General features: G+C 43.5%; 2 protein-coding genes across 2 annotated transcripts; both read left to right on the top strand.

Annotated features, from left to right (window-relative positions):
- Positions 1 to 13,231: 13,231 nt before the first annotated feature.
- Positions 13,232 to 26,634, top strand: LOC307082342 (high-affinity choline transporter 1-like; the record flags this gene model as incomplete). Its single annotated transcript, XM_079745883.1, has 8 exons — positions 13,232 to 13,415; positions 15,627 to 15,743; positions 17,136 to 17,291; positions 18,251 to 18,399; positions 21,775 to 21,924; positions 25,034 to 25,187; positions 25,590 to 25,807; positions 26,083 to 26,634. 8 exons carry the CDS (start codon positions 13,232 to 13,234, stop codon positions 26,632 to 26,634), a joined length of 1,680 nt encoding a protein of 559 aa, XP_079602009.1.
- A 12,418-nt stretch (positions 26,635 to 39,052) lies between these two features.
- Positions 39,053 to 62,986, top strand: LOC307082341 (high-affinity choline transporter 1-like; the record flags this gene model as incomplete). Its single annotated transcript, XM_079745882.1, has 9 exons — positions 39,053 to 39,236; positions 42,581 to 42,697; positions 43,101 to 43,256; positions 45,716 to 45,864; positions 52,290 to 52,439; positions 54,937 to 55,090; positions 55,483 to 55,700; positions 60,959 to 61,438; positions 62,915 to 62,986. The coding sequence occupies 9 exons, from the start codon at positions 39,053 to 39,055 to the stop codon at positions 62,984 to 62,986; spliced, it is 1,680 nt and encodes a 559-aa protein (XP_079602008.1).
- Between the last annotated feature and the right edge of the window lie 9,103 nt (positions 62,987 to 72,089).

Raw genomic sequence — 72,089 nt, 5'->3', positions numbered from 1 at the left:
GCAACCAAGTTGAAGTTCCTTTCCTTAACTTATCTGTAAATATAACCAATCTATTGGGAAGGGAAATCAAAGCCAGTATATCCAAAACCAAAGGTCGATATTGATGGGTTTACCATCAGCCGCCTTGAAATCACGCTGTTCCCAAAGTCATGTACTAAACCGAAAACGTTACATGCGTCAGTATATACCGCAACTGATCAGAGTTAAAAATATACTTTCAAATGCTAACGTTTTATCAAAGCGTCACAGCAGTAGCAGTGGCATTTGAAAGGTGAACCAACTACTTCTGAATCTAAATCGAGAACCTAGCATGTAGGTTCCCTTCCCAGCAGATGTAGCGCTAATCCATCTGTTGTACTTAATCAAAGATGTCAAAAGAAAAATCACATTAAAATTTGCATGTTCATTATCACTTCTGTGTTAACCGTTTCTCATAACAGTTTCCTTCATTATTCTACCCGATTGTCCTACACTAGCTATTTAACTTGGATGACCTAATCTTCTTTTATCCTACCTATTGCTCGCATTTGATGTTGTCCACACTTTGATTCACACATATGTACCCAACATGTCCCTCCGTGTTGTCTTTTTCGCTCTATCTATTGCATACCACATCAAACGTACATACGACTTATTCTCTGCAAAACATCCTATTGCGCCACCTTTTGCACACCACATCAAACGTGCATACGACTTATTCTAGAAAAGTAAAGTAAAACCCAGTTTTATCTTTACGTATTTATAGCTATACATGTCCCTGACATGTTCATTACTATTTCCAAAACAGTTTTTTTTAGCTATGCAAGTCCCTGACCTGCCTATACCATTACATAAACAGTATTTATTATTATATTTATCTCGTTTTTTGTTGGTCAACATCAAATCGATACATTATTTAAATTTTCTAATCCTGACTGACCTGAATTCTCACTGTATGAGCCCGTGATCGCCCATTCTCCCGGAGCCCCCCACAAGCTCCACCGTCACCTCTCCAGAACCCGCAGGAACGATCAGTCAGTCGACGTGTGGCTCGGAGGCTCCTGAGGAGAGCCGCAATCCTACGTCTGACACCAAGTCTATGGGGGGAATTCTGAGCCAGCTCAATCAAAACTGTCTAAACTAGGCAGAATAAAGAGTCATCCAAACTCACATCAATTATGCTCATACATCTGGATATTAAAGGTATGGTGATATACAATAAACAAAACAACAACTGAACCGAAAGAAAAACAAATTCACAGGTTAGTTATTGGCCGACACAAATCTTATCGTAATCAATTATAATAAAGACTATTTCCTAATTAACCTTATTGTTTTTTCTGATGTGTGCTTTCAATATCCCCTTGTGTATTCCACCAGCAAAGTAACCTCCATTATCTCGGTGGCCCTGACACCCACGAGAGGACATGCACACATGGTATATTTATCTTCCATTTGTTTCTATTTTTATTTTATCTTTTTTTTTTTTTTTTCGCTTTTGACTGACTTTATTTGTTAAAGTATTTCGGTATGGTAACTATGAAACAAAAGGAGGGGAATTGTATGGACACGCGTGTGAGCGACAAACAGCAGGCCTCTGTATCTAACTCCCAGATATGGACTGCCGGATGTTTCTGCTCTCCTTGGCGCCAGGCCCTGCTTTAATACAGAGTAGGCGTGGCCTATGTGACGTATTGGCTCCGCCCTCCTCACCTATCTAAAGGTGCTGCCACCTGTGGCTGGAGTAGTTATTGCAGCTTGTATGTCGGGTCCTGCCCCCCTTGTGGCTATGTATATTAATAACAGCTTATGTGTTCGATCCTGCTTCCTAGTGGCTATGTGGGGGTAATGCAGCTTATGTGTTCGATCCTGCTTCCTTGTGGCTATGTGGGGGTAGCCCATGTACTTAGAATACGTAACATTGTGCAAGTTTTGTCAGGCGAATTTGCTGAAGTCACCCCGGACTGCACTGCAGGGAACGGTTGGCCGATCGAACGCTGATTGGCTGTTACATTACACATGTCACTCAGTGGCCACGCTGTTGAACGCTGATGGGCTGTCATCATGCGAATAATTCGCCCGATTCGCGTCTCTACGTTCACTTTGTATGGGATTGTGTCGCCCCTTCGCGTTTGGTGTGAACGCACCTTAACAGCCAACAGATCTCGTAAGTATGCCCCTTCCGGTAGACCCCTCAAGGGACCTCTGGGAGAGGAAAATTAGAATGGGAGTCAATGGAAAGAAATGTGTTATTTTCTAATCCCAGTCATTAAAGAGCACCTATTATGCTTTTTTGACCTTTATGACCTATAAACGTTGTTATAATGATTTTTAGTCATGTTTAACCATACAAAAGTGTCAAATAATGACGTACATGAATTTAGATGTATTCCCTGCCGACCGTCTGAGGTGGCTGTGCAGAGCGCTAAACACTAGGGACGCCGGTCGCGATTCACTTGTTCAAATTTCCGGGATTTATCTACATAGAACAATCCGGATTTTCCATGTATGGTAATGCTGCAACATGCTCAGGCACGCTCCTGCCATGCCCCCACCTGCCTGGGCAAATCTGCCCGCGCGCACTCTGAAAGTCCGCACTTTTCACTTCACAGTGTAGCTTTGCACGTTGGTGGAACAATGCCTCCCAAAAAATGTTTTTTTGGATGTGAGGGAAAGTTATTTCATTTCTTTAGTTTTCCGAAAGACCCAGAAAATAATTAATTTCTCTCCATTGAAACCCATTCTTATTTTCCTAGCCCAGAGGTCCCATGGGGGTCTCCAGGAATGGGCGGATTTACGAGCTCTATCAGCGTTCAACCGGCCAACCGTTCCCTGCAGTGCAGTCCGTAATTAACTACCCCAACCCATTAACCCCACTCAAACTCAGCAACCACTGTCCCCGAAAGGGTCCAAACCCCCCGGATCAATGAACCCCCCAGAGTCCCTTGCGCATCTGAATGAACGCATACACCTGTGGTCGCCACACAGCCCCCACCTTAGGGGTCAGACGTCCCGACGACCCCAACACCCATCGCACAGTCCGAAATGTTCCGGTGGCCGGCGCCGCAGCCCCTGCCGGTGGCTGTCTAATTGCGGCGCAGTCTGTGACGCCCGTCACCTGCAGTGGGCGGAATAGGCCCTATTCTGCCGAACCCATGGGTCAGCAGGAGCCCTCGGGGTGTGGTCGGGGACCACCTCCATCGGGGCCCCCACCAGTTCCTGCCGTAGGGGGGCGCTGGAGCACACTTCGAGGACCCCATCCTTCGTTGCCCTCCGCCGTCTGGCCCATCGACGGCCATGACGGCGGCTGGGATGGACTGGACGCTGTCCAGTCCACCCGTAGTCCTTGACCCGCCGACACTGCTCCGGCTCGAGTTCCTTTTGGCCTGGGTTTCCGGACCCGATCCTTGTCCTGCCCAGACTGGAACGCCACTGTCGTTGTGCCACGGGAGAGGGCTGCCCCAGCTGCATCCGCCCGGGCACCACAGTGCCAGGGCAAGGTGGACGACCGCCTCCCTGGCACCCCAGCCATTGTGCCACTTAGGGAGCCGGAACTGGGCCAGGTATGGCTCCAGCTGCGTTGCCCCGGAGAACTTCGGCAGCTTCACCACCATCCTTGCCACCCGGGGGCGGTTGACATCTGCCATTTCTCTGTCCGTGGGCTGCTGCGCTCCCATAACGCAGGGTGGGTCAGTTAGGGCTTCCATGGGCTTGACCGTCAATCCCAAAGATGTGGCGCGACAAATTCGCCTGACAAAACTTGCCCAAAACTTGCACAGCGACGGATTATGATTTGTCGCGCGACAAAACTTGTATCTTTTGGTGTGAACGCATGACGGCGATACGTTAGCCCAGTAAACAAGCTAGTAGCCTAGCCGCTAAAACGTCTGCTTGACCCAACGATGGACGGCTCATTTGGCCACAGTGTAGATGATAAGCAAAGCACATGAAAATATTTCCCAGCTGCTGACAGAACTCAACACACACTTGTTCCCAGCCGATGTGAGAGTGGAAGCGGTGGGACTGCTGCGCGCAATTTCAAAACCCAGTTTCAGATTTATTGTGCTTCTTGGGCCTCATTACAGAAACTTCCTAACTCTGAAATCCTATCCTATCTTGAGATAGGAAGGCATTTAGGGGTTTTGATATTACAGAAGGAGGTTTCCTAACTTAACTTAAGCCAAAGTTAAGTTATCGTTAAGTTAAAGTTAAGTCATCTTATCTTAAGATAGGAATTTAGCCATTACAGAACTATCCTAAGTTAGGAATTTCTTAAGTTAGGATCCCTAAGTTAGGTGGCCATACACCCTGTCCTAAATTCAAAATAACTGTCAATAACAGAAAGAAATGGTAGCAGCACTGCTAGTAGGTCTGTTTGACAATGAAGAAGAGGAACATCACAACAGATATGTGATGGCTGAAAGGCTACCGAGACCGCATAATGATTTGCTACATTTTCCTGACCGTATTTTAATTTCATTTTATTGCCTGCAAAGACATTTCATTTTGAATTTGGTGGAAGAATTACTTTACTACTTTATTACTACCGCTTCTTGTTCTCTGTGCCAATACCCGCCATGACTGTAGTACTAGTGCTACTAGCTTGCCGTTATTAGCAAAGATCCTCAACAGTCTCTGTTAACATTAAAAGTAACTCGTACTATCAATCTCATGCACACTCTTGAGTGCAGAAACAGACATAATTTGACGATTGCCGATCGAAAAATTTGATTGAAAGACAGATATCCTAAATTACCAAAATGCCAAATAAACTGTCCTAACTTTAGGATGACCCATCAGCTCTCCTAAATGTCATTTACTGTTACAAATTAGCGAGATGGAAGCTCTTTTATTACATGTAACGCAGCAAAGTAGACGTAGGCCTAATGGTGATCGACAAAATATGTTTGTTGAAAAGCTTAATCCGTTATCCGACTCCGTAACTACGGAGACCCCTCGAGCATTCGAAGTTCTCCGTCGGTATGTCGGATACGCAATGCAATTCACCGCCCGATTGATCTTATATGTTGACTACAAACCATGTAAGTTGTGTAAATAAACATCCAAAGCTTTTCAAAACGTATTAGGTGTTTTATTGGTCCTTAATGTGGAAAGTAAATAAGGTGTAAAGTCAAACCGGAGAAGTGATTCCGGAAATTTTTTTGTTAGAGGACCAATCACAGCACTTGCCGTCTCCGTTGCGTTGACGGATAGTTAAAAAATATTGGATGCGCACGTAAGCTTTATCTGTTGCTAGGAAACAGACATAGAAGCTGAATGTCAATGCTAGATCGCCTATTTAGGATATCTTAACCTGAGGTAAGATAGGATTCCTAAATCAAGATAGGATATCGTTGCGTTATTTAGAAAAGGCACTCGAGTCAGGATCACTTTTAACTCACTTTATTTGGCCTAGTTTCGGTATGGTAACTATGAAGCAAAAGGAGGGGAATCGTATGTTCACGCGCGGAGCGACGCTTAGCAGAGCATCCAAGGTTGCCCTCCCTCTACAGAATCTCTCCCCCTCTTCTGGGTCCTGCTCTGTATATATATGGAGTAGGCGTGGCCTATATGACGTATGCTCTGATTGGCTATGGTTTTGAGAGCCAGCCTCCGGCTTCCTCATATGTGTTGTGATGCTTCCATCTTGTGGCCATGAGCAGTTATTACAGCTTATATGTTTGGTCCTGCTCCCTTGTGGCTATGTGCGGATATTACAGTTAACATGCTTATTTTCGTCACAATTTGTTTCTGTAATACCAAATTGAGAAAAATCCTATCTTACACTTCTCCTATCTCAACTTAGGACTTAAGATAGGAAGTTTCTGTAACAGGGCCCGGATTTTTCTCAATTTGGTATTACAGAAACATATCCTATCTTAATTTAGGAATCCTACCTATCTCAGGTTAAGATATCCTAAGGTGCGTTCACACCAAACGCGACATTTGTCGCCCGTTCGCGTTGTAGCCAAAGTTTTGTCACGCCACAAATCATAATCTGTCGCTGTGCAAGTTTTGTCAGGCGAATTTGTCATGCCGCAACTTTTGGCCGCCAACGGTGCTTCATGCCAATTCATTTTCGGATGTGTATGCTGCATCCACGCAAAGCCCGACTCATTCAGCTCAGTTTTGAAAAGGACTTAACAAAAAAATGCAGAGAGCAGCGGAAGGATCGTTTGCTGAGGAGGTTCAATTCCACTGGGAAAAGGCGTCTCCAGCTTTACTAGCATCAATCGGGGAGTAAACTATTTTCATGATTAAATCTCACGCTGTTCAGTCAGTGTTGCAGATAATGGGGTTGTTGCGTATAGTGTGATTTTGCTGTTATCAGCTTGGTTGGACAAAGCAATCGTTATCTTTATTTGGCTCCCCCACATCGGCCTTGGAAAGCTGATATCTCTCGACTCTCCTTGTTGTTATGCAGACAGATGCTTGCCCCCCACCCCCACTCCAAACCTCCTCCGCCTGTGCACTTTGTCTCTGGATTAGAACTCTTTGTGGTCGTCTCCAGGGCAACGGTCGTGTCCTCGTCACCAGCATCAGACGGGAGAAACACTGTTCAGTCTGGGTGGAGATGGAGTCCTTGGGCTCACACACACACACACACACACACGAAGACACATAACACAGACACACCCCTGGACTCAACGCCTTCTGGACTCCCTCCCCCTCTCCGTCCCTGGTTACAGTACAGTATGCCGCGAGTGATGCGACGCGCCCGCTGGCTGCGTCCTCCCCCCGGTGTCTGAGCTGTGACACCTCCCCTCCCCGTCAGCCTTCCCCCCTCCCACATGTGTTTGTGATGTTTTTAATATGTTGCTTATGTGCTGAGGTGTTTTTTTCCTAATCCCTACACTGTGCCCCCCTTAGAGGAGCCTAGTTTGGGAATAACCTTTTTTTCCCCGCTCATTTTCCCTCATTTTCCTTTTCTTATCTAAGAATGAGGGAGCGCATGCGCCCCGACAGTCTCTCCGTCCTGTCTCCCCATACTGTCTTTTTATTTTTCTTGGACGGGATGTAACTGGTCATTTTGTTGCTCCTGTACTTGTGACATGTGCAATGACAATAAAGTCTCTACTACTACTACTATTACTACTGCTACAAGTGTAACGCTGAGGCCTAAGCAAAGCTCCAACGAAGATGAGAAGCGGAGGTTGGAGGAAAGAGACCCTCAACAAGTTCCCTCAGAGCCAATGATGAACACCACATGTTAGAAGGGAACATGTCTGCTTGTTTGAATTACAGTTTGTGTGTGGTTTGTTTTGTAATAAATATGAATACACTTTAGTAACATTGTTTAGTACTTCGAATTCATGAATGTTCAGGATGTACAGGATTTCACTACAACAAGCTGCATTGTAAACTGGAAATTCATCTTTCTTAAAAATGTAATGGAAGAATATACTATTATAACATACGTTTTGTTATTTTTTCGTTTCACAAGATTTAATTCCGCTGTTCTGAAAATGAAAATCCTGACAATACGAAATTGGCTTAAATGGCTTAAATATATTGTGGCGAATGTCAAAAGCAGAGGCGTGATATTCTTTCAGTGACTTTATTGTATCGTTCCGAGTACACCAAGACCTTTCTTAACCGAGAACTTAACATTGACCAACCGTCTTCACTATCTCTCCTCACTAACTGTCTTCCTAAAGCAAAGTATGATGGGAACACATCAGCAACCAATAGCAGTGGTATAAACAATACAACAAACATAGCCCCGGCGCTACAATATCATAACCATCTACAACTAACCGGAAAGGACCACAAATAACCAACAACCCAAAGGCATCTCCCTGAGTGATTCTGCCTTCGGTCACAAGGATTCCAAACTTTCTGATTTGCTTACAGAGACAATCCAGAAATTGGAATTAAACAACTGAATCATGAGACATGCAAATGCAAATTCACAGATATCTCATAACTCATATCAGTCTCCGTGAATTAGTTTGGACCGCATTAGCTGACAAATATTCGATTTTCTCTCCAAACTATATGAGCCGCCCTGGGGCCAAGTCTAGCTTCCGGAATTAGTTATGAGGTAGACTAGAAGATACATATAACTGAAATCTGACCTGTGCTTACAAGGTGAGCATGCTACCGTAACATGGTTACCAGTGGTGGATTAAGGTGGTGCATTGGCCCCATGGCTATTATTTGTCTGAATCCCCCTTAATGATCTTGCAAAATAACCTTCTTTCCAAAGTATACGAGCAGCCCTGGGGTAGACTAGAAGTTACGCATAACTGAAATCTGGCCTGTGCAAACAAGGTGAGCAGGCTAAGGTACTGTGATTGCAATGAACTCCAGTGGCACCGAAGAAGAAACTTAATGCATGAATAGGTCCATGTCCTGGAGTGAACAGCATATGTTTAATGTGTACACTGAGTGCAGTGCTTTTCTTATACAAATTCTGTCATTGGTGATTAGCAGCCTAAACTTGTTATCAACTAAACAATGTACCAAGAGTCCCTTTGACTGCTTTGCATGTTCAGCCATCCTATCATACCCATGTTTTGTCTTAATGTGAAGATTGAGGTTGAAATCCTAAAATACAGCGATACGTTCATTACAAACTGAACACAGGGCTTTACAAAAACCTATTTTAGAGTCAATATTTGATTGAACACTAGGCACTTCTCATTTTTATAGTTTACTGCTCATTTTATCTGGCAACATGCTCCAATTTATTTGGTTGTAATACCGCTTTCATTCCAGCTGAGGAAAAAAACACATGCATCTACAGTACACGGTCACACAGTTTTCACAATAAAAGCCCCTTTGATGTGTTCTCGATATTTTGCATAAATCAGGAAAAATGTTTTGTCTTTTTTGCTTCATGTCGGCCCTTACCTTCCTCTCTATCTCACTCTTAAATAATGCAAAAAATACATCTTGAAAAATTTAATGAAACTAGGAGTCTTATGGTAGAAACTAGGAGTGGCTTGTTAGCCTTGTGAGACTGATCTTGCGAGAACACGTTCAATTTTACCCTGCAGAAAAGTGCGGTCTTGAGCCGTTTGAGAGCCCTTCCAAAAAGGAAAAATGAAAGGACCAATCAGTGCTAGTGTGACAAGTTTAACTATAATACAGTAATAGCCTGTTATTAAAAAAGTACAATAGGTTCATGGTCAGCGAGAATGTTTAAAAAGGTTAGAAAGATTATATGAGTAACAGTTTCCATTTTTAAAAATGGTTGAAAGTCGAAACGGCGGTATCCCACAAAACTAAGTAACCATTGAGGAAACATCACTATATCACTCTCATGATTATTTATCCCCATTTTCAGATATGTTGTGGATATTTAACAGAGTAAGCTTGACTGAAATCTCTCTCTCTCTCTCTCTCTCTCAAGCACATAATAAAAAAAAAAAAAAAGAATAATAACAATAATAATAATAATAATAAAAATAATAATAAAAAAATATTTATTTTGTATAGCGCTTTGGGTGGAGTGTGAAAATAGATAGGGATGAAAGTGGTTATGGGTAGGGGAGGTTCTTCTTCTTATGGTTTGTATAGTTCTTATAGTAGGTCTAGCAGGGATCGCATCGGGTCAACAGTATCATGTGCATCCACCCATCACCCCGTCAATAGATCCTTTCTGCAGGTTCCACTCGAGAAGTGAGCTATCATTCGCCGCTGCATAGCCTTTGGTTGGCGGTGTGTCAGGGAATGACTTCAGTACTTTGGCTAGTGCAACTTTGAAGGGATCTAGTTTATTTATTGTACTGGTGTTCTTCGGCAAGATGTTCCATAGTCTTGCCGCCTTTACAGCAAAGGAGTTGTCATAGTGTGTAGCCACAGACCTCTGGGCATGGTATAATAGCCCTTAACCCCTGACGGGTGTGGTCTTTTAATGTCATTCCAATATCATTTGGGGCTAGGCCGTAGGATTCTTCTTGATGGTACTTACAGCCCAAGCTTCTTTGAGGTTAAGTTGGTTGACAATAAAGTCTCGTATCTCGTATTTCAAACATTCTACAAACAAACCTATGTGAGAGAGAGAGAGAGAGAGAGAGAGAGAATTGTTCTCCACATCACACACTTCTCCTGTCTGTCCTACCTATTGACGTCTTCTCACAAGTCTTCACCTAGCGCTACTTCCCAGCTAGCTGCTGCTGCTGTAGCGGCATGTTCAACGCTTTGGACGTTGTTGTCCCTGTCTGTTTCCCCAACAGTAGCCGTAAAAAAGTGTGTCATCCTTGGCAACGTTGCCAAGTACTTACCCGCGTTTAGCTTTTTTTTTTAGTTGAGCCGCTTGGGTAACTTTGGCCTAACCCTTTTCCTAACACTTAATTTTATTTTCGTGTTTAGACTCGTCTTGCTTCGTCTTTGTTTGTGCATTAAAAAAATAAAGAAAAAATATGATAATAGATATTTATTTATTTGCAAGGTTGGCCACAAGTGGCCGCGGCCTATGCCTCTATGGTAAGTCCGCCACTGGGTTTTGAGACGGGATTGGAATGTGGGAAGCAAGGGAGAGTCGTGGACAGGTTGAGGGAGGGCGTTCAACAGATACATTTGAGTGCTCACCGTTACAGAGCATCAATAGGAGTACTTAAAGGTCCCATGGCATGCTACTTTATGGATGCTTTAATATTGTTATTAGTGGGCCCCTAACACAGTATTTGAAGACGTTCCCGAAATTCAGCCATGGTTCAGAATTACAGCCACTACGAGCCACTACGGGTCAAGGAGGAGGGTGGGGTTGTGGCCCTGAGCAGCTTGCGGGCACGTACCCTGCTCTCTGTTTACAGTGGATGTATCGCAATGGCAAGGCGCACACAGCCTTTGGCCGTGTTCTGTAAATATTCAAAAATATTCTATATCTAAATAATATCATATTATACATAGATATCTATATCATATGCAGTAATATATATTATCAGGGCCAAAAGCTGTGTGCGCCTCCAGACGATATTATGAATCTCAAACGACTGCATTGGGTTCTCCAACGTCTCTGGTTCTTCCACGTCCACATCAATCTGAAGTAGACTGACCCACGACATGGAGGAGAGCCACCTCCGCCTCCTGCAGCTGGCAGCGGGCAGCGCCAAGGCGGTTGTCCCTCGGCAGCGGGCAGCGGGAAGCGGGGCCAATGCGGGAGACAATCGCTGGCAACAATCCCTTTCTCCTCCATGTCGTGGTTCATGTACTTCAGGGAGTCGCAGCCAAGGTTCCTTCCCCCAATTCCTTCTCAACCATGGCTGAGATAACCCCCACTACGAGTCTCGCTGTAGAAACACCAGAGACGAGAGTCCGACGTGTTATGTGCCATAACAGCAACAGCAGAACGGTTATTCAAATAACAAAGAAGTGTACAACACTTGCGTTACAGTCTTGGAGCTCTATCTAAATAATATCATATAATACATAGATATCTATATCATATAATACATATTATCACGGCCAAAAGCTGTTTGCGCCTCTAGACGACGTCTCTGGTTTTTCCACTTCCACATCAATCTGAAGTAGCCTGAACCACTCGCTGCCCGCTGCCGGCTGCCCACTGCCGGTTGCCCGCTGTGTGGTGCTCCGGCGGGAGACAATCGCGGGCAACAATCACTTTCTCCTCCATGTCGCAGTTCATGTACTTCATGGAGTCAAAGCCAAAGTTCCTTTCACCCAATTCCTTATCAACCATGGCTGAGATAACCCCAACTTCAGTCTTCTTGTGAAAATACCAGAGTCAAAGAACCGACGTGTTATGTGCCATAACACCAACAGCAGAACGGTTATCCAAATAACAAAGAAGTGTACAACACGCGTTACAGTGTGTGTAATCACACACACACACACACACACATGTGGCGCTTGCACGGTCGTAGCTCATTGTCTCATGGGCGGGCCAAATTCTCTTGGCGGGCAAGGCAGAGAAAGGGGAGGTAGCTTGGCCCCTTATGACGACATATGGGGCCACATTCCAAATCAGCGCGCCTGAGCTTCCTTTTTTTCAAAGGCAAGCAGAATACCTACTGCTCGTTTTACACCGAACGCAAGTTTTAGCCACTGGGAGACGATAGGCAGGTTAGCAGAACTCATATTAATGTTAGAAAACCTCATAAAGTGAGATTTTCATGCCATGGGACCTTTAATAATGCCATTACAGTTTAAAGAGCCCGGGAACCCAGTTTCAGCGGGAATTCAAACACTATTACATTTTTAGTACCGTCGTTGTAATGAGTGATGTATATGAAATGTGCCACACACCGTGGCATTATCCTATAGGTGTACGGGAAGCCTAACCCTCGGACGCGGGCATGAAATAAATCGATGCTCAAATGGAGCTTCAACATTCACAAATCGTATGATAAGTTTTCGAAAAGCTAAACTTTGTCTCTGATGCTGCAGTCAACGGCTACAAAGGTGGAGCTTTAGAAGTCTAAACAACCCGTATTGCAACTTTTTTCTCAGAAAGTCTGTTTCAGTAACAGTTATAAAACTGCATAGATAACTATGTTGACAATCATACAGGACAAATTACCACATAAAAAAAACGAACAAACAGTTGGTTCATTGGCTCTACAACGTAAGATCAAGTTGCGACAAGTGTTATGGGATGCGGTAACTGAGAAATTGTACAAGTGCATGTACATGAGCGCAGTATCGGGCCTTGGTGCCATCTTGAAGAATGTGTATGTGAATGTGTGTGTTATGTAAATTAGCCTCCGGCTGGAATAATCCTCCCGTCACGGTATTGGGGTTTATGTATGGGTGTGGTCTTTTTGATGAAAAGGATACAGGCAGATCTGTTTGGATTACATAATTTTACCTGCAGCTGAATTCCAGTTGTCTTTTTTCGTTGATTCATTCAACTGCTCTAGTCCTTCTTTATTTGTTTCATAATTGGCTTGGGATCGCGAGGCGTCCTTTGGGGTTCTGTGTGTTCGGGGCTAGTTCCATAACCAGCTTGCTGAGGGGATTTATTCCTGGGTGGGTCAATGCTGGTTTAAGCCCCACCTTTACAGATAGTTGAACAGTTAAAAGACAGCGTGAAGAATGTTAAGAACGGCTCTAGTCCTTATCTATTAGTTTCTTCATAATTGGTTTGGGGTAGTGATGCGTCCTTGGGGAATCTGTGTGCATTGGGTTAGTTGAAGGACCAGCTGGCTGGGTGGACTTATTTCTGGGTGGGTCTATGCTGGTTTAAGCCCCACCTTTACAGATAGTTGAACAGTTAAAAGACTGAAGCCTGAAGAATGTTCAGATAGGATCTGGAGGAGAGCCCCACAGCAGCAGATGAACCATGGCTCTCAACGTTCCAGGAGTGGTGGTGATGGTCTTCTTCTACCTGATGGTCCTAGGAACCGGTATCTGGGCCTCTTTCAAATCCAAGAGGGAGAGCAAGAAGATGTTGGCGGACCAGATGGAGATGACCTTGCTGGGCAACCGAGGGATCAACCTGGTGGTGAGCATGTTCACCATGGCAGGTGGGTCCACGCTCCTCTCCTCACCTCTCCGTCCTGGGAATACGTTTTATTTGGAAGATGTTTTCAGAACAGAACGCAGGGATGGACTGCGGCTAAGAACAGCCCTGTAGGGCAGTCAGACCAGCCCTAGATGTGTGTAAAGTTTTTTAGGATAACTAATTACAGACATTATAGACGGGGTCATGACAGCTGCAGAACAATACAAAAACATATATAAATGTATAAAAGAATGTAAAAGGTATTCAAGTTTGACCATATATATGTATTTGCATGAGGGTAATAATCAACATTAGTAAATGCAGTAATAAGCATTATTATCTATCATTAGCATAGGGATTTGGGATATTCAGTTAGGGTCATCCCAACCCTAACTCTATTTAAAAATGTAGAAATATATGCCTTTGTTAACATGAACACAATTAGTAAAGGATTACTAGACGATAAGTTGTTAATCAACTATAACTGTTAAATAACTGCTAGTTCATACTTAATGGTTAATAAATGTACCCTTATTGTGTTACTTGTATAGGTTATATGTGCAGTAACTTTGATTTCTGTCTCTTGTGATGCTGTCATTTCATAACTAAAATACTTCACTGTCATGGACTGTGTCTACCCCGCTAGGTCCTGATTGGTCAGTTCACTGCCACCCCTTGACTCAACAGCAACAGCAGATAACCTTCTAAGCAATATTGTTAGGATGACAAACCCTAATAACAACACATACTCACAAAAAAACTTCAGCCAAAGATTGTCAATAACCTAATTTATTGGCCCTTTAGGCTTTTTTCAGCTGCTGTGCCAACCATCTCTGTTAATATAATAATTGTTCTATCTATCTACACATTGTTTACGGCTCGAACATAGATAAAATGTGAAGAACTTAAAGAATAACTATTCATTCACAGAAACCCAGGGGCAGCCTACTGAAAAACCCTTTGTCAAACAGTACTTTGATGACGTTCAAAGTTTGTGATGTGCATTATTTGTCGTGCAGTATTTTCCAGTTAAACTGTAAAATCCAAACAAATTTTATGGTTGTACCCAAAACTATTCCAATATTTGTCCTTCTTAGTCGGCCTATACCTTAACAACGAAATATGCCTGGGAGTTCTTAGAAGTCTGAAATAATATATGAAAAAAAAGCTATTTGGCGACTTTATATGCTGTTAAAAAGTTGCATGCGTGCACTCGCTTCATAACTAGTAGCTAACGTTACTAGTTAGCATGCCATGCACTAGGGCCGTAATAGCGTGCACTGGGTCGAAATACCAACCACCACTGGTTCAAGTTGTAAATAATGTGTAATTGGAGTACAATTATACTTGCATATTACAAGCATATGAATATTAAAAGTAGATCATTAGGCCGCAGAAATAGTGCGGTAAATTGTACCATCTAGTGGTGTCATTGGGTGGGGAAAAACCCAAAAGGTTAAGTCCTCTTTATTCAAAAGTTTTTCTCGTCTGAATTGATGCATGACTACATGGATGTTGTATCCACTTTCCATCAATGGTACATTAACTATGGATCCACACAGTAATATGCATTAGCTAGTAAACATATGGTCGAATAATTAACTAATGGTCTTCATGTTATCTAATGGTGTTCATCAGGGGTGACCTCAAACCTTCTTTGTGTCCTAAGGTCAGGAAATTTCATCAGGGGGATGGGGATGATAAATGATAGCCCAGCCTTGCTTGGCCTCTATAAAAAAAAGACTGCAAGTTATGAAATATGTTTTGAGGGAGTTGGGGATTGACTCAGTCTTCTGTTTGCAATTTGCTGTTATGTTTTGCTTTCATTAAATGCCCTTATTGTTTGTTTGGTTTTTTTGATGGAAGAGGCTTTATTTTAAATATTGCAGAGGATTGAAAAATGATTATCGCTCACTGACTTGTTGCCAAAAGCAGGTCTGCAATCCCGCATTGGCGTGGAAGTCACATTATCACTCAAAGCTCTCAAACCTTTTACCAACATTATTTGAAACAAATGTGTGTGTTGTACAAGGAATATATAGGCTGCACAACCACAATTTGTCTGAAAAATTTGTAAAAAGGCTATATTCACATAATTACGTTATATGTAAACATGTAGCGACAACATCAAGTGATATTTAGTGTTTAGTAGCATATGGTGCCTCTTTATGTGTGTTTATCTATAAGGGTGGTTCATAGGGTGTGTGTGTGTGTCTGTGTGCTAATCCTGTAGCTACGTGGATCGGCGGGGGCTTCTTCATCGCTTTGTCTGAGGCGGCCTACACCCCCTCGCTGGGGGTCCAGGAGGTGATCATCTTCATCATCGCAAATTGTACTGGCTTCATTATCTGTAAGAGCCTCAATTCATGATCTCTAAAAGCCTTAATTAATTATCTGTAAGAGCCTTAATTAATGATCCATAAGCAGTGTTGGGAACGTTACTTTAAAAAAGTAATTAGTTATAGTTACTCACTACTTGTTCCAAAAAGTAACTGAGTTAATAACTGAATTACTCTATAATAAAAGTAACTAGTTACCAGGGAAAGTAACTATTTGCGTTACTGTAAAAAAAAAAAGTTGCTATACGTCAAAGAATTGCTGTACTTGATGTTCTTCAGTGATGGTAAAAAACCCGAAAGATGACAGTTCAAACCGTACTTGAAGCGGCGTTTCTGGACAAGACCAGGTCGAAAATGATTAACCAGCTGTTCAACTGTAAATATCAGCTGATCGTGGCCTGTAATCTAAACAGAGAGGCGGGGCGGAGTTACTTAACCATGACAACAACTGTTTATCAAAATAATTTCAGTGTGGAGCGTGGAAGGAAAACATTCAAAACATTTACCCGGGTTATTGGGGATGGGGCCTGAATTTCAATTTGCTTGGTTGCAAAGGCTGTAGAACATCTGCCGAATACTACAGAAAATGCCAACTTTTCATTGGATTGCTTCGGACTCGCCATTTCTGCTGCTTCATCGAAACTGTTTGGTGTGTGCGTTTGCGTGTGTGTGGTGCGCGTGTCCTGGCTTGTGTGTAAATATACTGGCTCCGATTGGCTACCATGAAACATGACTCTGCCTCATCATAATCGCTTATCTCGTTGTTAATGCACCCGGTCTCCTAACTAGCAGTTTGTGTTTGGAGCCAGGGGTGCGTTCGGATTACGCAGTTTATTAAATCAATTCATAGTAACACACTGCATTTTTTGTACAGTAACGGTAACGGCGTTGTAACGACGGAAATAGTAATTAGTTAGATTACTCAGTTACTGAAAAAATAACGGCGTTACCTAACGCCGTTCTTGTAAACGGCATTATTACCAACACTGTCCATAAGTGCCTGAATTAATTATCTATAAGAACCTTAATTAATGATCAATAAGAGCCTAAATTAATCATCTGTGAGAGCCTTTCATTAATTATCTATAGGAGCCATTATTCACTATCTGGAATAGCCTTGATTCATGATCCATTAGAACCTTAATTCATAACTTGTAAGAGCCTTAACTTATTATCTGTATGTGCCTTCATTTATTTTCTGCATAAGCCTTAATTCATAATCTTAATTCGAGCATTAATCGATTATCTGCAAAGGTCCTTTTACATTGAACACCATCCCATTCAGTCACGTGAAAATCTCAATACAAATGTTGAGCTTGATCATTAAATCTCAATAAAGTTGAAACGCTTCCTCTTTATTTATGACTAGCCTCCTTGAATATTTTACTTTGTCTTTTCCAAAGGTGCCTTTGTGTTCACCAAGCCTATGAGGGACAGGAGATTTGTGACCATGCTAGATCCCTTCCACATTAAGTATGGAAAGGGAGTAGCATGTCTCTTCACAATATTGTCAATCATCGTTGACCTCATCTGCGTGCCAGCTACACTTATGTCCTTAGGTAAGTTGGATGAACCAGACTTTTCAAATAAACAGGCTAGTATTTTGTAAGCATCAACGACACCCAATGATGTAACTAGTTTAAACACATTTCTTAAAACAATGGGGTTTTTTGTTAAAGTAATGGGGATTTTTTCAGATGCACAATGTTGCAGGTACAAAACGAATGTGTCAACATTTGAACTTGCAGAGACCTCCTCTTGTCTCTCAATGTTACCCTCATGTCTGCTCATTTCTCCTCTCCTCACTTCTTGCTCCTCTCCTCTCTCATGCCTCCTTCCCTCGTCTACCCCTTCTGTTTCCTCACAGCTCATGTACTCTCTCTACTGTCCTCCAGGGAAAAAGGAATATGAGGTTAATGGGCCATGTTGACAATCCTGCAGACATTTGAGATCATTGCATGATTATTTCTTTATTCATTTGTTTTTGAATACATAGGCTTACATTCTCTTAAAGGAGACTTTAAGAGATGATTTAGCAACCTAGTCCTTCCTTGCTGGTAATGATAAAGTATTCTATTGTTAAAATGTGATTCTGAACATATTCAACCGCTTTTGCAATGTGAAGAAGCATGTGTCTATTTCGGAAGGAACAGGCTTATTCTAACATGCCATCAGCATGTCATGGATAGTAACAAGTAGACTCCCTTTGCGGCTGTTTTGTAAACACAAGTTACAGATGTTTAAACTGAACATTAAGCGAGTTTTGCAGAAACTGAGAACTTTAAATGATAATAGCCTAGCGTGACAGATCCCCTATTATTGTGACCTTGCCATTATTTTGGAGATTGGGAACACAGATGAGCCATTCCTTTGTTACACCTTTATAGGGAAAACAACATTTTGGAGTGTAATAATGAATTAAAGTATCTAATTAATGAATTATTTAAGGATATATTTTCCATTGAATGATTTCCCTCCACCTGGCCTGCTTCCTATTTGTGTTCTCTTATATTCCCAGGTGCCGTCATGAGTGTTATTCTGGATATATCCTACACAGTGAGCATCTGGATCTCTGCTGCCATAGCCATCACCTACACCCTGCTGGGGGGTCTCTATTCTGTAGCCTACACAGACGTCATTCAGCTCATCCTCATGTTCTTCAGTGCAGTAGGTCAAAAATAGAAACACCTTTTCATTGATGTCCCACCACCTCTACCAACACCCTTTACCCTCACACTGTGAGCCATTATCAGACCGGAGTTGGTTCACCTGGACTCTCCTGCAAATAAAGCACCTAGATGCATATATGCAGGCATCTGTGTCAAGGAAATGGGTGATTTCTAGAAGGACTGCCCTATTAGACAGACAGGGAGGACGACTCCATAACGCTTGAGTAGGCCCCATCCCCTCTTTACTTCTTTTGGCCCCTCTTTACGTCTAGGGCAACTACTTGCTTGCTCGGCGTTGCTTGGCAATGAGATGCGGGGCGCTCCTCTGTTTGAGCCACTCGTGATTGAAAGGCTACTTTATAACGTATTTAATTCTTATGAATAATGGACACTGTCAAATCTGCGTTGGTGGAATTTAAAAGCCATTCTGCAATAAGTTAAGGAGGTTTATTCTCTGCTGGGGTCACCACGTATCCAAATCCACCGGAACGGACTTACGCCAGAGCGGACCTTCCGAAGCTTCAACACGCTTCCCAGACAGTTGACTTATCACCCGAATAACTGGATTTCGTACTAAAAACTCTGATAAAGAAGACAATGCGGAGGAAAAGAGGTTTGAGAAGAGGAATTAGGAACAGGATTAGGAGACTAGGAAGTAAGCTACCGTTGCCTGCTTTCACTTTGTCAAATGTGTGATCACTGCGTAATAAGATGGATGAGCTTGCTGTACTGGTTAAACTTGACTCTGACTACGGAAATACAGGGACACAGAAAGAACAGGGAAATCAATTGCGGGCGGTCTATGCAGGGCAACGCATTTCACAGTTTGTGAGCTGCACTGCTCTCGCCACTACGAAATCATGACGGTGTCGTTTCTTCCCCACTATCTCCCCCGTGAACAACCTACTGTAATTCTTGTTTATGTCCCTGGCCCTGACAATGCGCTAGCAGCAGAGCACATTTTAAATTGCTACAACAATGCCGTCTCCAGGGCAACTGACCAGCCTGTGTTTTTGCTTGGAGATTTCAACAGCTGTGACTTCATCACACTTCTCCCAAATTTAGAGCAATATGTGACATTTCCAACACGTTTGGACAGAACGCTGGATTATGTCTAGGAAACATTCCTGGTGCTTATGTATCGAAGCCCCTCCCTGCCCTTGGGTCGTCAGATCATAATGTAATTATACTACTGCCTAAGTACCGTATAGACAAAAGTTAAAAACGCAAAAAATCCAGACCAAAACCATCCAGGTCTGGAATAATGATACTGTAGAATGGCTGAAAGGGTGTTTTGAGCTTACGTACTGGGAAACATTCTTCAAAGAATGCAATGAGGAACTAAACGTGATGAATACATCCAAATGCTCCTACCTCTCATTTTGTGCTGATAGTGTTATTCCAACCAAACAGATCAAGCACTATGCCAACAACAAGACGTGAGTAACCAGAGAACTCAAACACTGTCTCAATTTGAAAAAATAGCTTTTATTCAAGGAGACCAACAACGTGTCAAAGACCTCACAAGGGAGCTGAAGCAGATGACCAAGCCTGCCAAGATCAAACACAAGGACAAAATGGAGAAGGTCACCAGTGGAGATGTGAGGGTTGCCTGGAAGAGTCTGAACACCATGATGGGCAGAACTCAGAATGCTGCCAAGATACAATGCCCAGACCCTGTTGCCTTTGCTGAAGAACTAAACACCTTCTATGCCAGATTCAACAGCACTGATTTTGTGGAGGACGGGGTCACATACAACTACCCCTCTGAATCCATCTGTGTAGAGGAGAAGAGGGTTGTTTCAGTCTTTACCCGTCTCCAGTCTACAAAAGCTCCTGGGCCAGACGGGCTGAAGGGACGGATATTGAAGGAATGTGCAACTCAGCTAGGTGGTGTGATGACACAACTCTCTCAGCTAATTCCGGATGCCAGCTTTGTTCCCAGGGCATGGAAGGAGACTACCATCATTTCTGTTCCTAAGAAGCCTTATGCCAAAGCCCTGAACGATATCCGACCTGTGGCACTCACCTCTATCCTCTGCAAATGTATGGAGAGAGTTGTTGCAGAGGAACCCACCACCATGGTTGGAGAAAGTCTGGATCCGTTGCAGTTTGCCTTGCAGTTTGCTCTCCTGGACACTGTGACAAGGCACCTTGACTCTCAACACTCCTTTATCAGGATTCTTTACATGGATTTTTCATCAGCCTTCAACACAGTAAATATCAACAAACTTCTACATCGCCTTCAGCAGCTACAAGTCAACCCAACACTGACGCTCTGGATTAAGGAGTTCTTAACGAACAGACCCCAGCGACACCATTTTAAATACAGGAGTCCCACAGGGATGTGTATTGTCACCAATTCTCTTTTCTATATACACAAATGAGATCACCTGCAAGATCAATGGTCTAAAACTATTTAAATATGCTGATGACATGGCATTGGTGGCCAACCTGACAGATGAGAACACCCTGTCCACTTACATGCAGTATGTCAGCACCATGGCCCTGTGGTTCAAGGAGAGCTCACTGCAACTAAACATCAGCAAGACGTTGCCATAGGTGCTGGGCACCCGAAAACCCACATCCACTCTCCACACCATTAAGACTGGAGTGGCAAATGGTTGAACAGGTTAAACATTTTAAGTACCTTGGCACCCAGATTTACCACCACCAGTCCTTCACTGAGCATGCAGACAGAGTTTACAAAAAAGCCCAACAACACATGTGTCTTCTGAGGAAGCTGAAAGGGTTTGATGTCAGAAAGAACATTTTATTAACGTTTTATAAGACACTGATCAAATCTGTCATCTCCTTCAACATAACATCTTGGTACAGCTTCCTAACAAGCAGATGCAAGGGAACACTGGCTAGGATAATTAAGCAGGCTAGCAAGATAATCAGCATCCAACAAAAACAGCTTTCAGACTTGCACACTCAAGCAGTGGAAAGGAAGACCAATTCCATTCTCCTGAATCCCTCCCACCCCCTCCACGGCTGTTTTGAGCTGCTTCCAATCCGCAGAAGATACAGAGTGCCTCTTGCCAAAAAATCGCTCTATACAAAATCCTTCATACCCAAGGCAATACACACACAACATACTTCTTACACAAGCACCACATACACACAAGTAGAGAACAGACTGCCTTCAATCAAAAACAATTTTCTTATATGGCAACATATTGGACAAATAAAGCTTTTGAAACTTGAACCTTTAAATTCATTAAGTGAACTGTTGGCATCAGATTCCTCAGAGCTAAAGAAGAACTAAAAAATGCACATACTTTATTTGTGTTTCATGACAAAAAAGTAGTTTGTTTGTTATATTGTGTGGGTCTACAGTGATAGTGTATTGTTTTGTGTATTTCTACAGTGGCTGTGTGTTCCCTTTGTGTTGATGAGCCCTGCAGCGTCTGGTGTCTCCAACACAACACTCGACCTCAACAGCACCGGTTACCCCCCGTGGCTCGGGACCTGGGAGGAAGACTCCCTTCTGATGAAGGTTGACTCCTTTCTATTCTTGGTAAGCTGCAGGAATGAGATCCTCCCACTACAAGAATCCATACAAATGTTGTACTTCTTGATAAGAGGCAGCAGAGAGAGTGGTCATGTTTCCCGAAGCTCCGCTAGGCATTGGAAAAAACTACTTAATTCAAAGTTCAGATCTACTTTATTTTATTTCATGATCATAATACTTAACAATATATAGTTTGTTTCCGTCGTCCTCCATCGCTCGATTCAACAATACATTTTGGCACTTTTTATGACTCCTGGATCAGAATGCAGCAAAAGCCTTGGACTTTCCTATCGCCAACATGCCTCTGTACTCGGATATCTCAGGCACGGAGATTGGGAAATGCACAGACTGCACCAAACTGCGACAGACAGTGGCTTTATTTGAAACGAGACTAGCAGCATTAGAAAAATGCAAAGGACTCTTCCAGGATACAGTGCTGATGGGTGTGTTTGCTGAGCTAACACAACAAGATGATCAGAGCTACACTGTATCCTTAGCGAAGCTGGACAAGAGAGAGACAGTTCCAGCTGTGTCTCACTGGCAGAGTCGGCGCTTAGCCAAAACAACATACCAAAGTGAATCAACAAGTTCACTCAACGCCAAATGCTAAGCTACCCAATGCTAAAGTTGCATGTATCAGCCGGATTAGCCCGTCACTGAAGTTAACCCTGCCGCTCAAGAGTCCACAAACGCGCCTGCCACCCATGCACCCCTGAGCCCCGAGATGCGTCCGGACAAACAGTGCAGACAGAGACCGACCATGAACCCGTCGCCAGAGGCGAGCTGTGCATGCATCGACCACCCGTGCACCTCTGAGCCCGGGGATACGCCCGGACGGATGGTGCGGACAGAGACGGAACAAGAACCAGTCGCCATGGAGGCGAGCTGCGCATGCGTCTGCCACCGCCATTTCAAGCCAACAAAGGCCCATCTCACAGAAAGCAGATGAACCAGACACTCTGATTATAGGAGACTCAACCATCAAGGATATAATCGTTAAGAAGATCAAAACATGCTACTTCCCAGATGTGATGGTTAATGATATAAACCAGAAACTAGCCACAATCATATTGGAAAATCTCACAGATTATTGTGCATGCAGGACTTATTGATATTCAAAGAGAACAGTCAGAACTTAAATTGGTTCAGGTCCTACCTACAAAATAGAACCTTGTGGAGTCCCACAAGGTTCGATCTTAGGACCCTCTTTATTCAACATCTACATGCTCCCACTAGGGCAAATCATGCAAAATAACAATATTGATCATCATTGCTATGCTGATGACACACAAATCTATGTATCGCTATCACCAAATGACTATCGGCCCATAGATCTGCTGTGCCAGTGCATTGAGAAAGTGAAAGACTGGATGTGCCGAAATTTCCTTCAACTAAATGAGGACAAAACAGAGATAATTGTATTTGGTGCTAAAACGGAAAGGCTTAAAGTAACCCAACACCTTCACTCTCTGTCCCTGAAAACCTCAATCAAAGCCAGACATCTAGGGGGTTATCATCAATCTGCATATTATCACCTTAAAAATGTAGCAAGACACCGAAGACAAAAACTTGTACATGCCTTTATCACTAGTAAGCTTGATTACTGCAATGGTCTCCTTATAGGCCTCCCAAAACAAACTCTAAGGAAGCTTCAGCTTGTTCATAATGCTGCTGCTAGAGTTCTAACAAAGACCAAAAAAATTGAACATATTACACCAATTCTTAAATCGTTACATTGGCTTCCTGTAGGTCAGAGAATTGATTTTAAAATCATGTTGCTAACCTATAAATCCCTACATGGTTCAGGCCCAAAATATTTAACTGATATGCTTCCACCACATAAGCCTTCTAGACCACTAAGATCTTCTGAGACCAATCTGTTATCTATCCCCAGAGTAAACACAACACATGGGAAAGTAGGATTTAGTTACTATGCAACAAATAGCTGGAATAAACTCCCGGAGGATTTAAGACTTGCCCCAACTCTGAGCACCTTTAAAACAAGACTGAAGACTTGCTTTAGCTTTCTGCTAAATCTTAAATACATTGCAATTTCTAAAAAACCTTTTTTAACTTTGTGAAGCACTTTGAGTCTGCCTTGTGTATGAAAAGTGCTATATAAATAAAGTTGCCTTGCCTTAGTCTAACCCCGTCACACTGGAAGCAAAAGTGGCGTTATATTTTTGCCCAAAAGTGGCAAAGATATGTGACACATATGTGAATCAGCACAAATCACACGAAATCTGATCTTTTAAATTCTGATATGATATGTGTCCTAAATATATATCATTTGTGGTCCTAAATCAGATACAGATCAGATATTTTGCAAAGCAACCCCAGTGTGAACAGTCATAATAGAATTCATGGCACTTGGACGTCCCTCTAGATCGACACTCGTCACAGTTCTGCGCTGGCGAGAGGCAATCCTGAATAGAAACATGAAGGATAACTGCGATGTTACGTGGAGGCCGTCCCTATATGCTCAACAGTGTAGTTGTTCCTAGTTCAAGAGCTTGGGCTGTATGTAATACAAGGATATTGTGTTGGTCTGGTGTTTACATGCATATGTGTGGTCAAGCTGTCTTCTAGGTTGTTTTTCCAAGTACAAGAATGGTGAATGCACCGCAAAGCCATTACAAACATGCCCACTTTAACTCATCCTCGTCGTCATCCGCTTATCCATGGTCGGGTCGCGGGGGCAGCAACTCAAGCAGGGGGCCCCAGACTTCCCTTTCCCCGGCCACATTGACCAGCTCTGACGGGGGAACCACGAGGCGTTCCCAGGCCAGTGTTGAGATATAATCACTCCACCGAGTCCTGGGTCTTCTCCGAGGTCTCCTCCTCACTGGTCGTGCCTGCGTCCTTACCAGATGCCCTCACCACCTCCTTTTTGAGCAGAGGAGCGGCGGCTCTAAACCGAGTTCCTCACGGAGGGGCCTGCTTCCGGGGCCCCCTTCTGGGGCTCCAGAAAGGGGCCCCAAGCTTCCTCCGGGCAGGGAGGAAGCTGTCTTGGTGAAAATATCAGTGTCCGAACAGGATCTCATCATGACGATGCTCCTATTGTGTGATCCGTATATCCTACATTTCTTGAGGCAGATTGTATTTTGTCTTCCAGGCATTGGGGAATTTAGCCTGTCAACCCCTTTATCAGAGGATCTTGTCTGCCAGTTCCTCCCTTACGGCAAAACTCAGCTGTTACGCTGCTGCCGTAGCTTACATCATCTTTGCCATCCCTCCAGCTTTAATTGGAGGCGTGGCTGTCACTGCAGGTAACTCAATTTTACACATGGTAGGAACATGCATGCACATGTAGACTATAAGCCTAGTTCTGTTCGCATGTACCCTCCTTAACACAAGTAAATATGCATCTGGATCAAAATATACGGGGAAGGATAGTGTTCCAGCTACTAGGATTTTAGTCCCCCAGCTGAGAGGTACCGGGTTTGATCCATAATATCTGTAGCCTTCCTGTAGGCATCATGAACAACCTTCTGAATGATTATATTGTACTGTATTGACTGTATTGTTCTTCTATCTTAACTTTGGATAAAAGCATGGATAAAAATTTGATAAAACCTGGCACCAGTTGGAATCAAACCCATTACCCTTGGAGTGTCCATGCTCTTCCAATCAGAAGCACTGTTGGCTGACTTCCTGTATGTGATCCTCAGACTGGAACAAGACTTCCTATGGGTCTCCTTCTCCGTTGGAGCGTGGTGATGGAGCGCTGATCCTCCCCATTGCTCTGAACTCCCTCACGCCACCCTACATGGGCATCATCGGCATTAGCGCAGTGGCGGCTGCTGTGATGTCATCAACTGACTCGACCTTGCTCGCTGCTGCCTCCACCTTCTCCAACAACATCTACAAGAACATCCTGAGGCCCCAGGTGAGGCCCACCTCACTCACTGTACAATGATTAGGCTAAAGGCTGTGTCCATTTCGTTTTAACAGAAATAACAGAATTGTTTAAAAATATTCAGAAAAGACGAAGGGAATGAGAGGTGTGCTCGAAAAGCTTAAATATTTTATCCAATGTTGTTTCAATTTCAATATATCTTGGTTTCACCAAAGAGTTTGGTTTCACCAGAGAACATGAGAATTTGATGGCACCAGAATGGGATCTGTGAGCTTATGGTGGCTAATGTTCCCCTCTCCTTTTAGGCATCCCAAAGAGAGATGCTGTGGGTGATCCGGGCTGTTGTGGTAGTGATAGGCATCACGGGAACCTCACTCACATTCACCGGAAAGGGGACGTTAGGGATGTGGTACATCGCATCTTCTGTGGCCTACGTCCTCATGTTCCCTCAACTGGTCTGTGTGCTTTTCTTGGACAAGGCAAACGGTTACGGGTGTCTTATGGGCTTTGTGGTGAGTTTGGTCTTGAGATTGTTGTGTGGATGGCCCAGCTTGGGGATCCCAGCGGTTCTCCACCTCCCAGGAGGCTCCTTCGAGGATGGGGTTCACGTCCAGCGCTTCCCGGTCAATACTCTATGCATGCTGTGCTCCTTGGCCTGCATCCTGATCTTCTCCTACCTGACCGCTCTACTTTTGGACAAAGGCATAATCCCTGAGGCATGGGATGTGCTCAATTTCCTTAAGTTGCCCAGAAAGCTACCAAGTTTGGGGGCATCCAACGAAGACAAGAAGCGGAGGTTGGAGGAAAGAGACCCTCAACAAGATCCCAAAGAGACAAGGATGAACACCACATGTTAGAAGGGAATATGTCTGCATGTTTAAATTACAGTTTGTGTGTGGCTTTGTTTTGTAAAAAATATGAATACACTTTAGTAACAATGTTTAGTACTTAAAATTGATGAATGTTCACTGGATTTCACTACAACAAGCTGCATTGCAAACTAGAGCTTCATCTTTCTTAAAAATGTAATGGAAGAATATACTATTATAACATACCTTTTGTTATTTCTTCGTTCCAAAAGATTGAATTCCGCTGTTCTGAAAATGAAAATCCTGACAATACGAGTCAGAGTTTTGGCTTAAGCTTAAACATATTGTGGCGACTCCTCCGGGGTCGCGCAGGGGATCCTGGGAGTTGGTGTTGTCAGTTGACAAAAGGGGTCGTCCTTATTTTGTTATTAGGTAAAGTGGGGTTAATGGTTTCTGGGTGTTATTTGGTTGGTGCATTTTTGTGTTGTTCAATGTTAACGTGTGTTTATCGTTGCCGCCACCGTCACTGACTATGACATGTTTGTTCGTTGGGTGTGCTGTTTCCTTGACGTTGTTGGTGTTGAATAAAAGTAGCCTGCAGTCATGCTGTGTATGGGACGCAGCGCTACAGTTGACTTAAGCCTGACTCCGTGTACTTCTTGGCCGCCGCTACAATATTGTGGCGAATGTCAAAAGCAGAGGCGTGATATTCTTTCAGTGACTTTATTGTATCGTTCCGAGTACACCAAGACGTAACTTAACCGAGAACTTAACATTGACCCACTGTTACGTATTTTAAGCACATACGCTGCCCCCAAATAGCCACATGGGAACAGGATCAAACATATAAGCTGTAATTACTATACATAGCCACAGGGGGAGCAAGACGCAACATATGAGCTGCATTAACTACTCCAGCCACAGATGGCAGCACCTTTAGACAGGTGAGGAAGCCGGAGCCAATACGTCACATAGGCCTTATAGATAAACACACATAAAGAGGCACCATATGCTACTAAACACTAAATATCACTTGATGTTGTCGCTACATGTTTACATATAACGTAATTATGTGAATATAGCCTTTTTACAATTTTTTCTGACAAATTGTGGTTGTGCAGCCTATATATTCCTTGTACAACACACACATTTGTTTCAAATAATGTTGGTAAAACGTTTGAGAGCTTTGATTGATAATGTGACTTCCACGCCTAGTGCGGGATTGCAGACCTGCTTTTGGCAACAAATCAGTGAGCGATAATCATTTTTCAATCCTCTGCAATATTTAAAATAAAGCCTCTTCCATCAAAAAAACCAAACAAACAATAAGGGCATTTAGTGAAAGCAAAACATAACAGCAAATTGCAAACAGAAGACTGAGTCAATCCCCCACTATCTCAAAAAATATTTCATAACTTGCAGTCTTTTTTTATAGAGGCAAAGCAAGGCTGTGCTATCATTTATCATTCTGGAAACAAGTACCCACGCACCAGGCAGAACTGACACAACGCCATACTGCAGCCATGTAGCCTACAAAACACAAATGCAAATAGGCCCAGCAAACATCAATCAACAATCCACCTGCTTAGTAAGCCTTATAATGAAAGCCAGGGCTGGCAAGAAGTGAAATCGAATGCAAGTTGCACCAACCTGGGCTTTCTCTCTTGTAGCATTGTGCGTCTGTGTTCCGAAAAAAAAATTCTCAGAGTGGAGAATGAATTCTCACACATTGCTGTGGATGCACCAAACGCTGGCACTCAGTTGGATGCGGTACGTTGAGATGATGTGCTATATGGTCCAGGATCCCCCCATCGCTTGCTTTTTTGACATTAAAAACTCTGTAGCAACTTCGAACACAGAGTCCACTACAATCGAATGCGACAGGTCAGGGGGCCATCTCGGCTCTCTGATACCGTCACTGTACTGGTGGTGGTGACCGGAGTGTCAGTGTCTGCTGTTAGATGACGAGGAGGAGCTCTAAGCCATTTTCGTAAATTCATTTTTTAACATATAGGCCTAAAATGTAAACTGATAAAATGGCGAACTACTAAAATGCAGCGACACTATTTTCGTTTCGAACTAGCAGCTATTTGGATTATGCACGCAAATGTAACAAGTTTACTCAGCAACCAATGAGCATTGACCGTCACCAAACCTCGCATGTACAACCAAAATTATGCAATTTCCCCTTGTATTTCATTGAAGTTACAGTTTGCACATTTATTTGAATAGAAATAATTATAACTAAAAGTGTTGTTTTTTTTCATGCCTGACTGTGCTGGGGGGGGGGGGCACCAATGGCCGCTAGGGGGGGCACGGCCCACAAACGCCCCACCTTGCCGCCGGCACTGCACCATCCTCTTGTCTTTCATACTGGCCCTGACAGAAGCCACCAGCTTAACCGTAGTAGGACAGGTCCAACAGTCTGGAACATCAACTGAGCTCTTACAACTTTTCGTTGCACCGGAGTCAAAGGTGAGAGTGAAAATCATCACAGAACCTACTGCTAAAAAAACACAAGGACGGACCGAAACTGGACCAGCTCCTCCCCGGACCAGAAAGTCTGGCCATTACAATATAAATGAGCTTGTAGAGTACCAACAGTTCATAAAACAAACTGAGATGCTACACCTTTTCATATTTATAATACAAAGAAAAACTCTGTAACAGGTAATTTAGTATAGACTCACTTTGATTTATACCACTACCAGTCTCAACCATAAATTCAATCTGATTTATCGCCACCAGATGGCGACAAAGGCAAGGAGACAACAACGACAGAACATTTCAGTGGCAGGTGTGACCGGCTGAATCTGCGCTGTGTATTTTTCTCAAAGGCTGTGTTGCGGGGTTTATTTTCCAACGAATTTGTGCAATTTGCTTGTTGGTAATAAAGACTTAAACTGTTATTTATTGTATCTAATGTTGTTAGGTATCACAAAACGGAATGTAATATGAAAAAGTAGGTACTATTTTAGCGGTTTGCTATTGATTCTCATTTCCCCCAGAATGCATTGCATGACATCACGTTGGGGAGACACGGACCAAAGCCGCATTGAGACCCTTGAGAGTAGAGACTAGTAAGAGTGTTCAGCAGATTATACAGATACATAGATAAATACATAGATATTATATATAGTTAGTATATGCTACACGTGAACCCCCTAAGATGGCGCAATTTGATTGGTTCGCTATCTCGGGATATTGGGCAATATCCCATGATTGACAACTCAAACTCAATATTGTTTTCATCGCAAAATGTCCGATAATAACATCAAATAACCCTTCGGTCTCAGGGGGTTATTTCCCACTATTTACTTCGCCTTCGGCGAATAATTGTTGATTAATAGCCTAGATAGATAGATAGCCTAGTCAAGTCTTTATTAATACCAAACTAAACAAATCATCATGAATTCATTTCGGTGATTCGGCTCACACAGTATAGCCTACAAGACCACTCAGAACAAGGGAGAGAACAAGTCTGACTGGACATACACAAAATACATCACTTTAAAACTAGACACATGCGTTGATAGATAGATTAAATAAGTTATATTATTTGCCTTGCGGAGCCAGCCAATCCTGTGCTTATATGCAAATTAGACATGTGCGCCTAACACAAGAAAGAAGTAATGTTGAGAAGTCATGCTAAAAACAGATAGCAAGCGAAAGCTAAACCAGACTGTATCAATCATACACTTTGGGTCCATTCTAACTTATGGTAAGAGGCTACTCTTTAAATCTTGCAGTGACTGAATGTTGATGATAAAACTGATTGTTTTGCATTAGATGAGTGTGTGCGACTGTGCGTGTGTCCTTTCCGGCTTCGGCATACTGCATGGTTATGAAGGCCTTGTGGTTAGTTGTGGTCTTAGTGAAGCAGCCTAGCCTTGGAGTTGGATAAGTTGGAGTGATTGTGTGCGGGCACACGAGACTGAGAGAAGGTACACCCGCCGTGGTGATGTTTGGCTTGTTGTGGGCGGTCTGTCAGCATCCGCCGGGTTGGACGATGTGCTTTGTGTATGTGTTCAATATACATCTGTCTGGTCGTATTTGCGGTAGATTGATGGTTAAATAATGTCACACCACGATCGGTTATACTTGCAGGCACTCATTTGCAAGTGCACTGATTGCGTGTCCGATAGGCTAAGTTAGCCTATAGCTAGCATTATGCCTTCTATTTCTAGATCTTCTGACTAAGTTTACTGGTACTTACGACATAATCGCTGTCACCTGATATAAAGAAAACATTGACTTTCACTTGGTGCTATTCACTGACAGTAAAAATAAATAAAAATGTCGTTATTGTATGCACTGCTGTTCATTGACTAGCTCCAGCACTCGTTGCTGCGTTGCTAAACAATCAACTTTCCACTCATTCTCCTCTGACCATGCATTTAATTGGCTTTGACCGCCATTAAATAAGAACAACTTTCCATTCGTTCACTTGCTTTAATGAACGACAGCAGTGAAATGACAATAACCAAACATGTCATGAGCAGCTGAAAGTGCCGGTAGGTTTACATCTAAACAGAGTCATTAACTTCCTGTTCCACTATGTGCAACAACATAGAGGTCCGTAGTGCAACAACATAGAGGACCGTAGTGCAATATTCCCTATCTCCCCCTGAGCCTTTAACACACTAACACAAAGGCTGATAAAAATAAAGAAAAACAGCATAGAACGAACGGTCGTATGCACTTTGTGCCATAAAAACGAGCGGAAAGTCCAACATGAACACAATGCCCACAGAACCCATTAAAGACTACCCCACAGCAAAGTCCTTATGCCAGGCAGGCACACTGGTCTTCCTGGTGGACCGGCGCAGGCCTGCCGCCGGCGACACGTCGGGTGGCGGTGGGAGGGGGGCCACAGGGGCCACAGAGGCCGGCGGCGGCGTACGAAGCACGCCCTGGGCCGGCACCACTTGCACGATAGAGGAGGGCTGCGTCCCGCGCCGGGGAGAGCCTGCAGGTGGTAGCGCCGGTGGTGGAGTGGTGGTGTGCTCCGCCAAAGTGCCAGCTGTGCGGAAGTGGCGTTTGCGGAGGGCCTCCTCCCTCGCCGTCAGCGTCTCACGCCACGTTACGTGCGGCCTGTACCTCCCGGGGGGAATCGGGATGAAGTCGCGGATGGGCCGGCCGAAGACACACATAGCCGGGGATAGCTTTGTGTCAGGGTCCGGCGTATTACGGTATTGGAGTATCGCCCTCTGCACAGCGTCGGTGTCGAGTTCGCCCTTCGGGCCTGTATTGTCAGTGATGAGCCGCTTCATCGTCTTCACCCCGATCTCTGCGCGGCAGTTGCTGTGGGGGAAGGCCACCGATGAGAGGCGGTGGTGTACGCCCCATCTGCGAAGGAAAGACCTGGTCTCGGCGGAGGTGAACTCTGGCCCTCCGTCCGATGCAAGATCTTCCGGAGTCCCGTACGTGGCAAAGGCACGGAGTAGTTGGCATATGAGGTCCGCGGCGCCACCCGTCGACCTCGAGATGATCGGCCAATTTGAGTAGCCGTCAATTATCACAAGATAGTGTACACCCCTGTGCATGAAAAAGTCTGAACACACAGCCTGGAAGGGGTAAATGGCCATGACAGGCGGGGTCGGCGGCGCCGCGGGCTGAGAGGGCGCCATCCGGTGGCAGTGTTCACAGTCATTCCGAGTGGCGCAGATGTCAGCCGACATGCCTGGCCAGAACACGGACGATTCCGCGCGGGTGGTCATCATGGAGACGCCTTGGTGGGCAGCTTGCAGGGCGCTCAGCACTTCGCCACAGAGTGAGGGTGGTATGACTACCCTATCCTTGTACGGGACCACCTCGTCAGCTGATGTGATGTCCTCGCGGTACTGATGGAAGCCACGAATCGCCACCGGCATCCCAGCCCTTGACTCGGGGAAGCCGTCTGATGCGATCTCCTCCAACGCGCGCATATCGTTGCTGCTGCTCTGCCCTGACGCGGTCCCATGTCACGGACTGCAGCGATTCAAGCCCCGCAGCGCACCAGGCAAGGTCACCTTCCTCAACATCATCGGCCCTCGGCCCTGCCAACCGTATCAGAGACAGCACATCAGTGTGTGCGCTGGGTGAGAGGTGGGCCACCATGGCGGCATTGTTGTCCGGAAGATCCATGGGCGACGGGCTCGGTGTGCCGACCGGCCTGCACGACATGGCATCTGCAGCCCTGTTCTTCATTCCGGGGACATGTATGATGCGGAAACGATAGCGCAGGGTCTTCTCCATGAGGTTCCTGAGACGGGGGTCGGGCACGTTGTCGAATGCCGTCGCCAAGGAGTTTGAGTCGACCACAAGCAGTGGCTTGTGGTCGACCGCAACAATCAGGTCCCTGCAGCCCAACACGAAGTAGCGCGCTTTGTCCAAGGCGTCAGCGACTGCGAGCGCCTCGCCCTCTACAGGCGCGTATCTGGACTCTGCCGCGTGCGTGAATCTGCTGCCAACCAGGGTCACCTTACATCCATCAGCGCAGCAGAAGGGCCTGACCGGCGCGCACTGACAGTGCTTCTGGAACAGCCAGAAGCCAACGCCCTCTTTTGACCAGTCCGTGGCGAGGCATGTCGGCTTGGACTTGTCAAAGATGCGGACGCCGCGCTCGATCTCCTGGACGATCTCCTCCTTTGATTGGCGGAAAACGTTCTCCAATTCCGGAGACCACTCGAAGCGTACCCCATGCAGTAGGAGTTTACGGAACGGTTGCATGCGCTCGGCCATACTGAAGGCGTAGGCCACTTGGTTGACCAATCCGAACCAGGACCTGACGTCAGTGACATTGCGGGGTCGTGGGAAGTCTCGGATAGCCTCCAGGTAACGGCTGCATGGCCGTACGTCGGACATGGTGATTGAGAAGCCTGCAAAGTCCACGAGGGTGCGGCGAAGACAAATTTATCCGGGTTGAGGATGATGCCGTTCCTGCCACAAACGTCCAGCCATTGTGCCGCCTGGAAGTAGCTCTCTTCAACTGTATCAGCCCACAGGAGCGTGTCGTCCACACACTTGGTCTTGTTGCCGATGTCCGCAACCACCTCATCATAGCGCCGTGAGTAACCGTCTCCTGACGCCACGTACCCTTGTGGCGCTGAAAGGTACCGGTAGCGCCCCCATGGTGTGATGAACGTCGTCTTGTGGCGGTCATCTTCATGCAGCGGGACGCTGTGGTAGCCATTCCAGGCGTCGAATACAGTCTTGCGTTTCCCACTGGGCACCTGTCTCGCTTGGTGGAAGGGAGATTGCGTGTGGTGGGTCTCACCGAGCGCATACTTGTTTAGTGCTTGGAAATCGACCGTGCGTCGTGGTGTGCCGTTCTTCTTCGCGCAGATCACCATGCGGTGACTCCACGTCACTGGCGTGCCAATGAGCACCTCTTCCAGCACTCCGAGACGAACGTCCTGGTCAAGGCCCGCTTTCACCTCACCTTACCAGTGTATGGCGACTGGGATGGGGGTGTGGCAGGCGACCGGCGTTGCATTCTCATCGAGCATGAGACGAAGCGGTGGACCAGACATCCTCGGCAAAGGCTGGTGGGGACATGTATTGAATGTGCTCTGAGCGTATAGTCCAAGTAAGTGTCTCCGTAGAGCTTCGCTGTTAGCCTCCGTGGCCGGCATGGGGAGCGTGGTTGGCCTGGTTGGAGGTTCCGCACGCCGCGGGCAGTCACATGGGTCTGAGGTCGCGAGGTTGACCTCCCCGAGTGTCTGAGATCATGCCCAGGTCCACACAGGCTGCACGAGACAGGAATATACGGTCTGAGGTGTCAGTCACGTACGCGATCTGGCGTGTCTCCATTCTTCGGGCGTCGCTGCTGTTACCAGCGAACCTGATGACAGCGGCCCCGAGAATCCATATGCCCTCATTATTTGCGGCCATCATGGTCATGGATACGGGAATGAGGTCATCTGTGCTCAGGCCCATCTGTTGGGCGACCTTGACGCCGATCAGGCAGCTCTGGCACCCCGTGTCAGCCATAGCAGGCAGAGTCACAGTGCGGGTGCGCTACCAGAGGTCGAGGCCCAGTGCTTTGTAATCCTCGTTTTCAATCGTAAGTGTGAGGTGGATGTATGGCTGTGAGTTGGACGGGCGCTTCATCCACTTGTCGCACATATCATCATCATCACAGGTGGTGAGCGAGGGGGAGTGTGCGTACCATGTCGGCGGTGCTGGTGAGTGTGCACAGTTCGCCGAAGGCGGTTGTCTGCTGTTCGTTGCACACCCCATCAGCCTCCTCCGGTGCGGGCCTAGATGATCGGCCACCCAGGCAGACCTTGTCAAGTTGGTTCTGACGGTTGCATTTCCGGTACGTCTTGCCGTACGCGGGGCACTCAGCGCGCCTGGCGCGCCACTGAGGTGTTTTGCCGTGGCCTGCCTCGCCGCAGTAGATGCACGTCCCCTCGGCCTTGACCTTGGGTTTCTCCGCTCTGGCGCCGGCCCTGGTGCGGACGTCCTGCTGCTTCCCCCGTCGATAAGAGCTGCTGATAGTGTCCGTGCTCTGAGGGTCAAGAAGGCGTGACGCTGAACGCTTTCCTGACTCTTTGGCTTCAATGTACTCTATCATGTCCTTTAGTGGCATATCCTGATTCTTTTCGCCAAGCAGATGTCTGTTATGCCGCGGGCGATCACATCACGCAATATTTCCTCTGTGAAGTCGTTGACTTGGTCACACCCCTCCTCAGTGCATGTCATTTCGTATTTACACGTGCCTGCCTGACTCTTTAAGCGAGCATGAAATGATCGGATGGGATCTTCGTGTCCCTGTCGCATGTTAGATAGGGCCACTCGAGCTACCATTGTGTTTTCTGCACGGACAGCGAGTGCCCTCATGGCAGAGAGAACGTCCTTTTCATCACTGTCCACTAGGCTTTTTCCTGCAGCACGGGTGAGGTCTTTTCTCAGATCCTCCTCACAGCACTCTAGCAGTTGTGTGACAACATCTGATCCAATTAGTTTAGTGCCCTTCTTGTACTCACCCCAGCGGGTTAGGAAGTATGACCATGTCTCGGCTGTTCCAGCCAACGCTATGGACGGGCGCCTGAGTTTCTCCATTTTGGCATTTGGGCGTGGTTCCCTAGGGGCTGCAGCGTGTGTGGTCGCGTGTATGTTCAGCATGGCCACCACCACTGCTGCTTCAGCATGTGTAGCCACATAGTCACACTCCTCGATAGGGCAAGGCACATTCATCCTTGGTCTCACAGTTTTGTATTTTCGTTTCTTTGTTTTCAATGATGCGCTCGTATATCCGGGATCCCGGGCGACGTCACTTGTAAATACACTCGAGGTCCGGCCACTCGTATGATCGCATTCTTTCGCGACGTCAGAGATGTCTGCTTGGCTTAATCCAGATGTTTGGTTATAAATAAGAACAACTTTCCATTTGTTCACTTGCTTTAATGAACGACAGCAGTGAAATGACAATAACCAAACATGTCATGAGCAGCTGGAAGTGCCGGTAGGTTTACATCTAAACAGAGTCATTAACTTCCTGTTCCGCTATGTGCAACAACATAGAGGTCCGTAGTGCAACAACATAGAGGACCGTAGTGCAATATTCCCTAGCCATCAGTTCTCCGCAATTCTTCATTCGCCCTCTCACGTCTGACAGGTTCGTAATTATACTGCTGTGGGCCATCATACATGTTATTTGTGGTTCTTGCCACCTCTTAGACGCCATAGCTTTAGTACTAAGCTGAGGCTACTTTCCACCACGTCTCCCCAATGTGACGTCATCACCGAATGGCGTTAGAAAACACGTTGTTACTGCCAAAAACGACAAAAACTGGACTTTAACGCTATTTTGGAGATATTTTATAAACTATACACATATTTTGAGTACTTTATGTACCCATTAATCAAAACTTCCGGTTAACCTACACGTAGGCCTTTCAGTAGAGACGTGACCCAGGATCTCAGTCCGGACTCGGGAAATCCCACGTCCATTTATTGTTTGCCGCTGAAGATAAATATAAAACAACAGCTTCCTTTCAGAAAGTGCCCTTAAACAATCCTCGAACTCCTCTTCCCAAGAGAATCAGAACAAAAGGGTACGTACGTACAACTTCATCACAAAAATGTTTGAAATCAAACAAATAAAAGACACACCTGAAGATAAATATAAAACAACAGCTTCCTTTCAGAAATTACCCTTTGACAATCCTCCAACCCCTGTACAAAGCACACAGAGGGGGAGGGGTACCAGCATGATTACACGAAGGTCAGGTGCATGCTAGCATATCGTAAAAAATATAACGTTCTCCAAAACACTGCAATCTATGCATTGATATTAACATGACACTTCCATTAAACAATGTATAGTCAAAATAATTAATATAAAGAATGGTAAACTATAAGATGGTCAGTGGCGTTTCTACATGTAAAAAACAGGTGGGGCTAGGCTAATATTTTTTATTCTTTTAAATGACGAACCAGTGTCTGTGACGTCACCAGTTTGTGTTCAAAGTCGTACAATCTTTGTAGACGTTGACTCCGCCTGCTCCCGGCTATCATGCACAACACAGGACTGTTTGTAGAAATTGAGTTCAACATCTGACCTGTGAAGAGCAGTCATACGCTAAACAGCGTCTAAACTGCCGAAATCTTTCAACAAAAATGGTAGACCCCTTCACTTTTATTACTGTTGCTAGTGGCTTTGCAGGCATACAGACATCCATCCAAACAAATTACGGGGCATTTTAATTTTGTTTGAAATTCATTTTTGGAAAAAGTTACAGCCCTAATATATTACAAATAAAAATGGTAATTTTCATAAAAAAGCAAAAGTATTTCAAAATAGAGATTGAGCTTCCTTCATTGGTGGTACTTACGTGTCAGTGTCCCACCATGCTGTTTGTAGCCCTGGCTTGGTGTTTCCTATTCTCTATTCAGCCCTCAGCTCCACCCACAAGGACCTGCCAGGACAGCAGGCAGGTACTGGGGCCATCACAACCATTACAAATAAAAATATACATTAACACTATTCAGTATGCTGGGCTTTTTTGTTTTTGATCTAAGTGACTGTTCTCCATGTATCATATATATATATATATATATATATATATATATATATATATATATATATATATATATATATATATATAATTAATAAAGTATATTAGTGCAGCTTTAAATCTTTTATTGCTGACATCAAAACATTGCAATAAAATGTTTCATAGTATAGTTTTTGAAACTATACTATGAAAGTATAGTTTTTAAAAGTTTTTAAACTTTAAACTAAGCTTCCGTAAACCTCAGAATAAAATGATACTACTGCAAACAGCTGTAAGAGCTACTATAAGAACCCAATATCATTTTACCCGTAGGCCTAGGCAGTGTCCTGGAGGAGAAATCAAAGATAATAGCTGTGAAAGAAACGATTCAGAACGGCCTGTCTTGGTTTAAAGCCCACTCACCACGACAAGTTGCAGGCCAGGAGTGGGAACATATAAGACGAGAAAAACATAAATAGACTGAAAAGCACAAGACATAAGGCGTTTTACCTCTAACTTTTCCTCCAGACTAAGGGTCTCAAATCTGTGCTCCAATAGATGATCTACCTCATTCATGTTGTCGACTCGTTTTCATTTGTGTGCCTCCGACATGTTCGTTAGCAAAGTTATCCTTCTCCTTCTCTTCTTCACTACCGTACTTCTCGCGCGCGGCAAGTGAGGTGAGGTGGGAGGTCACTCGAGTCATGACTCATCACAACACACACTACAGCCAATGAACGGTGAAAAATGAAATTACACTGTAGTACAATGAACCGTATATGTCCATGGCGGTCCCGGTGGGGCTAGCCCCACCAGAAGTAAAATAATATCCGTCCACTTCAACAGAGAAACACTCTGAGCATGCGCATTTCAATTTTTCAAGTCCAACTCACATTACATTGGGCTGGTGGGGCTCGAGCCCCTCTTGCCCCTTCAGACGAACTCAGTCTGAAGAAGCAAGCCAGGGTCGACTAAAAATGAACTAAAAGCGCGAAACTTATTATTTTACAGTACTTTCTGGGGAGATTTTTTTTTAATATATATATATGTATAATTTATTTTATATATATATTTTTTTATATTTTTCTTTTTACATTTTCATTTTTTTTTTTCATTTTTTTCTTGTGAGAGTAGGTGGGGCCGAGCCCGACCAGCCGCCACTGGTGATAACCTGCTGAACAGGATCCTGTTTGGATTATGCATTTACCCTGCAGCTGAAATCCACTATTTTTGTTGATTCATTTGAACGGCTCTAGTCCTTATCTATTAGTTTCTTCATAATTGGTTTCGGGTAGCGATGCGTCCTTGGGGAATCTGTATGTATTGGGTTAGTTGAAGGACCAGCTGGCTGGGTGGATTTATTTCTGGGTGGGTCTATGCTGGTTTAAGCCCCACCTTTACAGATAGTTGAACAGTTAAAAGACAGCCTGAAGAATGTTCAGATAGGATCTGGAGGAGAGCCCCACAGCAGCAGATGAACCATGGCTCTCAACGCTCCAGGAGTGGTGGTGATGGTCTTCTTCTACCTGATGGTCCTAGGAACCGGTATCTGGGCCTCTTTCAAATCCAAGAGGGAGAGCAAGAAGATTTCGGCGGACCAGATGGAGATGACCTTGCTGGGCAACCGAGGGATCAACCTGGTGGTGAGCATGTTCACCATGGCAGGTGGGTCCACGCTCCTCTCCTCACTTCTCCGTCCTGGGAATACGTTTTATTTGGAAGATGTTTTCAGAGCAGAACGCAGGGATTGACTGCGGCTAAGAACAGCCCTGTAGGGCAGTCAGGCCAGCCCTAGATGTGAGCAAAGTTTTTTAAGATAACTAATTAGAAACATTATAGACGGGGTCATGACAGCTGCAGAACACTAAAAAAACATATAAATGTAAAAATGAATATAAAAGGTATTAAATTCTCATTATTAATCAAGATTATTTGATGCAGTAATAAGCATTAATATTTTATATTAGCATAAGAATAAACGGTAATCGGTTAGGGAAATCCAAACCCCAACTCTATTTAATAAGGAAAGTGTATGCCTTTGTTAACATGAACACAATTAGTTAAGGATTACTAGACGGTAAGCTAACTGTTAATCAGCTTCTAGTTTATACTTAGTACTGCATTTACTAATGGTAATTAATTGTTAATAATGTACCCTTATTGTGTTACCTGTATAGGTAATATGTGCAGTAACTTTGATTTCTTTCTCTTGTGATACTGTCGTTGCATATGTGCAGTAATAATACAATATGTATTCAACCGAAAAAAGCAGTGATTATAAAGAAACAAGTCTGGTTGTTGACATAGACTTGCCTGATAGACTTCGTCAGCACCACCATTCTTTCTCCGGAATCAATAAAATGGTAAAAAACCACCTGTGGGCAAAACCCTCACTATCATAGATTCTGTCTACCCCGCTGGGTCATGCTTGGTCGGTTCACTGCCACCCTGAGACTTAACAGCAACAGCAAACTCACAACAGTACTTTGATGACATTCATAGTTTCCGTTTGTGCTTGCATTTAGTTTGTAGAAATAACAGAACAACATTCAGGTGCATACCTTCCGATATTTTAAAATTAAAAGGGATTTCTAGTTTAACTAGAGAACCAGTTAGACTTGAACCTTCAGTTCAGGTAACACCAATTAAAAATGGAGAAGTAATAGAGGTTCCAAACTAATCTGCGAATTAGTCTGGCGATGTAAGGCAAACTGTGACCCGGGAGCAAACCACAGTTAGCTCCATGGCTGCAATTCAAAATTATTTATATCATCTAATTGGATAAGATAATTGCAACAAACAACTATATATGGTTGCATTCAAAACGATTCCAATAATTTATCCTTCTTAGTTGGCCCATACATTAACAGAGAACTTGGCTGAGAAATGCCATGGGGCGTCCATTTTAAATGCTATTCAATTTTAACAATTCTAGTAGAACTAGTTTCAGATTTGCCCTTTCATGGCTTTTCCTAAATATGTCTTGTTTACACGCATTAGTTCTTAAAAGTATGAAACTATGTCGGAAAAAGAAGGTTAAAAGTGATTTGGCAAATTGATATGCTGTTAACAACGTCCCCTCTGTAGCTGCATCATGAAAACCTGAGCAGGTTAAACTATTACTGATTACGCAAATGGCCTTGGACCAAGAATTATTAAGTATGTCTGATATGATAATTCTTAAATGTAGGTTCTTATTCCAGGTGATGTAAATTCATCTCACAGACTTACCACATCACTCTTTCCAGACTATCGGTTCAACTTCTGATATACTACATGTATATATAAACATAATACATATGTATGTTACACATTTGATACGTTGAGACTATTGCAGACTATTGCAAAAATCAGTATTGACATTTCTACCTAAAAGATTAAGTCAGCTTCATAATATATTGCGCAACCGTTCTCCAGGTGTCCTTTTTGCATCATTTGGTAAAGAAGGAAGGGCATTCCATGTGTATTTGTGCACATCGGACACATCTAGAATTTTGTCTAAACATCTCAGGTTTGTTTCCCGTGTACTTTGTGAAGTGACAGCATGCTTATTTATGAAACATGCATGTAACTTGGCAGCTTTACATAAATTAATGAAATAGCTCGGAAGCGGGGTAAATTTGTTTGTCTTTGTCATCTTTCACTACTTTGCCTTTAGTGCGCATGCTAATGAGTGGAATAAGCCTCTTTTGTTATCTTTGTTCATTAAGGTATTACAATGACCACAACAGTACAAGATAAACTCGGACTGCAAGCAGTCCCAGAGGTATTCACAGCCCACGCACCGCCTAACTCAGAGACTGTCCTTTTCATATGAGATACAGTTGTAGTCATTAATCCTAGACAAAACTATGCCTCCGGCAGGGGAGGTTCCATGTTAGCTCTCACACATAGAATTGCACACATGCACACACAAACAAACGCACACTTGATAGAATGTTTGCTATTTAGCATAGATTGAATTTGAAGGTTTTAGACAATAAATACCAGTTCAACCAATTGTAATCAGGCAACTTCATAGATCATGTATATCCAAACTGTTTGTCAGAAATCTACCCTGACAGATATGATGGGTACAGGAGGCAAAAATGTTCAGCGTACAAAATAGGGCATTAACACCAAGTTTCTGAATTTTGAAACCATCATGGCTGCCGTGCTGTCGTATTTGTCTTTACAGCTTAGGCAGCTGCCTAAGCAACACACGCCTGCCGCCTTAACTACGATGTCCCAAAAATCCTCCCCTACGAGGCCTCTCCCCCCTTCTTTGTGTCCTGAAAATTGTGGGTGTGGAACACCAGGACATTTCATAAGGAGGATTGGGGTGCTAAATGAGATGATACCGCGGCCTTGCTTGACCTCTTTAAGAAAAAGCCTGCAAGTTATAAAATACTTTTTGAGGGGGGGATTGACTTCTGTTTGTAATTTGCTGTTATGTATTGCTTTCAATAAATGCCCTCATTGTTTGTTTGGTTTTTGTAATGGCACTATCCAATCATTTTCATTTTGAAGTGGAGCACACATTGTAGACCGTTACAAAGATGTTCATTATTAGCTGCCTAATATTACATTTTTTTGCTTTAATAATGATCTTATAATTACCGTGCAACCTATTTATTCTAATGATTGCAGAGGATGGAGGAATGAACTTCGCTCACTGACTAGTTGCCAAAAGCAGGACTCCAATCTCGCACTAGTCATAGAAGTGATCATCACTCAGAGCCATCAAACGTTTTCCTAAAATTATTTGAAAAAAATGTGTGTTGTACAAGGAATAAGTATTTAGATGCTGTGTAATAAGGATTTTGAGGCTACGAATATGAACATCGTATATAGGCTCCACAACCGTAATTTGTCAGAATAGAAAAAAAGATATTCACATAATTACGGTATATGTAAACATCAAGTAATATTAAGTGTAATATTTTGTTTATTTACTCTGTGCATCTGTGTGTGTGTTTATCTATACGGGTGGTTCATATGTTGTGCGTGTCTGTGTGCTAATCCTGTAGCTACGTGGATCGGCGGTGGCCTCTTCATTACTTTGTCTGAGGCAGCCTACAACCCCTCACTAGGAGTCCAGGAGGTGATCCTCATAGTCATCGCAAATGTCACTGGCTTCATTATCTGTAAGAGCCTGAATTTATAATCTATAGGAGCCTTGATTAATTATCTGTTAGAACATTAATTAATGATCCATAAGATCCTTAATTAAATATCTCTAAGAGCCTTAATTATCTAAAGAAGCAATAATTCATTATCTGTAATAGCCTTGATTCATGATCCATTATAACCTTAATTCGTCTTCTGTAAGACCCTTAATTCATCACATAAAGAGCCTTAACTTATTATCTGTATATGCCTTAGTTCATCAGCTGTAAAAGCCTTTATTCATAATCTGTAAGAGCAATAACCGATTATCTGCAAAAGGTCCTGTTACATTGAAAACAATGTCATTCCATTCACATGACAATTGAATATTTAAATATACATATACACACACCTTGAATATTTTACTTTGTCTTCTCCAAGGTGGCATGGTGTTCACCAAGCCTATGAGGGACAGGAGATTTGTGACCATGCTAGATCCCTTCCACATTAAGTATGGAAAGGAAGTAGCATGTCTCTTCACAATATTGTCCCTCATCTCTGACCTCATCTGGGTGCCAGCTACACTTATTTCCTTAGGTAAGTTGGATGAACCAGACTTTCACAAAAACAGGGTATTATATTTTATCAATGACACCCAATGGTCATACTAGTCTAACCACATTTCTTTAATCAATGGTGTTTTTTACATGTGTCAACATTTTAATGTGTCAACATTTTAACTTGAGGAGATTCATGAAGGTATTAAAGAGACATATTATGGTGTTTTCCCAACAAGTAAACATAGTATATGACTTCCAGAAAACATGTTTTTGAGCTGTTTGCTGGAAATAGCTTTTAGGGAAAACAAATCTTGCCTACCACTATTACCCTCTGTTTCATGCAAATGAGCTGCTGCCCATTGACCAATGAGCTGTCAGAGTGAACCACAGCATGGAGGAGAGGTGATTGTCGCCGTTGGCGGACTCCTGGAGCTCTATATCTATATAATATAATCTAATATAATGATATTATATAATATATAGGTATTTATATAACATTATATCTAATATCACGGCCAAAAGCTATGTGTGCCTTGGATAATGTTATGAATCATAAAGACTGCGTCTGACGTCTCTGGTACTTCCACAACCTGTAAAGACTTGAAGTGGGGATTATCTCGGCCATGGTTGAGAAGAATTGGGTGAAAGGAACTTTGGCCGTGATTCTCTGAAGTCTATATTGAACCGCGATATGGAGGAGAAAGGGATTGTACTCCGGGAGCTGAGCTTGAGTTTGAAAGCTTTCTAACCAATCAGTGAAGAGAAATGCCAGACTAAAGAAATGCATTGTCGAGAGCTGCAGTGCCTGCCATGTTAAGTCGTAACATAAAGCTGTGTTGACTTTACTAGTTTCTCTACAGTATGATACACTACAATGTATTGACCAACACTAGCTAGTGTAAAATACATTTGTGTCTAGTACAGTGTTATATTTTTATATGTTAGGCTATATATTGAGATGGCAGTGTGAAAAATATCCGTCAATATTCGGGGATGTCCTCATCCCCAGATTGTTGCACAACACCGACCTAAATGTTCTCAACATGCAGTAGCCTAGGCCATAACATTACAATATTTACAAAAATATATTATTACAATATATGTGAATCTAAATAAATAGTTTGATAATTTGCAAATGAAAAAAAATCTATTTTCGATATGTTTTACAATTTAAGCTCACCATGTCCAGTATTCAGAATTCAAAACATTTATTCACAAATAGGCTATGTTCTATTTTTTTGGCAAGCGGAGCCGGCCAGTCCTGTGCGAGTGTGCAAATTAGCCATGTGCGCCAAACAGAAGAAAGACGCAATGTATAGAACTGATTGTTGTGCATAGGTAGGCCTACTGCAGGGTTAGTTGTGGTTGGTTGTGGTCTTAGTGAAACAGCCTAGCCTTGGAGTTGGAGTAGTTGGAGGGATTGCGTGATTGTGCGAGAGACAGCGCACCTGCCGTGGTGATGTTTGGCTTTGTGTATGTGTTCAATGATGTATCTGTCTGATCGTATTAGCTGTAGATGGATGGTTAAATAATGTCACAATATCGGTCATACTGCAGGCTCTCATTTGCAAGTGCACTGATTGTGTGCCCGGCGTTGGCCGTCCACGAGAGTAAACTCACGCCCCAGGACGTAGTAGCGGAGCTTGTCCAGGGCCCATTTGATGGCCAGGGAAGCGGTCAAAGGACACAATTAACCTACCATATTGTGTCAGAGAATGGAATCCCCACAGAACCTGTGCTAGCATTCGCGGACCCAGCAAACCCCTATGTGTTACACATAGATGTCAATTTTAAAGGCCTAGCGGCTGTGCGCAACCAAGAACACTCAGTTGGGCAGAGGCCAGTCGCCTTTGCTAGCAGGAAGCTGACTTCCTTGGAGAAAAACTATCCAGTGCGTCAGCTCGGATTCCTGGCACTCAAATGGTCTGTGGTCTATAAATATCATGATTTTCTGTATGGAGCAAGTTTTATTTTATGGTTTTATTGTGAAGCCCTTTGAGACTGTTCGGTGATTAAGGGCTACACAAATATAATTGAATTGAACTGTATTGAATTATTGTGAGGACAGATAAAGAAAACCTAACATATATCTTCACAACTGCCAAGCTATTTTCAACTGGTCATCTTTTGCTTGTGGTGCTCTCAACATACAACTTCACCCAAGTGTGGCTATCACAAAAGCTGTGATCTCTTTTAGCCCAAGCTAGAGTGCATGACGTCATCACACTCTAGCCTCAATGGAAGACCAACTGAAAATATACAAAGCAAATTTTGCAATTGCCTTAAAGGCTTTGCACATTTTTCACAGTTAGCTCTCATGCGGTAGTTCTCATGCGCATGCGACTAATTGGCTAATTCTGTTGTTATCACGTAACACACAAGACAACCTACATCACAAAACCATTCTGGGGTAAAGTTATTTAAGGGTACATTTCCATTGAATGATTTCCCTCAACTTGACCTGCTTCCTATTTCTGTTCTCTTGTGTATTCCCAGGTGCTGTCATGAGCGTTATTCTGGATATATCCTACACAGTGAGCATTTGGATCTCTGCTGCTGTAGCCATCACCTACACCCTGCTAGGGGGTCTCTACTCTGTGGCCTACACAGACATCATTCAACTCATCCTCATGTTCTTCAGCGCAGTAGGTCAAAAAGAGAAACACCCATTTAATTTTGTCCTAACAACTCTACCAATGTCCATACACCCTTTACACTCACGCAGACCGGATTAGTTATTATTATACTGGATTATAATTATTGCTCTCCTGCAAATTAAGCAACTACATGCACTTTTGCATAATTTTTAAAGATCCCGTGGCATGAAAATGTAACTTTATGAGCTTTTAACATTAATATAAATTCCCGTAACCTGACTATGGTCCCACAGTAGCTAGAAACGGCGTTAAGTGTAAAACGAACACTAGGTATCCTGCTCTGCCTTTGAAATAACAAAGCTCGGACGAGCCAAATATAATTTTTTGTCATGACTCAGAGCGGGAATCAATTGCAGATCAAAAAGGATTTATGCCAGCAGGCAAATCAGATTCCAGGAACAGGCAGGGTTCGTAAACGGCAGGCAGGCAGACAGATACAGACGGACAGGTACGGGCAAGAGATCCAAAACCGATAGGCAGAAGACTTAGTCCAAAACAGGCAGGGTTCAAAACCGGGAAAAACAGTAAACTATAGCTTCTCTTTAAAGAGCTTCACGCTGGTCTCACTCACGTGGCAGTCAGGTAGCAAACAGTACATACCGTGACGATCTGACAAGGTGAACAGAAAGGGCAGTGTTTAAACACTCCACCAATCAATACCCAATGAGAGACAGGTGAACAGAGAAAATGGAGAGAAACAAACAAAGGCAGGAAGTTGCCCAAATAAGGACATGGGTGTTACTCCGGGCACATGACCAAACCATGGCTACAAACATAGACAAAGTCCAGAATTATCACACTCCAACAGGTAGGGGGAGACAAAAACAACAGTCCGTACGAGAATCCTGACAGTACCCCCTCCTCTACCAACGCCTCCTGGCGTTGACCGTGGAAGGAGCAGGGTGCTGACGGTGAAAGTCTTTGATGAGCGAGGGGTCAACAATGTTCCGGGCAGGGACCCAGCTCCTCTCTTCGGGGCCGTAGCCCTCCCACTCCACCAGGTACTGGTGGCCCCGACCCCAACGGCGGACGTTGAGCAGGCGGCAAACAGTGTAAACCTCAGTCCCATCAACAAGTCTGGGGGGTGGGGGGGTTTGGGGTCGGGGTTGAGACCCAGATGCCTACCTCAGAAGGGCTTGACACGGGACACATGAAAGGTGGGGTGCATGCAGCGGAGAGCAGGAGGGAGGTTCAAGCGAACCGCAGAGGGATTGACCACCTTGGAGATGGTGTAGGGGCCGATGAAGCGTGGGTTCAATTTTGGGGAAGTCACCTTCAGAGGAAGGTCACGTGTGGAAAGCCACACCCGCTGCCCCTGGGTGTAGTGGGGAGCCCTGCTGCGGCGACGGTCTGTCTGACTCTTCGTTCTGGTCTGTATGCGAAGAATGGCGGCCCGGGTCCGCCTCCACGTTCTGCGACAGCGTCTGATGAATGTCTGTGCTGAGGGAACCCCAACCTCCTCCTCCTGGGCCGGGAACAATGGAGGCTGTTAGCTGAGGCAGCACTGGAATGGTGACAGACCAGTTGAAGCAGATGGCAAGGAGTTCATGGAGTACTCCACCCATGGCAGCTGAAGGCTCCAGGCTGTAGGGTCCTGTGACGTCAGGCACCGCAATGCTGTCTCCATCTGCTGGTTGGCTCGCTCCGTCTGGCCATTTGACTGGGGATGAAAACCTGAGGACAGACTGACTTTAGCACCGAGAAGGTTGCAAAAAGCACGCCAAAAATTAGAGGTGAACTGGGGACCTCTGTCTGAGACCACATCCACTGGAAGCCCGTGTAGCCTGAAGACATGCTGCACAAGTAAGCCCACTGTCTCTTTGGCAGAGGGTAACTTGGGTAAGGGGACCAAGTGCACGGAAAAGCGGTCAACAATAGTGAGGATTGTTGTGTTACTGTGAGAAGGTGGCAAACCAGTGACAAAGTCCAGGGCAATGTGGGACCAGGGTCTCCTGGGTACTGGTAGGGGTTGCAGTAAGCCGGCAGGTGGTTGGCATGATGGTTTATTCCGGGCACATACAGAACAGGCCTCCACAAACTCACGCACACTCCCCTCCATAGCAGGCCACCAGAAGCGTTGCTTGATTAACGCAGTGGTGCGTCTGACACCCGGGTGGCAGGCCAGCTTGGATGAGTGACCCCATTGCAGGACCTGGGGGCGGACGGATTGTGGTGCAAAAAGACGGTTAGGAGGGCAAACCCTAGGGCCGGACTCACCAGACAGGGCTGTGCGGACAATGGTCTCAATATCCCATCTAGCAGCTCCTATGAGGCACTGTGGAGACAGGACGGTGCTAGGTGCAGGAGCAGGATCCAAATCTGGGAACTGACGAGACAGGGCATCCGGTTTACCTATCTTGGAGCCAGGTCGGTAGGACAGACAAAAGTTAAAACGGGAGAAAAACAGACACCAACGAGATTGTCTGGGGTTTAAACGTTTAGCCGAACGGAGATACTCCAGATTCTTATGATCCGTCCAAACTAAAAATGACTCCTTAGCTCCCTCCAGCCAGTGATTTTAATTTTACTGCCAATAGCTCTCTGTCCCCAATGTCATAATTGCGTTCAGTGGGAGTGAGTTTGTGGGAGTAGAATGCACAGGAGTGGATCTTCTGATCTGCCCCAGACTTCTGAGAGAGAATAGCACCCACCCCAACATCTGAGGCATCCACCTCAACGATAAATTGATGGTCAGGGTCAGGTTGGCTCAAGATCGGGGCTGATGTGAAACGACTCTTCAGGTCGTTGAACGCTGCTTCGGCAGCTGGTGTCCAAGAGAATTTCAATCTGGGGGAGGTTAGAGCGGTTAGGGGAGCAGCCACTGAACCATAGTTGCGGATGAATCACCGGTAGAAGTTAGCAAATCCCAGGAATCTTTGTAGCTCCCGCCTAGACGTTGGACGCTCCCAGTCGGTGACTGCTTTTACCTTCGGACCATCCATCTGGACCCCTCCTGCTGTGATGACACACCCCAGGAAGGAAACAGTCTCTTTGTGAAATTCACATTTCTCCACTTTAACGAACAGTTGGTTCTCCAAAAGGCGCTGCAGGACACTACGAACGTGCTGGGAGTGCTGGGAAACCGGCGAAGAAAAAATTTAAATGTCATCTAAGTAAACAAAAACAAATTTGTTAAGCATATCCCTCAGGACATCATTAATCAGACCCTGGAACACAGCTGGGCAGTTGGTGAGACCAAAAGGCATGACTAAATACTCATACTGACCTGAAGGAGTATTAAATGCAGTCTTCCATTCATCCCCCTCCTTAACTCGGACCAGATGGTAAGCACTGCAGAGATCCAACTTGCTGAAAATCTTGGCCCCCTGCAACAGCTCAAAAGCTGAGGACATCAAAGGCAGAGGGTAGCGGTTCTCCGTGATGTTGTTTGGACCCCTATAGTCTATACAAGGACGCAGGGCGCCGTCCTTCTTCCCTACGAAGAAAAACCCGGCACCAGCAGGCGAGGAAGAGCGGCAGATGATACCGGCAGCTAGTGATTCACCGATGTATTTGTTCATAGCTGCGGTTTAGGGGGGAGACAAGGAATAGAGACGGCCCCTAGGAGGTGACGTACCAGGTAGAAGATTGATGGCCAGGTCATAGGGTCTGTGTGGTGGCAGGGTTGCACGGGCTTTACTGAACACGGCCTTTAGATCCAGGTACTCAGGTGGTACATCAGACAGATCCATGGAATCATCTGTGGCTTGTGAGATTGCGGGCAGGGGGGTAAGAGCATTCTTAAGGCAGTTATTCAGACAGAATGGGCTCCAGCCTAGGATGGTGTTATTAGCCCAATCAATATGTGGATTGTGCTTTACCAGCCAGGGTCAGCCGAGGACGATGGGAGCAGTCGGTGAGTCTAACATATGGAACACTAGGTTCTCTTGATGGTTGCCAGAACTGAGTAGACTCACCGGGGGCGTGACATGGGTTATCTGGGAGAACCTTTCTCTGGTTAGTGCTCTTGCCTCAGATTTTTCCCCATATGTCGTCATACGGGGAAATGTTACCTCCCCTTCTCTGCTTTGCCCGCCCAGAGATTTTGGCCCGCCAATGAGACAATGAGCTATGACTGTTGTACACTTCTTTGTAATTTGGATAACTGTTCTGCTGTTGGTGATATGGCACATAACACGTTGGGTTTGTTGATGTCTCTGGTATGTCCACAATGAGACTCGTAGTGGGGGTTATCCCAGCTATTGTGGAGAAGGAATTGGGGGAAAGGAACTTTGGCTTTGACTCCCTGAAGTACATGAACCGCGACAAGGAGGAGAAAGGGATTGTTGCCTGCGATTGTCTCCCGCCGGAGCCACAAGGCACCACTGCTGCGAGGCACGCTGCCCACTTCCGAGGCGGTGGTGCCTCATCAGCAGGGCTCCAGCGGGAGACAATCGCGCGCAACAATCCCTTTCTCCTCCATGTCATGGTTCAGTCTACTTCAGATTGATGTTGAAGTGAAAGTGGAAGAACCAGAGACGAAGAATCTGACGCGTTTGAGATTCATAATATCGTCTAGAGGCGCACACAGCTTTTGGCCGTGATAATATATATTATATGATATAGACATCTATGTATAATATGATATTATTTTGATATAGAGCTCCAGGATTCCCGCCAGAGCACCCAGAGTGTTATAGAATATTTATATTCTCTCCTCCTCATTTGCATGAAAGCTACAGACACCGAAACGGCGCGTTTGGGGAAAGCTCAATGTGCAACTGGCTCGTAGTGGCTGTAATTCTGCACCACGGCTGAAGTTCGGGAACGTCTTCAAATACTGTGTTAGGGGCCCACTAATACCTATATTAAACCATCCATAAAGTAGCATGCCATGGGACCTTTAATCTGCGTCAAGGAAATGTGCTATTTCTAGATGGACTACCCTACTAGACAGACAGGTGACGATGACTCCGCTTTAGAAGGCCTCGTTCCCTCTTATGTCTATTGGCCTGAATTAATCAACACCAACATACTGTCTTTAGGCAAGTCTAACATTTTCTGATTACCCAGAGCCGATTAGAGATGTCTGTATGTTACACAATGTGATATGATTGCAAGGGGGTTTGCAGAGGGGATCCAATATCTTTGCCGTAGCTGAGACATCATGTCGTTTTTCCACTGTGTCCTACTTGTTGATGGATGTTTTTGAGTAACAACGTGATGGTCTTTCGGCAAGATTGCTTGATACTTGGTCTCCTCTGGCATGGACAATCTGCTTAACCTTCCGCCCACCCTTGGTCTGACCTCAGGTTGAACTTTTATTCTTGACAGTAAGTTCTCTCTTTAGTAGTGCACTTTCTTCCTTGAATCCTTGCTACCGATATAGAAGGGCACAATATCAGATTCAGCTTTTCTAGTTCAATCAACTGACAGATTGGATGCTGTGAGTGTCATGATAATTGACATTCTTTCTCTAAGTCATTCCTGCTTGCTTTGATTTGGTTCTTATGCTTGGACTTCTTCAAGAACTTATTTTCTTTTCAGACATAGCTCTTATTAGAGCTGTTGCCTTTTCAGGCGACAGCTTTAATAATGCTGGTCCAAGATGAATAGTAGTGGGTCAGAACAATAGGGTTTTTTTGCTGTTCTTTCACTATTGTATTTACTAATCTATTATTTTTTATTTAAATCATCCAGAATAATTGAGATTGCTATTAGAGGTAAATTGGGCCACTCTTGTTCTGCTCTTTGCTGAAAGACCGTTCCATTTCTCCAGAGATGACATCCTTGGAGAGGTTCAGCACTTTGACCATGGGACACTGAATCAGCTGGATAATCCTTGGTGTTGATGTATCACCACTGCTTGACATCTGATACTTCTGATGGCACTGTATCGATTGACAATGAATGTCTCTGAATCATTTGGTTTCATTCTTGATGTTCTTTAAGTAAGTAATGTCAGTCCAGAATCCTGAACTGTCTAGTTAAATCTGTAGCTCTATGGCTAACATCCAGCGGTACAGATGGAATTCACAATCATCTGACTGAAGTCAGCTTTTCTCAGAGCAGGTGCTTTTACAGAGCACAACAACCTGGAGTAGGTTTCACTCAGGTTTAATTTGACTCATCACCGAAACTGAGGCACCTGAGTCCACCTCCATTGCCAGCTCTATTCGATTTATTTGCAGCGTTGCGCTGATCGAGTCTGCCCGAGGTTCACTGAGGTATTTCAATAAATGAACATCGCAAAACTCTTACTATCTTTTTTATTCTATATTGGAACAATGTTTGGCAATGAAAAATCCACCTCAAGGATTATTTTATTAGAAAATGGGTTACATTTGTGGCCAAGCTGTCTCTCTTAGCTTTTCGACAATCCACAAAATTGTATTATCTGCCGGTCGTGCCTGTTGCCTGTTGTAATTGTGTGGGTCTACAGTGATAGTGTGTTATTTTGTGTATTTCTACAGTGGCTGTGTGTTCCCTTTGTGTTGATGAGCCCTGCAGCGTCTGGTGTCTTCAACACAACACTCGACCTCAACAGCACCGGTTACCCCCCGTGGCTCGGGACCTGGGAGGAAGAATCCCTTCCGATGAAGGTTGACACCTTTCTATTCTTGGTAAGCTGCAGGAACGAGCTCCTCCCGAACCCCAAAAATGTATATTAATGTTGTACTAATGAAGTATCGTGATTTAGGCCCTTTCACATTGGCAGAAAAAGTGTCCCGATATTTTTGCTCAAAAGTTGCAAACAAATGTGACTCAGATACAATCATTTTTCAGAATCGTTTAAACAGCTCAAAATCAAATGGAATCTGTAATTTTAAATTCTGAAAGGGGCCACAATCATATGTGGTCCTGAATCGAACTCGAATTTCACAAAAGGGGAGTCCTATTTCCCTAGGAAAATGTGTCCTGAAATGCCAAACAGAGCGTTTGCATTCAGCCTTTACTTGTGTGATTGTTACATGAAATCATGTATTGGTTGTTGCTGAACTGGTGGTCAAGCTGTCTTCTTGGTTGTTTTTCCAAAGTCCAAGATTGGTGAATGCACTGCAAAGCCAATTAAAACATGGCCACTTTTCCTTTTTAAAGCATTTGAAAAATATTTGTATAAAGAAATTAGGGCTGTCCCCTGAAAGTCGATGATTCGAATCATCAGTCGGGAAACCCCGCAGTCTTCCTTTATTTATTTATTTTTATTTTTTTTCGTCAGTGAGCGGTGTGCATTAATAAAACTAAAAATAGGAATCATTAAAATCCACAGGAATAATATTTATATGGATAATAATTATAATTATATATTTTAGAAGGACTGATGCGGCACGACGTGTGCTGAAATGGATACATATTGAAACCAGAACGGTTGGTGCACGGACGGTGGTGGTTTTACTATAGCAAATATTACCATAGCCTATAACCATGTCTCAGAAGACGAAAGTGTGGCGACATTTATAAATAGGCCTTCATATAAACAAACAATACATTAAATATGACTTTGACTCCGAAGAGACAGCTGGTGCCGTGCCGAAAGGAGAGAGAGTGAGAGAGAAGTTTAGCAGCGTTACTTTGTGTATTTTCAAAGAGTTTTTATTTGATTTCAGTTAAAGACCCAACCTAAAGTGGAGACGTGTCAGACCATATGCATGAATCGACACTTTTATTGTGACTTTTTATTATTCTTCTGCAGCAGCAGTTGGTGCTGAAAATAAATTGCAAACTGGGTGTACAGATGCCACCGCAGGCTTAATATTCACCATTTGCATGCAAATGGTGAATAAATAAATAATAAATAAATAAAGCTTCTCTTTATTATTATCATTATAAGGATAATAATAAAGAGAAGCTTTATTATTATCTTCCCCTTACCTTATTGCTACATTTTCTCTAGGAGCGCAGTCAGTGTGGCGACACAGCGCTGTGTATTCTTTCGGGCTCAATAAATGCAATCAGATCGTGAACACGGGGCTGATATAGTGGATTATCCACTAGCCTATACATGAGCCCCGTGTTCATTATCGGACCGCATTATGGGCAGGAGCCTAATTAAAACCCGACAGGAATAAGTTGGCTACAATTCCGACGAGTTTGATTGACAGAAAACTGTTCAGGTGAAAACGTAATGAGCGCAACGCGCAAGCATATATAAAAGGCCTATAGCCTACCAAAACAGAGTGTTAATAGAAAGAAAACTCATTTTTTAAACCTCCAAAAGACCTGCCCCGCACGGCCGCCGAATAGTCGAATATCTGGACTGAAAGGGCAGATCTGATTCGACCCAGAAAATTCCAAGTCGGGGACAGCCCTAAAAAATATATTTTAAATAATTGTAACACAAATGGAAACACCAAATTTATTTTATGGTGTCTTGGTAAACATGTTTGTTAAATTAAATATTGTACCATTCATTACTGAATGGTTGTCGATGTAGTAACTGAAACTCACTTACAAATTGTATATGTATTTTCTTTCAACAAGAGATTGAAAAAAATGGTTCAATCATTTGGTCCAGTTGGCATTGTGATTCTTATTAGTTATTTAGTCTAGAGAAAATGGCTGTATTTACTAAAAAAGTCTAAAAATTCTGTTAAAAAAGAAAGCTAGTGTAGTAACCTAGTAATCAATTTATTGGCCAAGACGTACAACTATGTCCATCTGACGCTCCCACTACAGCCATAGAACGAAGAGCTGTCTTATGTTAGCCTGGCTGTTGCCAGACCAAGCTGTGGTCTGGGGAAGCTGCTGTCATTTTCTTCAGCACAAGAGGCGTGATAAACGGGCCAGTTCAAACGACTCTGTACGCGATAGGCTGCTTTCCGTCGCTTACCTGTTGTCATTGTGTTAAACCAGCCAATAGCATGCCAGGGGAAAAAGCAAGCTTGGTGATTGGCTCCCGTAAAAACGTATCGGAAGCAGAAAGAAATGTATTGCTCTTCCCCAGACCCTTCTGCAGGGCGAACTCAAATCGCTGGCAGAATGGGTGGGGCTACCCAGTCTAGTCTTATGTATTAGGCATTAGATGACAAACAGCTAAGAGTATCCCATCACTTATAATGATCCTCTTGTATGATCTGTATATCCTACATGTCCTGAGACGGATTGTTTGTTGTCTTCCAGGCTTTTGGGTTTTTAGCCAGTCAACCCATTCATCAGAGGATCTTGTCCGCAAGTTCCTCCCTCACAGCTAAACTCAGCTGTTTCGCTGCTGCCATAGCTGTCGTCGTATTTGCCCTCCCTCCGGCGATAATTGGAGGAGTGGCTGTCATTGCAGGTAACTCTATTTTACACATGGTAGGAACATGCATGCACAAGTAGACTATAAGACTAGTTCTGTTCGCATGTACCCTCCTTAACAAAAGTAAATATGCATCTGGATCAATATATACAGGGATTTATAGTGTTCCAGCTACTAGGGTTTTAGTCCCCCAGCTGAGAGGTCCCGAGTTTGATCCCTAATATCTGTAGCCTTCCTGTAGGCATCATGAGCAAGATGACTAAGCTTTTGAATGACTGTATTGTACTGTATCTACTGTATTGTACTTGTATCTGAACTTTGGATGAAACCATCAAGTAGGCACAAAAAAAATAACTGCCGCCAATGGGAATCAAACCCATTACCCTTGGAGTGTCCACACACGCTGACTTCCTGTGTGTGTTCCTCAGACTGGAACAAGACTTCCTATGGGTCTCCTTCTCCGTTGGAGCGTGGTGATGGAGGAATTATATTCCCCATCGCTCTGAATTACCTCACACCACCCTACATCTCCATCATCGGCATCAGCGCAGTGGCGGCCGCTGTGATGTCATCAACTGACTCGGCCTTGCTCTCTGCTGCCTCCACCTTCTCCAACAACATCTACAAGAACATCCTGAGGCCCCAGGTGAGGCCCATCTTCATCTTTCTAGACTTTTTAAGTTAACGGTTTGGTATGTTTGAGACCAGTAATAAAGGCTGTGTCAATTTCGTTTTTTTCCCAACCTAGAATTATTTTAAGATATTCAGAAAAGACGGAAGGGAAAGAGGTGTGCAGAAAATGACTTTTTTGTGATCAAATTTTTTATTTAAAAAATACAGACAAAAGTGCGACATATTTAATAATACACAGAAAAATACACTATATCTAGTACACATACTTTCAAATAGATACAGAGAAGTGTATGGATAAAGGGAAATGTGCCAGAGGTTACAAGCACCAGCCAGTGTTAACAACAAAATAATACATCCCTAATATGTCAAAACAACACACACACACACACACACACACACACACACACACACACACACACACACACACACACACACACACACACACACACAAGGGAGATTCTGTTGGTTTACTTAAGCAAGACTACGGGAAAGGGGTCAATTAAAAAATTCTTTCAGAGAATTCGCAGCAGAGTGCCAGTTGTTTAAATTGTTCTCAGTAGCCTTATTAATCCATGCAGTTGAAAGTTCAAGATAAATTACCTCCAAAAAGGTGAGGACCCAGTGTCTGATGACATGAGAGTGGGGAGGCTTCCATCGCACCGCAACCATCTTCATCTAAAATACGCAGTGCTATGCGTATTTTAAGCTTGGTGATATTGAGCTTTGCAAAATCATTTTACAAAAGGACAGACACAGTCACTGGTATTGTTACAGAAAGTAAGTCAGACATTACGGATGCCACTTTAGCCCAGAATCGTGACACTGGTGGACAATCCCACATCATGTGAAGGAAAGTGCCAGGAGTGTTCATAATGCATAAACTACAGAAGGGATCACTTATGGCCTTCATACAGTAGAGTTTGCGCGGTGTTAAATATGTTCTATGAGCATAATTTAAGTGAATTTATTGATGGTCGGGATTACGAGAAGCCTCCTTTATGTTTAACCACTCCTCCCTCAAATCAAAATCCAGATCTAGATCTGGGCAGTCACTTCTCCATACTCTGTCTAGGGGTAGATCAACATATGAGGCCTCCAAAAAAAATGTATACAGTGTAGAAATACCCCTGTTTTTGCCCAGTACTGTAAACAATTTATACATTGGATGAATAGGCAAAGGTTGTTGCCATGGAACACTGTGTGCTTTAAGAGCTGATCTGAGCTGCAAATAAAAGAAAAACGAGGAACCACAAATATCTTGAAAGGGGCGTAAGCCCATGTCATCATAAATGTCCTTTAAAAGGCGAATGTTAGTGCCACTCCAATAAGATGGTAAAATAGGTCTCCCTCCAATTAACAGACCCTTGTTAGTATATATATAGGTAAATGTGAATGCCACTTACAGGAGATCTTACAACCCCGTTCAGCTGTGCGCCAAGTCCGGATGAGATGGGAGACAATTGGGCCAAAGCGTAACTGACATTGCTTGTCTGAAATATTAGCAAAGAGGGCATCCTGCAAATTCCATGGTCTTACTATATTTTCTTCAATAATACGCCTGGAGACAAAGGCAGTAGGGTCACACCAAACTGTTACCGGTCGAAGAGTAAATTACCATAATATAATTTAAAATTTGGCACTGCAAGACCCCCATCTTCCCTTCTCCTCTGTGTAGTGGTTAATTTCAGATGTGGGCGTCTTGTATTCCAGATAAACCAGGAGATGCTAGAGTGGATTTTTGACCAGAAGTTGACAGGAGGAGAGAGGAGGATCATTGAGCTCACAGAATTAATTCTTGGGAGGATATTCATTTTCACTATTGATATACGGGCACGAAGAGAATTAGGGAGGCACATCCACCTATCTATGTCTGCCTTAATTCTGTTCCATGCTTCCAAGTAATTATGTGTCACAATGCGGACTTAAAGGGCAACCCTGGCAGGAAGATCTAGTATCCGAAAAAAGCATGGAAGAAAATTGTCCAGTGAGCACGAGAGCCGAGGGGTTAGAATACAGTACCTTGACCATATGTATAAAGCCCTTACCAAAACCCATTTTTTCCAGGACAGACCACAAAAAGGCCCATTGAAGTCTGTCAAATGCTGTCATAGCATCAAGGGACAACACAGCTACAGGTTCTGTTTTGACACTTGCAGCATCTATTACATGGAGAAGACGTCTTACATTTAACAAACAGAGAGGCCTATAATTTTGACATTCTGTTGGATCCTTTGCTTTCTTTAATAGTAATGAAATCAGAGCTATATTTACATCTCTTGAGAAACCACCTTTATCTTTAGATGCTCTAATCATGTCTAAGAGTAGTGGACCTAGTTTGCTCCAGAATGTAACATAGAACTCAGGTGGTATCCCATTCAGACCTGGGGATTTATTCGTTTGCATTGTAAATACAGCCATTTTCAATTCTTCTAAATAAATCAGGTCATCCAGGTGAGTAGAGTAACCTGCTGAAAGCTGAGGTAAATGTAATTGGCCAAGAAAGTTGCTTTGCTTAGGTTCAGTTATGATGTTTCCATTGGAAGCTTTGATGGAGGGGATATCTGCAAAGTGCTCACCAGATCTGATTTTCATGGCTAAAAGGTGACTAGGTCTGGACCCTTGGAAATAGTAGCGCTGTCTAGTTCTATGTATTAAAATTTCTGAACGTTGTTTCAAGATATCATTTATTTCCTTCTTCATAATGTCACGTTGAGATGCTGTTTGTTTAGAGTAGTTATTTTGCAAAATGGAGTCTATTCTAGCAAAGTCTGCTTCTAAAGTAGAGTTTTAAATTTGGCAGATCTAACCTTACTTAAATTTGAGGAAAACAATATTGCATTACTTCTTATGAAACCTTTAGCAGCATCCCATTAGTCTCTAGGGTCCTCAACTCAGCCTACGTTGAATTCAAGGAATTCATTGAGTTGGGTCAAGAATTGTGATCTATAATCCTCATTGCCTAATAATGTGGCATTAAAGCGCCATCTAGCGGCAATTTTTGATATACGACCCAAAGTAGCCTGACAGAGTACTCCCTTATGGTCTGTCAATGCAATGGGAAGTAATACTGCACTATCAATTTTTTGGAAAAGTTGCGGCGAAGAAAAAAGAAAATCTATCCTGGAGAAGGTTTTGTGTCTGCCTGAAAAAAACGTGTAGTCCCTCACTGTCGGGTTGACAGAGCACCACATGTCAACAAGTCCCAAACTCCCTACCCATGACTGTAAGGCCGCGGTTGCCAGTCCCTGCTCTCTAGAGGCAGTTGCACTCGAACAATCGTTTGCATGCCATACTGCATTCATATCAGCTCCTACCACAAACGCATATCAGTTAGCTCCAGCATTTTTTGTGTTAGCAGTGCGTAAAAATCTTTATCAAAAGTATTGGGAGCATAAGCAGAGATAAGAGCCACCTTTCTCCTGTTCATTTCCACTCTAGCACGTCATTCTACCGTCTGTATCCGCCAATATGCCCAACAGTTTAACTTTCAGTGTGCGTCTTATTACGATGGCAACTCCTTTAGTTTTTGTATCGGCCGAAGAGGAAGCAATAGTGTGGTAAAACTTATTAGCAATACGACCAGAATCTTTTTAAGAAGGTGCGTTTCTTGTAGGAGAGCTAGATTAATTTTCCGACGGCGCAGCACAGTCAGTACACTAGTTCGCTTATGAGGCGCATTCAGCCCGCCACAGTTCCAGACAAGCATATTTAATTCACGCATTGTACATTCATTTTTTCAACAACATTCCCGATAAGCTCAAGGACATGACACGTTTCCCACTGCCCGATTTCTCAAACTGGCACACGAAAACAGTTATATGTAAAGTGATTATTCCCTCCGTAAGCATTCTAAATCCCTCTGAGGGTTTCCCGTAGTTGGACGTAAACACAACATTCACAGCTGATTTTCCCCGGTGCAACAGATAAGATATAACATATATAAAACATAGCTTTAACATATCGCTAGATTGATCCGTGACCTAGTATGGTTAAAGGGCTGCAAAAGATTAATTGGTGAGGTCCAACCCAGTCCTTTAAAGTATTAACTGTACCGTTGATAACAGAACATCATATAGATTAAATTCAGCAGATACGATAAGAACAGCCAACAATAACAGGCTATCGTATTCCATGTTGGTAAACCAGAAAAATAAACACCTTACCAGTCGACGCTCCACACAAACGGGGAGAAGAGAGAGAACAAAAAAACAAACAAAGAAAAGCCAAGCTCTTCAGACCATCAAACGAGGGTAAAAAAAAAATTGAAAAGAAATAACAGGATGGCTAAAATATCAGCCAAAGCATAATGACCAAAAAATAAATAGTCTGTTTCAACCTGAATAGGCAGGTGGTAGTTCCCATCGGAATTCAGCGACAACGGCGAGAAGCGAATCCTCCGCCCGTCAATGGTGAGGGGGGATTTCTTTGCGGCTCTGAGGATGTTCTGGTGGGTAGTATATCGGAGAACATTGAAGATCAGAGTACGAGAGACAACTTGCTTCTTATAGTTGTCATTGTAGATGCGATGGGCACGCATGATCTCCCCCTCAAGGATGCCCAGGGAAGGGAACCACATTTTCAGCGAGTGTGAGGAACTGAATGGTGTTAGACCCCTCAAGGCTTTCGGCTAGGCCAGTGATGCAGACGTTGCATCTTCGGTCTCTGTCCTCCATATCAGCTAGCTTAAGCTGAATTGAATCCAGCATGCTCTCATGGTTGGCTAGCATCTTGGAGTTGCCCACAACATCAGACCGTATCTTGCCCATTTCTGTTTTAACTGTGCCAATACTCTTAGTTAGTGCTACCAAGTTTGTTTGGATAGCTTTTAATTCGTCCTCTGTGCCCTTTCCCATAGTTTGAAGTTGATTGAAGCGTGACTCAAAGTAGCCACGTTGCTTCTCTAGAACCGCGTCGCCAGGGCCTCCATTTCAGATTTCCCTCTCGTTACCGGAGCTTTTTTAGTTGAATCGGTCATGGCTTCTTACAGACAGCTTAACGACGTTGAGTGACCAAAAAAAACGTTGTCTCAACGGTATAAAATAATGAAATTTACAATACTGGGTTGCGCTAAGGAATCTATGCTGCCATCTTGTCCAGCTGGTCACGTGACACGTGTAGAAAATAACTCGAATATTTTATCCAATATTGTTGCAATTGACTTTATCTTGGTTTCCCCATGGACTCGGGTTTCACCAGAGAAAATGACAGGTTTGACGGTGCCAGAACGGGATCTTTGAGCTAATGGTGGCTATTGTTCCCCTCTCTTTCTAGGCATCACAAAGAGAGATGCAGTGGGTGATCCGGGCTGTTGTGGTAGGGATGGGCATCACAGGAACTTCACTCACCCTCTCCAAAAAGGGGACGCTTGTGATCTGGTACATCGGAGCATCATTGACCTACAGCTTCATGTTACCTCAACTGGTCTGTGTGCTTTTCTTGGACAAGGCAAATGGTTACGGGTCTCTCACAGGCTTTGTGGTGAGTTTGGTCTTGAGATTGTTGTGTGGATGGCCCAGCTTGGGGATACCAGCGGTTCTCCACCTCCCAGGAGGCTCCTTCGAGGATGGGGTTCACGTCCAGCGCTTCCCAGTCAATACTCTATGCATGCTGTGCTCCCTGGCCTGCATACTGATCTTCTCCTACCTGACCGCTCTACTTTTTGACAAAGGCATAATCCCTGAGGCATGGGATGTGCTCAATTTCCTTAAGTTGCCCAGAAAGCTACCATGTTTGAGGGCTTCAAAGGAAGACGTTTGTGAAGACGAAGTGTCACGGTTGGCGGGTGGCAGGCAGGACCGACTAGCAGACAGTTCAGGCAAAGGATAATTTATTAACGCAAAAAGCAAGGAACACTGAGAACACAGGTGACGCAGGTAACACAGAGAACACAGGTAACACACAGGACACAACTCACCACCAACCACAATGATCCAACAAGGAACAAAGGAAAGACAAGGGCTTAAAAACCAAACACAGGACACGCAACGAGTAACAGCTGAAACACATTAGGGGAGGGAGGAGTAATCACACAGGAGGGAAACTTGACAGGACATGGGGAGAAACAAGACAGATACCAAAGTAAAACAGGAAACACACTAAAACAAGACAAGGAAACAGACAGACCATGACAGTACCCCCCCCTTAAGAGTCGACTACCAGGCGACACCAAGACATGCAAAAAAAAAGAAACTCAAACTCAAATGGGGTGGGTGGGGGGGAGCGAGGAGGAAAAATTCTGGAGGCCTGCAATTCTGGAGGCCTGCAACGGCGAAGACCCACAGGTGGCCGGCATCGGGGAAGACGAAGGTCAGGTAGAGGGCGGGTCCCCTCTGGAGGAAGGCGAGGTAGAAGGCAGGCCCCTTCTGGAAGGTTTAGAAGGCGGGACCCCTCTGGAAGGGAAGGTAGAGGGCGGGCCCCTTCTGGAAGGTCTGGAAGGCTGGACCCCTCTGGAAGGCAAGGTAGAGGGCGGGCCCCTTCTGGAAGGTTTAGAAGGCGGGACCCCTCTGGAAGGGAAGGTAGAAGGCAGGCCCCTTCTGGAAGGTTTAGAAGGCGGGACCCCTCTGGAAGGGAAGGTAGAGGGCGGGCCCCTTCTGGAAGGTCTGGAAGGTTTGGAAGGCTGGACCCCTCTGGAAGGCAAGGTAGAGGGCGGGCCCCTTCTGGAAGGTTTAGAAGGCGGGACCCCTCTGGAAGGCAAGGTAGAGGGCGGGCCCCTTCTGGAAGGTCTGCAAGATCACCCCCACTCTGATAGTCCGTAAGGCACCCTCCAACCCGGGCCTTGAAGCAACAGCGCTGCACGTATGCCCCAACACAGCCTCCAACAAAAAGAGCGTCCGCTGGGTCCAATGATGGTTGGATCATTCTGTCACGGTTGGCGGGTGGCAGGCAGGCAGGTAGGACCGAATAGCAGACAGTTCAGGCAAAGGATAATTTATTAACGCAAAAGGCAAGGAACACTGAGAACACTGAGAACACAGGTGACGCGGGTAACACAGGTAGGACACAACTCACCACCAACCACAATGATCCGACAAGGAACAAAAGGAAAGACAAGGGCTTAAATACCAAACACAGGACACGCAACGAGTAACAGCTGAAACACATTAGGGGAGGGAGGAGTAATCACACAGGAGGGAAACTTGACAGGACATGGGGAGAAACAAGACAGATACCAAAGTAAAACAGGTAACACACTAAAACAAGACAAGGAAACAGACGGACCATGACAACAAGAACCGGAGGTTGGAGGACAAAGACCCTCAACAAGACCCCTTAGAGCCAATGATGAACACGAAATGTTAAAAGGGAAAAATGTCTGCATGTTTATACTAAAGTTTGTGTGCGGATTTGTTTAGTAAAAAATATGAATACACTTTTCATTGTAACGAAATAGCCTTAACTAAAGTCAAAATTGCGTTACCGTTATGACACAACTGAATTGCCCGAGCCATGTCCATTTTAATATAACCTGTTTTCCTGAGTATAGCAATGGTTAAAAACATTTGAGATAATTTTAGTACACAAGAAAATAAAAGTCTACTCTTTTTTACATATGTTCTGCTCCCTTGTCAGATTTTGCTACCATAGTGCGACTCGATAGCAGAGTCTATCAAATCATGCTACCCTATCAGAAAATGCTACCTTACGTCAGAAGCGTATTTGATCTGTAGACCAATCGCCTCTATCAAATAATGCTCCCACTGCAGAATCACGTTATTTTACCCCACTGCTCACCATAACTACACTGTAAGAATATGGGGTGCATCTTTTGATGCTGGTTTATAACGCCTTTATTTAAGATTTCAGGGGTACAGTATGTGCAATGTATGTAATGTAAAGGAAAAAAAACACTTAAATAAAAAACATCAATAATCAATTACACTAAATAAATAACTTCAACAAGAAAAAGTGTAGCAAAGTATTGTTAAAACTTGTAGGCCTATATATTTGTGAGTGGGATTCTGTATATGTGTTTATATAAGCAATAAATAAAAATTATTTAAAAGATCCAATGATAAAAACTGCCAAAGATCTCAAATCTTTATTTTACTTTCAGGCATTTCCTGCAGCGCTATTGTCATGGCTATATTGGGCACACTCAAAATGTGCCCACCGACTGCACAATTCACACTGCACCTACCGAAAAATAACAATTAAAAGAGCATTCCAATTTACAATGAGATACATTGTATGGTAATATGCACATCCATTATTAACAATTAATAATACAAAGCACATATTTTACGTTATACTTTACCATTTCAAACATGCTCTCATCTGCATTTTTTTTCTTCAAAGGAGCACACCAAACCGCATTCCCTAGAAACAATGGCTTTCATAAGCTTTTAAACTGTGGCAACTCTAATCATTCTCTGTAAACTAAGTAAATAAATCCATCCCCATACTGTACCCCTGAAATCTTCAATAAAGACGTTATAAAAAATATGCTCCCCATATTCTTACAGTGTACATAGGTTGAGTAGTGGTGTAAAATAACGTGATTCTGCAGTGGGAGCATAATTTGATAGAGGCAATTGGTCTATCCACATGGGTCATTCTCACGAACCACGAAAATACCATGGCATGAATGATTTTAAATATAAAACATGCAATTTAGTAATCTAACAAAATATCATAGTGAAGATAAAAGTGTTCTCTACCTTGCACAAAGACTCATTTCAACATAGGAAGTAATTATTTTTGTATTTTATTACATTTTCCGCTGAAATTCTCATTACCACAATGCGTCCGCTCTGTCTGAATGTACTTTATATTGTTATTTAAACAGAGTAAAATTTAAATATTTTGAAAAAAACTAAATGCATGTTCTTCTACTGGATGTTCTAATACGGAAAAATTATGAACTGAATATTCATGTATAATAATGACGAAAGAAAAAAGGAAAAAATGAAGTGTCCATGACTGATGCAAAACCTTGATCCTCCGCAACATTTATGAATGACTGTTCACAGACACACACAGAATTGCTAATAAAGTTTGATTTTGAATGAAGCAACACATCTAACCTGTACCTTCAAGATGGCTAGAAGGTAAGCAGTTCTCTTTACATTCTTCCAGTTAAAAGTTAAAAATGATCTTGTCAGACTGTATAGACAACAAATTGATTATCATTTCCGAAACAGGTTGTTTTCCACCTTAAGAACAACATAAGATTTAAAATTGACGGTGAGAATATACTACAATAATGTCTTATCAAGGTCATTGAGTACCCTTGATGTTTTGCTAACATGGCTTCTCAATTGTTAGCAAAACATGCTAAGGTTCCTCATCCTCCGCAACACCATTCTCTCTTACCGCTACTATTTAAGGCCAGTTGCGGTAGAGAGAACTTCTGTATCGGTAATGAGAATTGAATCATACAGACAATATTTTTCATTATTTAATATATATTACTAACTATAGATTTAAATATGACGTGCTAACTGTTGATTTGTTGCTTTATGTCATGTTCCATTGCAGACAGTCAGCAAGTGACCATAAGAAAGCTCTAGGCTGAAAAAATTCACAGAGAAGGTGTACAACAGTCCAGAACTGCTGGAAGAGTACAGAAGGAAGGAAAGAGAGAGGTTACGGGTTAGATAAACTACAGCAAGAGTTATGAGCATATACTAGGGTGGGCTGGTATAATGGTAAAACGAGGGTCGGGGGTGGGGTCTAAAAATGCTCGTGCACTATGTCGCAGTGGCGGCTGGTGGTCAAAATTTTTGGTGAAGCAAATCCCGTCGACCGACGCACCGAAACGAGTGCACACCTAACCCCCCACCCCTGGGTAACATAACTGGAAAGGAAAGACATCCAGCCTACCTTTTCTTTCCCTAAACTGTTCACCTCCAATTCCTGCTGTACTGCATTCTGATTTCCTCTCTCTCCTGTTCTTCTCTCCAGAAAATTAGGGTTAAATCACTACAAAATATGAAAATACATCAGTTATTGTAAAGATGTTAAATAGAGGTTATTTACGAGGTCCTGTATTGTTTACTTCAATGAATACATTATTGTGGGTCACAGAGCTGTATTGTTAAATTGTCCCTTTATTTTTAACTTAACATTTAAAAGCATAAGTGAAGTAACCACCTTGCTAGGCCACAAGAAAACATGGCTAACCTGTCTTTTACCTTGTAGTTCAATTCTGCCCTCCTGGTCTTCCTGGCAAAGTGGTCAATAACTCTGTCATACCAGCTGGGAGTTCCTTCTAAAGATGTAACTGTTGGATGTAAAAGTTTCGCAGACGCTCCTGTCCTATGGTATTGCGTGTGTAAGTTTCAAAACATTTTAGACATGAAAACTTCTCTCCACACCAGCAGATGTCACTCCTATTGTAGCAATTAAGCACATTAGCCTATAAACCTCTGTCATTACTTTGTCAAGTCCATCCTGCTTGAAAAATGCAATGAAGTCACAAAGTTTATCCTTTCCAGTGTGAAAATTCCTGTCTGAATATATAACTTGCAACTCTGCCATTAATCTGTCTGATTCAAACAACTGGCCATATCCCTTCAACAAGCAGTCAAATGCCTCATTTGGAAAGGTATCTGACATTTCTTGAAATTAAGCTGAATTAAGCAGTTGAAGACAACCCTGGTTCTCAATGTTTGCAAAGCGTGTTGTGATTTGATCTATGAGTTTGTTCAACACAGCCATGGACACTCCTTTGTAACGCTCTTTTGGGTCTGGACCACGGTGCCTTTTCCTTGGATTCTGTGCTGGATCATAGGTCATATCAACAGCCTTTTCATGGATGGCACAAAATGACACCTCTGAAGTCTTCTCTGTGATAAAGGACAGAAGAGCATTAACCCGTGCTTTGCGAAAAACCACATCTGTAGCTCTATGTTGTAAAATGTTGAAAACAACATCTGTTTCTGCCAGAACCTGATTGTATGTCAGCAACATGAAAACAAATTCAAAATCCTCCAAATCTTTCATGAATCCATCTGCCCTATTTATTGTGTCATCATTAGCACCACTCTGAGCCATCCTGTCAAAAATGTCAAGTAATTTATCATAATTGTTTGCAACAGTGCCAACAATTTTTGACGAAAAGTTCCACCGGGTAGGGGAATTTCTAGGAAGGCGGGGACAATCACTCTCCTCCAAATATATCATTCTCTTAGTTTACTTGGTGAAAAATGTTGAGAAGCCAGTCAAATTACCAAAGAAAACTCTTGCTTCTCGGATACACCATGCACCTTGACTGAGCACAATCTTGAGCCGTTGAGCATTGTTTCTGTAATCATAAACTGCCATTTCACTGTCTAAAAAATTTAAAATAGACATCTGACACGTCAAAGAATCCGAGAAAACGTTCCTGAATCACCCCAGCAACATCGACATATCTCACGATAATGGACAGCTGCGCACTACATGAAATATCGGTAGTCTCATCAACCTGCCATGAGAAAAACGGTGCTTTGACTATTTCGCATTTAATCTCCTCTTGAATGACAGCTGAAACAGATTCAATCAGATTGTTCTGAATCGTCTTTGACATACCCGAAAAAACAGTAGATGACTAAATGGGAAGACAAGACCTCATCATAATGGGCGAACACATCAGCAAACTCTGTAGTTGCCTTTATTGTCTGAATCTGCACTTTCATCATGCCCTCTAAAAGCATGCTCCTGGCAACTCAAAAGAGTGGTTGTATCAATCAACCTTCACAGAACTTCACGGTTCTTCTTCACATTCTCATCTTAGTCGAATTTTAATTGATCGACTACGATTTCTCAAATCATAAAATCTGTCTCTGGCAAACGTTGAACAGCCATCACCCACAGCAGCTGTCTTAAACATGACACAGGGCCAACAGTAAAGGCGGTTTTTCAGTAAATTCCCTGTTATCCAGTTGACCTTGTCATACATGAAGCAATTGAAATTTCTCCTTACCGTAGCACCAATGAGCTGTTATTTTCACAGGAGGTTTTGGTCTGCCCTCTACTTTCACTCATAATTTTTCCTCATATGAAAATGACTGAAAAGAATCCTATAAGATGCAGTCAACGATGTTTATCCCCCCCATCATCACCGTTAGTCCGATCCATCTTGCACGTGAGCTAGTGACCACTAGCACAAAACCCTAACCCTGAACAACACTAACTAGATATCTATTGTGGTGAAGCAAACGGAAAGTCTAATTCACTGTAATTATCTGTTGTCATTCACAGAATTGATTTCAGGAAAACAGCAAGTCTTAGTGACTGTATTTCTGTTTTAAAGCACTGAAAATGGGATTATTGTAAGATTTTCTTTTTTTGGTGAAGCACTGCTTCACCTGTAGTCTTATAGAAGCCTACAATGCTATGTGGTCAGCGTGAGCGATTACATCACAGCTTCCACTCGGTATTATTATTATTATTATCACTTCGTAGCGATAACAATCTACAAATTAGGTCATGGATCACTCCACCACTATAGTTTTCAGGAGCAACCCCCTGCAAAATCATGTCCATGCAAGTAGTTTGTTTTTTAATGGCCTATAACTTCAGTTGTCTAGTTTAGTTTATATGCTGCTGCATCCGCTGAACGCAAGGTTACAAGTTTTGGGAGGCGCCCGTCTAACCCTTGCGGTTGAGGTAAGGAGGGTCGGCAAGGACGTAAGCCCCTTGCGTCGCGTCGATGTGGTAGCATAAAGGCCAAGGTTATGCTACCACATCGACGCAATGCACAGGGCTTACGTCCCCCTTATGTCCTTGCTGACCCTCCTTAACTCACTGCTGCGAGGATGAACATGTCAAATATAATATAATATCTCCCCCCCCTGACACACACACACACACACACACACACACACACACACAGTTCAAAGCCATTCAGTCTACTATAGTATGACGTGTCAAACTGTCTATAACAGTACGATTTTTTCTGTGTTTTGAGACATGCTAATTTTATGTCATGCTTCCTTTCCATTTCCAGATATAAAAAACGAAAGGACAATTGTAAAATTAAGCAAACTCAGGATCTGACAAAGAAGCAACATGAAAAGAAGAAGATATCTTGGCGGGAAAACTCAAAAAGGTACTACAATATCAAGAAACAGCTAAAAGCTGGACATTGTTGTTGGACATAACACCATCTAGCGAGAAAGATGATCAACAAGCAACTAATGAAGGTAAAAATATTCAAGAGGACGCAGCCTCCCCAAGAGAACAGCCATTCTCACCTCAGCAGCACTCAGATGTCCCTGCCATCAACACATCCAAAAAGACAGACACTACAGACACCAGGACCAAGGACATCTACCCTAAACCAATCACCCGAAATGAGCAAGAGAAGAAAGATACGACTATCAAAATTGAATTCAAAGTTGCACTACACACAAAATACACTCTAAGAGAGGACCAAAGAGATGGTAAACCTAAAGAAGGGACAAAAAAGGCTTGAGAGCATGGTCAAGAGGAAGCAGGTTACCAAGGTCAACATGGAAGGCATAGAATAAAACTAGAAAGAGAGATAATCAGAGAAAATTGCCCAGTAACAGCGAGAGAACCCTCATGCGCACAATTGTTAGCCGCTTCCTTCACCAAGATGAAGTGTCCCCTCTAATAAATGGGAAGTCTGGCGAAATTTTTGATTCAGATTTCTGATTGAAAATCTCAGGCACAGCCTTTCAAAGTCTCAATTCTTTAACCTTAAACCATTTTGGATTGGCCAGAGAAGAATCTTAGACAGAGAAACATGTGCATGCAAAACACATGAAAATGTCATAACAACATCATCCCCAAGGGAAACTGTACAGGCCAGTGTGTGTAGTGCTGATGATATGTCCTGAATGTACAGGACATGCAGCAATTGCAACAATAAGACTATTCCCATAACAATGGATCCTTCAACGAAAGGGAATATCATTGTATGGGAGGAGTGGGTCACTAAATCAGTTTCATTCACAAAGAAATGCAAAGATGGGTCCACTGAAGAGAAGGAAGGGAGGAATGCTTTTTCTTGAAAAGAGGCATACCTCAATTGAAAAGCTGGTGGACCTCACACATGACCACCTCTCAAACTTCTCTAGACACATTTTTAATATCAAGCACCGGTTTGAAAGATTGAGGAGTTTGAGTGAGACCCTGACCCAGAACAATGTAATGGTCCACATTGACTACAGTGAGAACTATTCTTGCAAATACACCAGGGAAATTAAGGACACTCACTTTGGAGGTGGCAACCAGCAGGTAACCCTCCATACTGCAGTGATCTATCTCGATAGGGGCAGGGTGCAGTCATTTGCATCGCTGTCAGCCTGTCTTCAGCACAACGAGTGGAGTGGAGCACAACGAGTGGAGCATCCAAATGCCAGAAACATCCACTTCATATCAGATGGGCCCACATCTGAATATCGCAATAAAGAAATCTTCTACTTAGCCTCTACAGTGCCGTTCGTGCGAGGATTTACCCATGTCACATGGAATTTCACTGAGGCATCCCATGGAAAGGGTGCTCCTGATGGAGTGGGCGGCGCCCTGAAAAACCTGGCAGACAGAACTGTGGCCTACAGTATCAGCATACCAGATGCCGACACTCTTTGAGCAGCTGAATCGCAATTCATCTGTGAGGCTCTTCAAAATTACAGAGGAGGAGATAAAAACAAGTGGCAAATTAGTACCGCCGTACCAAAAGGCAGTACCTGGGATGATGAGAATTCATCAGGTGAGTCCCTTAAAGAAAACAAGCTAAATGTCAACAGGCTGAATTAACTATACCTAAAAAGAGAGAAATTAACCCTTATACTTTATACTATATTTGGAAAATATTCTGTAAACTGTAGAAAAGAGATCTAAAAATAAGTAATTTGAGTATTGAAATGTAGTTTGTTCATGCTATGAATGTATGCTACTAAAAAGAGAGAAACTTATACTTACCTGGGTTCCTGGAGGAAATATCCTACAAAGTCTAAAAGAGGGATGGTTTAAGATTGAAAGATAAGATGTTCATCTTGCGACAAGTTGTAATATGTATAAGTTGTATGCCTTCATTTAATGTCTGAGTTGAATTTCACCTAAAGTGACATTATTTTCTCCTCAAGCTGACATCGACCAAACCAGGTCTTATTCACACCAGAGAAGTGTCCTTCTTTGGTAAGAGTCAGAAGAGGAGAGTGCTGAGACAGTTTTGGAAGAGGGAAAGTGGGTCCTCTTTGAGTATGATGCAGGACTGTTCCCTGGCACCATCACACAGGTATGTAGAAAAATGTTGTGCTATTGGCACGTCATGTTAATAATAAATCCCGAGTCCTATTAAGTATTTAATTGTTTTACTTTCTTTCCAGATTGTCAATGGTAAATATGAGGTTGACACGAGTTGTGCCGGAGCGAACAGATTTTACTTTCTGTCCGATTTGATGGAGAAAAGGTCTGGTACTACTTTCAAGACATAAAAGCCATCATCCCAGAGCCTCAACCTGCCACATCCTCAGCTCGACACTTCTGTGTGTTGCCTGAGATCTGGGCAAAGTATTCAAACAGCTGTAGGCCCTAGGTGGTCGGTATTTTTAAGGTAAAATGGTTTATGTGTTTCTTCTAATGTAGCTTCTAATGTTACTCTGTTTAGCTCTTTCAAATGTTTTTGCATGGGTTGTTTTTATGTGTTCTCTGTTTTGAGCCTATGGTATGTATGCAGAGCAAAATGAAATTATATGAAAAATGAAATGTAATGAAATTTAATGCAAAAAAAACTGCGCAAATGAAATTAATTAAACTGAAATCCATGATTGAGCCAATATTATCTCATGTATTTTCTACATTAAATGTTGTTTTGTTTTTAACCATACCTCAGTCTGAGTATACTTATTATCATTACCGAAATCATCAACCGCATTTCCGAAAGCCATGTATCATTACCGCAACAGGTGTTCATTCCATGTTAATCTAAATAATTAAAAAATAGTAGTTTGCTTTTAAATGCATGTGCATAATCCATACATTTTGTTCTTTCAGGTTTGCCACATTATTCTGAAAATAATGGTAACAGCTCCACCAATCAAAGACGTCGTGTCACACTTTAGGATTGTAGGTAGTGTAGTGCTTTTGACATTGGGAATAAAAGGTGTTTTTCTCAAAACCTTTCTTTAACTTGTTTCTTCCATAGCAGCATATACAATTGTTTCACATCTCTTGGCTCGTGGTAGGTATACCTTGGATGATTACCAAATTATGTCTAATAAAAAAAAACCTCTATGCAGAATATGAATGGAATTTTCCCTTTATGCCTGTAATATTTCATATTAAATTCAAATGCACTTTCTGACTGTATGTAGTACTTTTAAAGTGTGCTGTTATGTTAATAAAAATATATTTATAAGCCATGTCTGTGCATGGTAATATAATTGTTGTTGTAATTTCACAGGGCAGCTGAACCCTTGTCCACCAACTACGTGACCAGCAGCTTGGA

The sequence above is a fragment of the Pollachius pollachius genome, assembly GCF_949987615.1.
Source record: "Pollachius pollachius genome assembly, chromosome: 11".
In the NCBI taxonomy this organism is placed as follows: Eukaryota; Metazoa; Chordata; class Actinopteri; order Gadiformes; family Gadidae; genus Pollachius; species Pollachius pollachius.
Note: the sequence above shows the minus strand (reverse complement) of the source record. Positions and strands in the feature narration are given on the sequence as shown.